Source organism: Mesoplodon densirostris, chromosome 16 (genome assembly GCF_025265405.1).
Source record: "Mesoplodon densirostris isolate mMesDen1 chromosome 16, mMesDen1 primary haplotype, whole genome shotgun sequence".
Taxonomy (NCBI): Eukaryota; Metazoa; Chordata; class Mammalia; order Artiodactyla; family Ziphiidae; genus Mesoplodon; species Mesoplodon densirostris.
Window position 1 is genome coordinate 88,475,124 of NC_082676.1, and position 70,194 is coordinate 88,545,317.

The 70,194-nt window shown below is 57.0% G+C and overlaps 1 protein-coding gene across 1 annotated transcript; it reads right to left on the reverse strand.

Moving 5' to 3' along the window:
* Positions 1-3,616: 3,616 nt before the first annotated feature.
* Positions 3,617-41,970, reverse strand: FAM20C (FAM20C golgi associated secretory pathway kinase). Its single transcript, XM_060079521.1, has 10 exons — positions 40,335-41,970; positions 38,409-38,584; positions 32,673-32,751; positions 12,646-12,738; positions 12,119-12,234; positions 6,606-6,786; positions 5,950-6,059; positions 5,710-5,791; positions 5,052-5,111; positions 3,617-4,490 (listed from the first exon to the last, which is right to left on the reverse strand). The coding sequence occupies exons 1-10, from the start codon at positions 40,943-40,945 to the stop codon at positions 4,241-4,243; spliced, it is 1,758 nt and encodes a 585-aa protein (XP_059935504.1). The 5' UTR covers positions 40,946-41,970; the 3' UTR covers positions 3,617-4,240.
* Positions 41,971-70,194: the final 28,224 nt, after the last annotated feature.

A 70,194-nucleotide genomic window follows, 5' to 3' on the forward strand; every position in this document is an offset into this window, starting at 1 on the left:
GCCAGCCCACACCCCGGTTCCCGAAAGCCAGCTCCGAGAAGAGTAAGAAAGACCCCTCTGTGCGGGTGGGGACCCCTCCCACAGGGGCTTTGGAACTCTGCTCTCCTGATGAAGGTGAGGTTCATTCAAGCCCCCTCCGGTCCCCCAGGCCAAGGCTTCTGAGGCGTCTCTGCTCACCTGCTTCATGTTCCCTTTGGGTTGGGGGGACATTGACTTGAGGGAGAGTTTCCTGTGAGGGCTGAGCAGGACCTCCGGAGGGTGGCCTGGGGGCCACTGCGTCCGGCCTCCTTGGGAGCCTGCACCTCTGGGCATGGCCTCTGGGGGACTGGCCCCAGGAATGTGCACATTTGACTTGCTCCCAGGTGGGGAGGCGCCGGGGAGGGCCAGGGCCCATGAGGACCCTCTGCCAGCCCCCTCCTCGGGCCTCCCTGCCCTTCATCCGTCTCAGGCTTGTGGGTGGGGCCCGGGAGTGAAGGTGAGCCCACCACCTGCATCCCCGGAGCCCCACTGACACACTCTGTCCCTCGGGCCCACAGGGCAGGGGTCGTGCACGCGTCCCCGTCTATATACTGATTTATTTATTTACTTGTTTTAATTCAGGAAGTGGTCTCTGCCCTCAGAGGGGTTGCCTCCTGCCTCTTGATTCTCCACAGCCAGGCCCCAGGCCGACTGAAGGAGGGTTTTTGTTTTGATTTCTCCCCAGTTTGTCTTTTTAATCATGTTTGAATCCTTAACCCTTTCTCCTCAGCCCTGTGGCAGGTGCTGTCCTACTGTGGACCAAGCAGGCTGTCTAACTCTTGTGGAGAAGCAGACTTTCAACTAGAGGAATTTAACTGAAAACCTTTTCTTTCATCTTGTTCCAGGCTTCCTCCACCACCCTCGCCCCCTCAGCCCCTCCCTCTGCAGATCTGGGTCCCAAACACCACACGCTCCTGCGTTAATTCAGGAAAGTCCCTTCACCTGTCTGGGCCTCGGTTTAGATGGTGAAAATGCGCATAACGGAATTCAGATTTTACGTGCACAGCTGTCGTGAGCAGCACACGGGACAAGGCAGGAGGGCCCTGGGCTGGTGGCGTGCACGGTCTCGCAGGGCTCACAGCTCAGGCCCTGCCCGCATCTCTCCTCCCATCCAGCAGCTTTACCTGCTGTTTGAATTTGTATCAAAGTAATAGATAAACACAGTTTTAAAAGCCAAATAACACTACAGATCAGATCATGGACAAGAGCAGACCCCTGCCCACCTCACCCCTGTTCCCGAAGCAAAGACCCAGAGAAGTCACTTTCTGTAAGTCTCCCTGGGTGTGCTGTTCTTTGTCTCGTTTGCGCATCGCCTCCATGTTTCTAAATGACAGGCTTTTTATTTTTAAGTTTTCCAAGATACCTACCAACTTCCTACCTGAGAGAGGACCAGCCCCTCCCAGTTCAGTTGCATCACATTTTCCTTTTGGGGAAACAGTGCTGATTGCTGACAGGGTCATGTCTGTGAACCTCATCACGGCCGAGCCAGACTGTCCTGGACTGTGTTTCCTTCCTTGTGTGACTGTCTCCCGGAGGTGACCAGTTCTCACCACTGCCGTTCTAGGCCTGTCCTCACCCTGACAAGGCCACGGCCTTTTCCCACAGAAGGACTGGCTCCTCTTGGCTCCCGTTTGCCTGGGGACTGTACTCTGAGCAGTTTGGTAACTTTCATCATCATGTCAGTGGTCCCACCCCCCGTCCCGTTTTCCTTCTACTTGACTCCTTCCTGGTTCCACACCCCGCGGCAGCGTCCTTGGGGCCTCGAGGTGTGCGTGCAGAGTCTGTTTGCTGCATGTCTGTCTGTCTCTCCCAGGCTCACCTCCCAGCTTCCCACTGGTGTCTCAGCCACTGCCCCAGCTCTGGAGCCTCTGAGAGCACTGCTTGCTGTGTGCTAAGGGGACGAGACTCTGTGCTACCCGAGAGGTGTCAGTCAGACTCCTCCGAAGCCCCTCCCAGCGAGGCCTCGACTCCCGTGTCTGCATCACACAATTTTAGCAAGAATCCTGTTAACTCAGTTGGACGAGAGACCCCTGGCCCGCCATCACCGAGAACCCTGGTTTAGTCAGAGCCCCTGATGCAGTGATTTCCCATCCCCCACCTCACCTGCTCCTTGGCTGTCAATCCCTACCTTCCAGGCTGCATTGGGAATTGAGCCAGTTCTGTACTGAGGCCTTTTTTTGTCCCCATTGCAATGGTGCTGAACGAACCTGTCTCCATGGCTTTAACTGCTGTCCAGCTCTGGGCCTCTAGGACAGCTCTGCTGAGCTCGGAACCTCCTTTGTGACACTGCTTGGCCTTTGAGGGGGAGCCGATGTCACCTAACGTGTGCCTCTTTGGTGTAACGATTATTATTATTTCTTTTTGCGGTACGCAGGCCTCTCACTGTTGTGGCCTCTCCCGCTGCGGAGCACAGGCTCCGGACGCGCAGGCTCAGCGGCCATGGCTCACGGGCCCAGCCGCTCCGCAGCATGTGGGATCTTCCCGGACCGGGGCACGAACCCGTGTCCCCTGCATCGGCAGGCGGACTCTCTACCACTGCGCCACCCTGGCGTAACAATTATTTTGAGCTGATTATTTTGAGAAACAGTGGAGCAGAAATTGCCCTTTGGGGAGGGACATTCGCATAGTTAAGGAAATCTCCCTCTGTACGTGTCTCTCTCTCTGTACCTGAACGGGGGTGGCTCTGGATCAGGAGAGACTCTTACTGGGGAGAAGCCCAGATTCAAATCCACGTAACCACTACACCCTCATTTCTGCTCTTCTTCGTCACCCCCATAACTGGCTTCCCCCACACCCTTCTTCTCTTGTCTTTAGCTCAGGGAGTTCTGAGGCACTGAGAAGCTCTGTGTCAGCAATGGGGGACAACGACCACATGTGTATTTCTGATCACGCCCTGGGTGCCACACCAGGACACCACAGGTGGCGCAGCTGAAACACAGACTCTTCTGTCTGCTCTGGGGTTGTTTCTGGTGAGGCCTCTCTCCCGGCTTGCAGACGGCCGTGTCCTCCCCGCATCCCCACATGGTCTCCCCTCCTGTGCGCATGGGGAGATCTGTGGGGTGACAGGTGAGGGAACCTCCAGTAAGAGGCACAGGGGCTGTGATTTCTCTGCTTCATGAACCGAGGTTCACACGAGTCCTCATGTGAGTCCTCCAGGGCTGGGCCCCGCCCACACACCCCAGCCTTCTGGCTGGGAGGAGGCCAGTGTCCCCTCCCTCCAGCAGGGCGGTGGGGGGCCGGCTCTCCCAGGCCACCCGTGGCTCAGCCGCTTCCTCGCCGTCCCCGTGGCCAGTCCAGCCACCACTGTCCTGACTCCTGCTGGGTAAACACGGTGCCCACGTGATGCCAGGCCTGTAGAGACTCTGGGGCCCACATGTGACTTCAGGGATCCGCACTCAGCTCCCTGGGAGCAGCTGCAGCAGGAGCGGGACAGGCCGTCCCTGCCACACCAAGGCCCACCTCAGGCCTTGCGTCAAGCCCCTCCTTCCAGCCTGGACACTGGGCCACACCTGGTTCTAGGACTCACTCTTTTGGAGGGCGGGTGGGCAGGCAGCTGAGCACCACGGAGTGAGGGACCCAGACCCCAGCAAGGCCCCAGTACACACTTGCTGAATCTTTATTGCACTTTTACCACATTGCAAACTATTCCACGAAAATGCCGTGAAAGTAACCAGCTGCCCGGCCACATGACTGTGTCACACACGAGCACAGGCTTCCGAAGCAAGTCAGAAGGTGCTCTGAAGGCAGCCTGGGCAGCCAGGAAACGACTGGTCCTTCACGTCGCCCAAAAGCTACGCAGTGTTCATCTGTCGACGTGAGTCTGTGACAGCCTCAGGAGCCTCCTGCAGCCCGAGACACCTCTCAGCCCCGGGGAGGGAGGAGAGTTTTTACTGTACGTTCAGTCCAGAGTGGGAGCCCTTCGCAGGAGCACTTGGCCCTGCTGGGCGGCCCTCCGTGTGATTTGCTGGGTGGTTGGGGTCTGCATAGATGTCTCTATTTATGTACATTTACACCAGGTATAAATACAAAATAGTAAATAAAGATTTCCTTTCCATACAAAAGGGTGGTGGCCCACCGCCAGGCTGCCTCTGTCCACGGGGGCAGAGTGCTCCCGCCAGCCCGCCCTGGTCTGGAAAGTGAGGACACGCATCCCCGGGCAGCCCGTCTGCTCCTGCGTTGGCCCGTGTGCCCCGGCAGCTGGCCTGGCCACGGCTCGCGGTCACTACCTCCCGGCAGAGGCTCTGTGCTCGGGGCTGAGGTCGTCCTCCACGACGCCGGGCAGCCCGTCCTTCTCCACGCAGTCCCTGACCGCCTGCAGCACGACGCGCAGCCGCCGGTCCAGAGCCTCCAGGTGCGGCTGGTACAGGATGGGGGCCACGCGGTCCCTGCGCAGGGACTCGGCCATCAGCAGACTCAGCTTGTACTCCTCCTTAGCCAGGAGCTGCAGCCGCAGGTACGTGGACCGCCTGATCCTGCGGGGAGAATGACATCAGGCCGGCACCAGGAGGAGGAGCCTGGCTGTCCGCTGCAGCCGCGCCGAGCGGGGTGCCAGCCCAGCCCCTGGTCCACTCCAGCCCCGGCCTCTCAGAAGCACGCGGGGAGGGTCCTGCCTCCAAGAGGGGCCCGGGTGGGCCCAGCGGTGTCCAACGGGACCCTGTTACTCCCGGCAGACGGTAGCGGGGAGGGAGGCAGCCCCAGCTTGGCTTGCTCGTTGTCTGGGCCGGGCGACACGGAGCTGCCCCGGGGCCGAGCAGGTGTTTAGCCCCACAGCCTGTTTCCCCATCTGCTAAAGGAGGGGCCGGGCTGGGAGCCCCGAGGAGGGTGGCAGAGTGGGAGCCCGGGGCTTCGGTGTCTTCTGCTGCAAGACGGGCTATTATGGTAACAAGGAGCTGGGTCCCGGGAGGAGCTCTGGGAACTGCCGGGGTGGGGACAGGAAGGCTTGGCCTGATCTGCGGCTGCGGCAGCGTCCGGCCTCCTGTGCAGTGACAGGGCCAGCCCAGGGGTGGGGCCCTCGGGGAGGGGCAGAGCCGCACCTGCAGCACTGCTGTAAAGGCACCAGGATGGAAAGCTCGTCGTGGGAGTATTTTCCAAACCTGTGGGAAGAAGAGCAGAGCTGTGGAGAGGCCACTTGCAGGGGGACACCGTGCGCAGAGCCCGAGCACGGGGACAGGAGCATCAGAGCAGGCGGTACCCGCGTGGGCCCTGCCTGGCAGTGCGGGGGCCTGGCCCCTGCTGTCCAGCCCCAGGTGCAGGGCTTGGGACGAGGCAGGTGCCTGAAAGCAGCCTGACCTTCTGGCCACTGGACTGAGCAGAAGTTCAAAAGTGAGAGGCCCTGGGCAGGCTGAGTGGAGAAGGCTTGAGGGCGGGTCAGCCTAGGGTCTAGCTGCAGGGGCGTCTTTTACAGCTGGGAACGAGTGACCCACAGACGTAACGGCCCAGGTGCCCAGAGCTGATTCCCCTGAGGCGTCTGAGAACTTGCAACTCTGACCACTGGAGTCGTCTGTCCCCGGCACACACACCCACTCCAGGCCTCAGTCTCCCCAGCTCACAGGCTCACAGGAGTCCTGGTCAGAACCCTGTGTCACATAGGGGGGCCTTTGGGTGCTGTGCCATCCCTCCCCACAGAGCGCCTGCTCCCCCAGGTCTGGGTGGGGACACGGCCAGCCCTTCGCTGCGTCTGGAAGGACTCACCCTCTCCCATTGTCCAAGTGGATGATAAACGTCTTGTTCCCAAACTTCTCGAAGGTCTCGTAGTGATGGCGGTCCATGTTTCCTGTAGGGACAAGCCTGCTGGGAGCCTGTGTGCAGCTCAGAGGCGTCCCCTCCCTCCCCCGTCTGGCCTCCAAGCCGGCAGAAGCGAGTACAAGCAGGACCACGGTGGCTGGATCTGTGTCAGGCGTTCCCAGGGCAGGCTGGTGGCCCCGGACATACCCATGAGGAAGTCGAAGATTGTCATGTCCATGACGTCCAGGATGCGGTGGCTGCTGTCGTAGGGGGGCGTCTGCTTCACCTCCTCGCAGTAGTCAGGGTCTACTTCCCACCTGCAGGGGTGCCGGCGTGAGAAGGGCGGGCTCCTCTGTAGACAAGGAGGACCCAACCAACCTCTGGGGCTGCCCAGCTCAGTACACCGGGTTCACGGGGCAGCAACAGGGACCGGGTGAGAAAACGTGTCACCGCAGAAAAGAGTGTCTGCGGATGATACCCGGCAGCGGTGGGCTGAGGCTGCATTAACAGGAGCACGAGGCTGGGAGGTGATGGAGCCACACCATGTGGATGCCACATATTTGCGGTGGGGGGGGCTGGATAGCACACTTGCAAGGACGTCTCCGTGGCTGGAGGGACTGTGGCTCTCTTGCGAGAAGAGCAGGGGTCTGAAGCCTCGTCCGAACACAGAGAGATCCCAGTGGCCAGTGAGCACCCCGTCCCCAAGCGAGGGGCCCTTTCTCATCATCTACTCCCACACACTTGGCCCTGCCGCTCCTCACACCGAGCTTGTTCCCTGCTGCAGCTCGGGCAGAAGCCAGCCCTCTGGAGACCCCGGGGAGTCAGGATCCTGGAGTCCCCGGCCCAACGTGCCCCCGACTCACTCTGCCTTCTTGCGCTTGTGGTATGAGCGTCGCCAGGGGTTCCGCCAGGTCTTCCTCTTGGCCAGGGACAGGTCAGGCAGAAAGGCAGCCAGCGAGCCCTCGATCTGGTCTGGCCTCCCGCACAGGGCATGCTCCGTGGAGCAGTAGTAGGAGCACTCCCCGTAGAAGCAGATGTTGTTGGCTGTGGGTGGAGGACACGCAGTCAGTGGGGCCACTCGGGCAGCGTCCCCGTGCCGGCCCCTCCCGGGCATCCGCCCTGGGCCAGCGCGTCTGCACCACATCTGACTCGTCCCTCCCCCGGGCAGGGCTCACCCACACTCTCACGCTTGACCTCAGCCGCCTGCTCCAACCCCACATCACAGACCATGGGGCCACACAGCTCGGGACTTAGAGCTCGGATCTGAACCCAAGCTCTTTCTCGTTACCCTCGAAACTAAGTCTGGAGTCTGTGGAGATTCTGTCCAGTGGCTTGAAAAAGGCCCTCATACCAAGAAAAAAAAGTGAGACTCAGCCGGGGGGGAGATGCTTGCAAACCGTAAGTTAATAAGCATCCAGTGTTTGCACACAGGAGAGTTCTTAGGTCTCAGTAACGAAAAGATGAACAACCCAATCAATAAATGGGCAAAGGAGTACAAAGGGTACTTCTCCAAAGAAAATATAGAAATGGCCAACAAGGACATGAAAAGATGCTCGACACCGTTAGCTACCAGGGAAATGCAAATCAAATCCACGATTTCCCAACCAGTAGGATAGTTTTGATCAAAAGGACAGATAATAACTAGTGTGTCGAGGGTGTGGAGACATTGGATCCCTAACACAGAGCTGGTGGGAATGTCAAACGGTGCAGCTGCTGCGAAAAACAGTCAGAAAGTTGGACACAGAACTACCACATGACCCGGCCATCCCACTCCCAGGCACACGCCCGAGAGGAATGAAGACACACATCCACACAGACACTTGCACACAGATGTTCACAGCAGGCCATTCTGGCAGTCAGAGTGGAACCAACCCACATGCTCGTCAAGGGATGGGCGGATAAACACAGTGTGGTTCCTCCATAAAGTGGAACAATATTAAACCACAAGAGGAATGAAGTGTAACACCTGCTACCACGTGCATGAACCACGAGCATTACGCCCAGTGGAAGATGCCAGACACTGCTTACGTGAAACACTGGGAACAGGCAAATCCACGGGGAAACACTGGCAGCTGCCGGGGCAGAGTGGGGGTGACTTTGAATAGGGACGGGGTTTCTCTTGGGGTGAGCAAATGTCCTGGAATCAGATAGTAGTGACTTGCACAGCACTGAGAATGTACTAAAAACCACTGAACGGCACACTTCAAATGTTGGGTTGACGACGTGTGGATTATACCCCCACAAAGAAGAGTGATTTGAGAAGCACTGGGCGGGGAGCAGGCAGCAGCCACGCCTCAGTGCCGGGCGCGGTGGGTCTGTCCGTGCATTTACCAACCGAACCATGTTCTCAGGGTCAATCACTTCCTTCCTTTGCTGGGGAAACAAACCCCGAGCCTGGGGTGTGCAGAAATACGGGGCCAGGGCCCCAGGCACCACTGCAAGCCCCCTTCCCTGTGCGAACGGCTGGTCCCCGGGCCAGGGGTCCCCCTCCTGCTGCACAGCCTGCCCGAGTGACACTTGTGACCTTCTCTGGCTACAGGCAGCAGTCACACCCCCTGGAATGGAAGCGCAGGCTCGGCGGCTCCTCTGAACACGCAGAGTCCCCGCCAGGTCGGGACACGGGGGTGGGAGACAGCTCCCACACCCCCTGCTGCCCCCACCTCAGGGTCTCGCAGCTGCTTCTGAGTCATGACTCTCGGGCGATCAAAGAAAGATCAGCCTGAGATCTCGTCTGCGTAGACACAGTTCAATCTCAGCCCACTTTCAGTAGGAAAATACTTTTCTGAGCCCTGGAATTTGTCCCTCTAATAGCCTAAGCTGGCTTTAGATGGGTTCATGTGAAAAGAGAGGCAGTCCCTTGGGCCCACAGCCTCTTCCTCATCAGAGGCCCAAATCCAGTCTCTAAAGGGACGTCCAGGGTGGGGCTCCGATAGCCCATAGCCTCTCGCTTCTCAGCTGTGCAGCCTCGGGGGAGGCCCTTCACCTCTCTGTGCCTCGGTCTCCTCTGAACGGGGACTGCAGCAGTTTAGAGGCTGAGTGTTAAACGTGTGACCCGAGGGAGGAGTGAGGGGCCGGTCGCGGCAGTGCCTGCACGTGGCGAGGAGGGGGCTCGAGGAGGCAGTGCTGTGGCTCATCTTGATAATGACAGTCAAGACGGACAGCTCGGGGTGGCCGGGGCCAGGTAACCAGGAGGGCCTGCCTGCTCCAGCCCCCAGAGGACTTGGATGAGATGCGCTGCCTGGGCAGGGAGCCTCGTCTCTGAGAGGATCAGGAGGTCCCCAAACCCGCCAGCCTGAGGGTCCCGGAGGGTCCAGGCACGCCGTTCTCTGAACGTTTCAGGGGTTTGCCGGCCAGAGGTGGCCAAGATGTCACGTGGGGCAGGGCTTCTGGGGAGGGGCCTGAGGATGCCCGGGTGCAGTTCTGGGAACCCCTCTGGCCCTCAGTGGGACTCTGACTGGACACTGACCACAGTGTGTGGACAGGGGCCCAGTGACCACCCAGCCAGACCGCGGCCGACATGGCAGGAAAAGAGCCGATTTAAAAGTGGGGCTGAGTGGCTGGGAGGGGGCAGGAGAGGCTCCTGGGGGGTTCACGCGGGGCCCCTGTAGAAGCCCACAGATTTGCACAGGAGGACGTGGGCTGATCTCAGGATATGAGGCACGTCCATAGAAATCTGCCGGGAAAGCACGAGGAACGTGTTCCGTAGAAGACGTGGGCTCCGGCTGCTGGCCTCCGCGCAGCCCCACGGTGGCAGGCACTCAGCTGTCCCGCAGCCCAACGTAGCCCTGCACCTCTGGCCGCTCACTGCTGCCCCGGGCCCGCCGGCAGGAGGGTCGCCTCCACCTCTCACCCCCTCGGGCTCCCTGCTCTCCACTCAGGCCCCTGGAGGCGGAAGGGAGCTGGCGTAGATTAAAATCTACAGGGAAGCTCGGCATCGATGGCGATTTTGGCCTCTGATGGGTGCAGAAGTGCAGGCAGAGCCAAAGTGGTCCAAATGAATCCCAACAGACTTCATTTTCCAAAATGAGATCAAAGCTGGCTCCTGTTATCCTGCAGCTTAAGAGAAAACCAAACCTTCCCCAGGCCTTTCCGGAAGAAATCTGGCTGACGGAGCAGGGGCGGTGGGAACAGAAGCAGTCTGGTCAGAGAGGGTGGGTGGCAGGCCAAGCTGAGCCTGCAGCCAGCTGCTCCGAGGAGCGGGGTCAGGAGTGCGACCCCGGCGGGGAGCTCGGGCGCCAAGCAGGATTCTCGGAGAAACCCGTGGGGCCTGGGAGAGCGGCTGGGAGCTGGGAACCTGAGTGGGTCCAGCTGTCAGGACCGACCACAGTCAGAGTGACGGCTCTGCTCAGGGTGAGGACGGGTGTCGGCAGCAGGCTGTGTACTCGGGGACAACCAGGGAGACCGACAGTCATGATTCGTGCAGAGGACAGGGTGGGACGCCAGCATCTCGGCTCATCTGCTTAGGCTAACAACTGACTCCATCTTCTGGTTGTAGAAAGGAGTCCCCACTCAAAGCCCAGGCTAAGGCTGCCTTTCCCCAGGAGAACACGGAGCAGGCATCAGCTCGGAGGCCCCTCTGCCCCAGAGGAATGAAATCCAGCACAGAAACCCCTTGATTTGTGTCCCTTTCTCGAGATTTCAAACTTCAATCCCTCCCTTTCCTTGTGGCAAGTTACATCATCCCTTCCGCTCAGGGCCCTCAACTGTCGGGACAGAGCTCGGAAATGAAAGAGAAAATGCGGGGACAGGCAACAGTGTGGGTGACTCTCAAAATAACCATGTCGAGGGAAAGACAAAGAACATGCCCAACGCCACCACCCACCCTCCACTGGCAGAAGCAACCCAATCCACAGATAGAAGGTGGGTCCCAGGCCATCTGGGGGGACGCAGGGGCGGGAGGGGACTCTGGGGAACGGACATGGTCACCATCTCGACCGTGGGGATAGTTCAGACTCCAAACGTCAGTTAAACCATTTAAAAATGGGGATGTGGAAACGATGGGCCACCCCAGGGCCTGAGCGAGGAATCCCACGCAGGTGCTCGGCGAGGCTGGGGCTCCTGCCGCCGTGGCTGCGTCACCTGAACCTTCCCACCTGTGCCATGACGGAGGCAGGGGCACACGCCCGCGGACAGGCCTGTCCCACCCATCCACGCAGCTCGGGCACAGGCAAGGCGACCGGAAAGCCCTCAAAGACCCGTCCCGATGCACAGGCTCTCACTTTGCCCTTTGGTTTCTGGTCACATGGGTGAGACACTGACGCAGAAGGGAATGAAAACCCTCCTGCCTCGGGCGGGCGGGTGGGTTTCTGCCCTACTTTCCTCTCCTTATGGGCTCTGAGAGGAGGAACCAGACGAGGCTCTCGGTGGGCACTGGATGGCAAACACGGCGCTTCCTGACACGAAGGACGTGTGGGCCTCAGTTCTGACGAAGGGATGAAGGCAGCTGAGAGGCGTGCCGAGTGTGTCAATCTGAACACCGATCTATGAGAAAGGCGTTTCCAGGCCAGGCTTTCATTCGCCAGCAGGTCTTCAGACATAGACAATCCAGGGCCTTGTGTGCCTTCTGTCGGCATGAACTAACTGGGCTGGGGGCCAGGCATGGCCGAGGCATTCCTGCAGGGGGGCGGGGGGTGAGGTCCACTCCCTGTGGATCTCGGTGTCCCAGCTGGGTCACTCCACTCTGCTTTGCCGGCATCACTGGGACAACTCAAAATGCTCCAAGGTGAAATACAAGAGAGTTCTCCATGGCTCAAGCTTAGTGAGTGTGGGCGCCTGGAACAGCTCAGCGCAGGGCCTGGCGCAAAGGAAGTGCTTGGGAAAGGGATGGGCGGATCGTGGAGCCCCAAGTGCCACAGCTGAAACAGGCTGGGGCAGGTAACTCAGCAGAGCGTGGCTTACGTTTATGTGTGCATTTAAGGTTTGTAATATGAAGTCTTGAGGGTTTTCATAAACGTCAGCACCTCATGGTACATGGAGCGTGCAGGGTACCCGAGTGCGAGGGGAACCGGGGCCAACCCTCCAGGGGACCAGGGGAAGTTGCTGCTCCCTGCTGGCACTTGGTGGAGGAGGGGGAGGCAGCATGGCCCCTGCCACTATGGGAGGGTCTTGCTGGGGTGTTTTAAATCTGGGGGAGTCCAAAGGACGGAGTTCCCCTCTGGCTGGAGCACCTGGAGGAGACCCCCAAGAGGCTGCGAATTTCCTTTTGCCTTTGGTAGAAACAACATCTATGCCAGCCCAGGGGGCAGAGTCAGGAATGATCAAGACCATTCTGGCAACTTTTAGACTTAGGGTGCGTGGCACGCAGTGACTTGAACACAGCAGCTGAAGCCGGCGCCGCACGTGGGGCAGGGGCAGGTTACCTGGGGAACGAGGTTACCTGGGGAAATGAAGAAGGTTCTCCACAGCTTCTTGTCCCGCGTGACGTCCCGGATCTCCTTGGTCATGTTGACCATCCTGCCGGCCACGGGAGGGACCCGGCGGAAGTCCAGGATCCTGGCAGAAGGACAGGGAAAGCCGGCCTCACACCTCCGTACCCTCCAGCCGCTCCCACCGGAGCTGAGTGGACACCTCGCTCCCCTCCGTTAGGCCCAGACCCCTCACGTCAGCTGCCCACCTTCCTCCCCAGCAGCAAGGGGCCTGTGAGGCCAGAAAGGATTTGCGTTCTGCTGGCAGAGCTGCCCTGAGACAGGTGATCATGGAGGGAAGGGGCCCAGTTTTGTGAGACTCATGACCTTTGGTCTTGCCAGAGAGGCTGATGCCCTGTGAGTCTCCTCTTTTCTCTCCTTTATTCCTGACGGCCGGCTCTCTACCCTGGGTCACCTGGGCAACTCCTGTCGGCCAGGCACACAGCAGGGCACGGCCATGGGGTGACAATGCCACGAGGGTGCCGGCGGGAGGGCTCACCTGTCCAGGTGGAAGGCAGCGATCTCTGCGTTGTGCCTCTCGTAATCGGAGAAATAGAAGAAGTCAGGGGGTGTCTCCTGCTCCCTCGTTTGCCTGGAGAAAATGGAACAAAACAGAAGGAGTTTATCAAAGAGAAGTCCTCCCGGTGGAAGGGGGCGTGTGGCTCGTACCAACTCCGGGGAGCTGACTGTCAAATTCCCAAGGATTCTGGGAACAAGTCGTTAAATGTAGTCATTGTTAAAAATTAAATTATATGGGGAATTCCCCGGTGGTCCAATGGTTAGGACTCCAAGCTTTCACTGCCGAGGGTGCGGGTTCAATCCCTGGTTGGGAAGTAAGATCCCACAAGCTGTGTGGCACAGCCAAAAAAAAAAATTAAATTATATAAACCTACAGCTAAATAAGTTGCATTTAAGAATAACCACTTAGGGCTTCCCTGGTGGCGCAGTGGTTGAGAGTCCGCCTGCCGATGCAGGGGACACGGGCTCGTGCCCAGGTCCGCGAAGATCCCACATGCCGCGGAGCGGCTGGGCCCGTGAGCTATGGCCGCTGAGCCTGTGCGTCCGGATCCTGTGCTCCGCAACGGGAGAGGCCACAACAGTGAGAGGCCCGCGTACCGTAAAAAAAAAAAAAAAAGAGTAACCACTTAGATCTCACGATGTCCCAGCTATTTCCTGAGCTGAGGCTGCTCCTCTTGTCTGCAGGTGGAAACCCGTGCTGGGACACCTGTTCCCAGCCCACCTCTGCGACCTCGTGCTGGGAACCTGAAGCCTGGAAGTGTCTGCACTGTGGAAATCGGCAGACTCTGCCCATCAGGCTTTAATAGCCACAGGGGCTGGTTATTAAATGATGATCAACACCCCCCACCACCGCCCACCATACACAGATTCTTGGGAGAGGCTGCTGGCGAGGGTGGCCAGGCAGCAGAGGACCCGCCCTGAGCAAGCGACTTCCCCGGGTGTGAGCCAGGGCCCGGGTCAGGTTGTGCAAACTGACCCCAACCTGCTCTCGCTGGCCGGCCGCTGCCTGGACAGAGGGCTCCCCGGGGCTGTGCAGGACGCACGAGGACCACAGGACCCGTCTCTGAAGCCCACGAGGTGACCGCTGTCCGTGTCCCCAGGGCACCCTGGCATTCAAGACCAGCGGCCTGCCTCCGCCCCTGCCCTGGGTCTTCCCATGTCCCTGAGTGGAGTTGAGGTCACCACACTGTCTCCTGGGCCTCTGCTCTGAGGCCTCCGCTCCGCTGTTCCATCTTCCTGGAAAAACCTTCCCTCCATGCCTCCCGGTGGCTCAGTCGGTGTTCCCAAATGTGTATCCCACCCCACCAGGCCCTCAGGCTCCCAGCACAAAAGCAGTCCTCAGTCAAAGGAGTTTGGAGTCTGGGTAACGGCCCCACCGGGACGCACGTGAGCACCGTGAAGGCTCGCCCACGGGCTTCGCAGCCCCGTGCCACGCTCTGCACCTGTGAGGACCGCCGGCTAAGCTCTCAGCGCCTGTCCCCCCACCGCCCGAGGCAGCTCCTTCACAAGCCTTCCACGAGGCCACAGTGAGAACGGCCACTGCTGGTCCCTCCCCTCCCAGGCTGGGGAGCAGCCAGCAATGCCCCGCCCCGCACCACCTCTGGGAAGCCCTGCCGGGCCGCTGGCTGCTCCTGTGCTGCACTGGCCGCCCCCATCGCAGTGTGTGGGGGGAGGGGAGCACCGCCTGGCCCTCCCCGGACTCCTCATCCCCCCAGGATGTGAGGACTAAGGGGCTCCAGGAGCCTGTCGGCTCTAACGTGCCAAGCCCACCGTGAGCGGCAGACAGCCCCTCCGCCTGGCCACGGGACAGGAGGCCACGTGCAGGATTCTGCTGAAGGGTGGACGGCACCCTGTAAACATCAGAGCTTAGCAGGTGCCTGGGGGCAAACACGGTGAGGGCCAGTGTTTGACCTCACATTTTGGGGCGTTTGCCCACTGTCCAAAGTCAGGTGGGAGCAAACACACTCCCTGCATGAGATCCAGGTCCGTTCCGTGTCCTGCCTCCACCGCTGGGGACAATTTCCCCAGGAGGCCACCTGGCGGCACCCAGGGAGGAAACCCAACCCTCAACCTAATAAGAATTTACCAAATGCCAGCGATCTTCCCTGAGCTGGGAAACACAGATCGGGCGAGAGTCAAGGGCCTCCCATGATCTGGCCCACACCTCCCACTCAAGGCGGAGGCTGTCCAGTACGGGCTTGAATGCGCCAGCGACAGGAGGCTCACCACATTTCCCCAGGTAACTCTCCCAGCCTGGCTCCCCTGAGTCCTTACTCCCCAAAATGCAGCTTGAGTTGGCCAGAGACCGCCCGACCCCGAGCATCTGGACCCAACCGCCAGCCGACGTCACTGCTAAACACACACGCACACGCACACGCACAAGTACTGAGTACTGGAGAGCCACCCTCAGGAAACTGAGGCCACGCCGGGAGGACCAGACCCAGGCCTCAGTCCAGTGGGTTGCACATCCACTGGGGGGTCCCTCGCTCCCTGTGCTCTCAGAGCTCCTGACGGGACACGCCCCTTTCCCTGTGCTTCCCCAAATGTCACCTGAATCAGCCTTTCCAGGAACCAGCTTGTGACTCTGGTCACAGACCAGAGTTCACAATTCCAGCTGGTGTAACTCTGGCCTGGGCAGGACTCTAGCTGGGGACAACCCTGGCCTTGCACCAGTCCCTTTGTGAGCCACTTAGGGATACCCTGCAGACGGCTGCTGGTGACCGAGGCACAGGTCACCTAGTCACCCGGCTGAGCTGGAGGCGGCTGGCGTGCACTTCCCAGTCACAGACCCTGCAGGGGGCTGGCACCCAGGGTGGGGACTGCTCGGCACCCAGGAGAAGGGAAGGCCACACTGGCCAGGGCTCCTGAGACATCAAGGAAACCAAGTTCAGGCTTCCTGGTGGAATCTCCTGACTTTTAAATGCTGGCAAGTAAATTTCCTTTTTTTAAAAAAAACTGTGGGTCCAATTAAATATGTGAGCCTCCCTCACTGGAAGCCGCCCATGCCCTGGGTCTACAACGGCTGGAGGACTGGGTATTTCTGAGATTGAAGGTGGTGGTTGACTCAACTGAGAATCCCTGGCCGAGCCAAGCACTGTCTACCCAACACTGGTTCTGTGGACTTTGACGTTTTAACTGGAAAAGGGCTGGTGCAGATTTAAGCCAGATTTCTTCCCTGCAGACCCCAGAACAGCCCTCCCTGCAAGGCAGCATCTCCCAATTGCACAGCCTGCAAACCCCACCCGATAAGTCCCTGGCCTTTTATTTTTTCAGTTTGTCGTGGAATTAAGAATTATTTTCGTTGGAAAACACATCAGAACTCACCACCAGCTCCTGGGGCAGAGCCCCTCAAAGAGAGCCCTACAAAAATGTACGAAGCTGTGGGCCCTCAGAGGTGCCGGGGCCATGCCCAGGGCTGGCAGCACAGCTCTCGCCTGTGCTGCCAGGGGATCAGCCATTCTCGCCCCTCCCAGGGGCTCCGGGTCACTGACTCTGCTTCTCAGCGTGGCCTGCCCTGCCCTCCCCAGCCCAGCAGGACTTTCCTCCGTGATGGACATGTTCTACACCTCACAGGCGCGCCCAGATGTTGGACACAGGACCCGACTTCCACATTTTATTTTAATTAACTTACACATAAACAGACACATGTGACTGGTGGCTACTGTCCTGGACGGTGCAGATCTAGAGGATGGCCTTTCTGAGGGCTCTCTGCTCCCTCTGACTGTCCCTCTGTCTGCCCGTATACCCTCACCGGGTGGAAGGTGGGGCCTGGGTCCCTCTGCCCTGTCTCCCAGGCTCTGCCTCTCCACTTAGCTCATGGCTCCCCTGACCCAACAGGGCTCTGCCTGCCCTCCCAGTGGACCTTCCTTCCTCCACTTTCTCGGCCAGGCCATCATCACCATCACCATCTCCATCATCACCATCACCAGTGCTTTGGCCTTTGTTCCCTCTCCCTCACCCTGGCCCACCCCTCTGAGCAGGTCACACACGTGGAATGCAGGTGGCTCTGAGCCCTGCTGCTCTGGGAAAAGCCCAGCCCCTTCCCGAAGGCACTGTGACCAGGTTCCAGAACAGTTCCTGCTTCCTTCACATCTCCCGCCTTGGGGTTTTCCGGTGACCTCCGGCCCCGGGCCATTCACAGGAATGCAGCTCTGCTTACCTCCTGGCGGATGTCCTTCCCAGCCAGTTCACGCCTGGGAGAACTCAGGGAGTCTCAGAGTTCTGTCTATCTGCTGTGGGGAGGATGCTGGCACATCTCAGGGCGCAGGTGCTGAGCAAGGGATAACCTGGGAGCATCTGTGGGATGCCAGGGGCCAGGGGCACCAGTCCCACTGGGGAGACTGGGATTTCTTTCGTTGCACTGAGTAGGGAGAAGGTGGGCCATGATCCCCTCCATGGGGGGCCGGCCACCTTCCTGCCACTTCCTGGGCTGCACTGGGGAACAGCAGGTACTTTGGAAAACTACTGAACCCAAAGCACCAGGCAGGAGACTGGACTTGGCTAAACCAGGTCACCTGGAAGCCTCTTCTTCCTCCAGGTGTCCCGGCGGAAGGTGTGCTCAGACGCAGAAGGGCAGGTGTGGGGTGCGGCCCGCCCCAGGCTTCTTCCTGGGAGGGGGACATGGAGATGTGAAAAGGAGATGCTATCGGACCCTCTGGAGTTGGCTGAGCACCCAGGGCTGGCCCTGACGAGGGGCGGAGAGCCCAGGGGCCAGGGACCAGCATTTCCTGGAACGGCACCTGGAGCCCAGGAGTCACGGTCCTCCCCCACCGACTGAGAGGGAGCAAGGCCGGTGGCAGCCCCTCCCCTGGGATACACTGAGATCTCTGAGGAACCCGGGACGGGAGGAGCCCCTCACACGTGGAGCAGTCAGCACCTGGAGGCCCCCTCCCACTGCCTCGGAGGTCAGTTGGGCACCCTGGCCTCGGGACTGCAAGGCAGGAAAATGAAAAGGTGTTAAGGCTGACTTCCTGGTCAAACAGCAGCTGAGGAATGAGGCAAACCATGGATTAGGTGTCTGCTGAAGTGAAAGATGGCCTTGGCAACTGCGACTGGGGTTAAAAAGGGAAGAAAGGTAGAAACTGGTGGAAGTGGGAAGAGCCAGGGTCCGAGGAAGGTTCGGGTCCACTCCTCCTCTCAGGAAGGCCCTGGAACTTCACACTCCACCTGGGTCAGACAGTCAGATGGAGCCTCAAGGCCACCAGAAAGCAGGCACTGGAGGGCGGTCCCTGATACCCTCAAAGCCCAGACCAGGCTGCTTGGGACCAGGTCTCGGGGCCTCCTGCATGTCCCTCTCTCCTTCCTCTCCAGAGCTGACCACACCCAAACCCCCTTCCTTTAGAGGGACTTCCCTTAGCTCGGAAGGAAGCACAATACTACCTGATTGTGGTTATTCATACTAAAGTGAGAATGACTGCTATGTTGACCTCTCCCAGGAAATCTGTGATCTAAATCCCCAGAATCTGCGAATACGACTGCCTTAAATGGCAAGAGGAACTTTGAAGATGTGATTTAGTTAAGGATCTTGAGATGAGGAGATTATCCTGGGTTATTTGCCCTATGTCATCAAAAGGGTCCTTATTAGAGGGAAGCACAGGGAGATCTGAAGGCAGAAGAGGCTACACTGGCAGCCCTGCAGATGGAGGCTCTGGGGGGGGGGGGAATCTGTCTCCTTCTCTAGCTTCTAGAGGCACCTGCATTCCTCGGCAGAAAGCCAACTCCAGAGCCTCCAGAAGCCCACAGCCCACAGATCCATTTTAGATTTTGGACCTCCAGAACCGTAAGAGACCAAGCTTGTGTTGCTTTAAGCCACTAAATTTGTGGTAATTTTTTACCACAGGAAAAAGAAAGGCGTATGGAATCTTTGGCAACACCAAAGCAGCACAAAGGACACGGTGATTTAGCAACCTCGGGGAGGTTGTGAAATCCCGTCTGCTTCCTCCAGATCTGGTCACGCTGAAATGCATTACACTTTTAGGAAGTGACGCAGAACGTTTTGAGAGAAGTACCTCTGTTTTCACATAAGCTGCGGGGGCAGAATCCAATGCGCATCGTGGGCCCTCCCTGGGCTGCACGGTTTGTCCTTGGGGCGCCCCTCAAGGCTCTGATCTTTGTCCCTGTTTTAATGACACAGACGTCTGAGGTTGGGAAATGGGAAGCGACGTCTGCAGAGTCACACGGCTGGAAATGGCCGGCCCTGGGTCAGGACCCGGGTGTCTGACCCTGTCCTAGGCTTTCTTTAGGCCCCAAAGTCAGACATGGCTCTGGGTGTGGGTCTTGAAAGCCTGCGTTTCTTCTGGGATCAGAACCACCTCTGGGCACAGCGAGGTCGGAAGACGCTGGCTGCCAGCCGCCAGGTCAGGTGCCTAGGCTCACAGGGGACAAGGGGCTGCAGCCCCAGAGGTTCGGCTGCAAGAACCGTCCCCACGTCCCCAAGAAAGGTCCTGGTTCCTGGTGGGAGGAAGGGCCCACCAGTGCGTCCAGTTCCTGCCAGACGCTTGGCCCAGCTCCCAGCAGGTCTGCACCGCTGCACCCCTCTGAATAGTTGTCAGACCCCTCGTCCCCTCCCACAGACCAACAGCCCCCCTGCTGGTCTCACTGCTACTGTCAACATCTCAGCATTCTTTAACTTGTGGGAAAACAGAAACTTTTGCTTTGATTAAAAACAGAGTAAATTGGCAACTTATGACCCAAACCCACGAAGGAATAAAAGCCAACATTTATCTGGCTCTTACTCTGAGCTGAGTGCCCTGCTAAGCGCTTTCCGTGCGTTCACTCCCTGGGTCCTCACGACCCCTGTGAAGTGTCCCCGTCCTACAGACAAGGACACAGCCAGTGAGAGGTTTCAGCTCACCAACAGAGGGGTCCCGATACAGGGCCCAGCACTGGGGTCCAAGGCGACCCCTGGATTGAGATGGGGGGACTGGGGTGGGGATGGGCTGGGCCACATTCTCTCCACTGGACACCTGGGGAGGACAACTGGTGGGGAAGGCTCTGCTCACACAGGCCTGCCCTGGGCGCCACCCTCTCTGGGCTGACGGAACAGGTGCGCCCTTGGTGCCTCTGTGAAGTGGGGCGGGTAAGACGGCTCAGGGGTGACGCCGCCGGGGGGAGCAAAGCCCTGCCGCCCCCCTGCTGCCGGCTGCCCCACCAACCCGTGCAGAGACGGACTCGCCGAGCTGCGCAGCTGGATGGGGATGCGGGAGCCGGGAGAGAGAACGGCAAACCGTTGGGTGAAACTTTGGAAAAAGGGCAACTGTGCAATTTGCCCAGGGCACACACAGCTGTCACAAGGCTTTTCCGTGTCCTTGTCAGAGCTAAGGGCCCCCGAGATCCCTGAGCCCAGATGGGAACCTGAGGCCTAGAGAGAGGTGGGCCACACATACACCTTTTGTGTGTCGTGGAGAAGGACCGGCGTCCCAGACCCAGCAAGAGAGGCAGAAGGAACGAGAGCGCTTCCAAGGCCACGTGAGAATTGCGAAAGGCACCCCTTCAGGCGTCACTGCAGGTACCCGCTCGGCCCCGAGACGCTCACAGACAGACGGCGGTGCTCCCGAGGGCCCTCCCCTGGGTCCCCGTGCACCCAGCCTCCTCTGACCCTCTTCTATTCATTATTCAGTAAGCTATTGATGACAGCAAACCCTCCTGTAGAATTTTCTAGCCCCCTGCTCTGCTGTCAGCGCTCCACCCACACTGACGCACGCAGGTCAGGACTCTGGAAGGCAGGCAGTGTGACTAGACCCACCTCACAGGTGAGGCACTGTAGCCGGGTCACGCGCTGGGAAGCGGCAAAGCCGGGCACGGCACGTGGACCGGAGAGCCTGGCGGCGTCTGTATCCCCGCCGCCTCCTCCTAGGTCCAGGAGCGGGGGGCCCAGGGGGCACATGGATGGGAGTCCTGCAGCTACTGTAACAGATGACCACAAACGTGCTCCACACAACAGGAGTTCACCCCTCACAGTTCTGAGGACCAGGATCCAAAATCAGGGTGTGGGCGGGTCACACTCCCCCCAGGGGCTCCGGGGGTGGGGGGTCCCTCCAGCCTCTTCTGGCTTCCTTGGCCCCAGCCCTGCCTCCATCACCACATCCCTCCTCTGGTTTCTCTGTGTCCTAACCAAGGACACACGTGACTGCATTTCAGGCCCATCCAGGGGTCCAAGGTGACCACCCCACCCCAAGATCCTGACTCCATCACTTCTGCAAAGACCCTTGTCCTAGCCAGGTGGCCTGATGTCCTGGGGGCAGAGGCCACCGCGGGGATGAGGCTCTGGCTCCCGTCCCTGGGCCAACCTCAGGGGCAAAACACCCGATGAGACAGACACTTGCTCGTTCCTCCAAAGTGTGCAGTGGATCCGGACGCACCCGGCGCAGGCAAGGAGGCAGAACTCAGCCTTTCTGTCTCGGACAATCTTCCCGTCACTCACATGGCAGAGAGCAAGCACCTTGTCATTAAGGAGATATATTAAGCTGTTTAATATCAGGTTTTCGGCTGGTAGACGTTCTGGCAGGGAGAGGAGGCCGCTCCCTGGCAGTTACCTCGGCGAGACCTTTCTGTCAGTATCTCCTGCCAGTTTTGGCAGCGCCTGTCCTGGCCCCTGCGGGGCTGGGGATCTGTTTGGTAAAACACGCTCTTCCTACTGAGAACCTCCAGCACCTGTTGTCCACTCCTACCAACCTATTTTCTTTTGGGGGAGGATTTCCCTGAAGGCTATGGGCCTCATAATGACCACACCCAAGGACGGGTTCCCCCAGCATCTTGTTACTCGCCCACAGACCTGCCCATGCCTCGACCAGCCACGCCGTGAGCCACAGCCAGAGCATCAGGACCAATCAGCGATTTGCCGCTATCAGGTGATCACGAGGGGCCTTCACACCCGCTGATCCCCCTCCCCTTGGGTCTCCAAGAGACACGGCGACAGCTCTGCAAAGTAGGACACAGGGGACAAGTTGCTCACTTATGGTTGGGTGGAAAAATTAACTCAGAAGAGACTCAAACCTCTTATGGTCAATTTCATGAAAACCAATTTAAAAACAATTCAAAGATCTGTAACTGCAAAAAAAAGTCTGAAGTCGTTTCCATTTAAAAATAATTGCAGTGACTCAGACTTGCATTCCAAAGCAAAGGGTCGGCGGGGGGGGGAGTCGGGGGGGGGGAAGAGATTTGCTTGAAAGTTTAAGATCTATTGTGTTCTAAATACTTTTCTGTCAGCTCATCTGGAATTTGGGGACATGACTGAGGCATGAAATCAGAGTGGAAGTGAACGCTCCGTCCCCGGCAGCCGTGAGCACAGGCCTCTAGTTCTTCTTCCCGTATTTAAGCCTCCGTCGCTCATCTTTTTATTCAAGGTAAAAAAAAGATGCTCAAATCTACTAAACCGTGTATTAAATATTTAGCACCAAGGCTACTGCTGTGATGTTGTTTTTCCTGCTGAACGAAAAACAAACTCAATCCCGAGAGTAGGGGTCGATTCCAGCTTATTTTTGAGGCTTTTAAAGGAGATGTCAGGTCTGCAAAATTTCCTTTTAGGGTGTAAAAAACCACCAGCTGATCAAACTGCTCTTGAGCTGCCCGACTTGGTTTCTTCCCTGGCGTGTGGGAACGAGGACCAGAGTTTCCTTCCTTCTTGTCACCTTCTGCCCCTTTCACGATAGCTCGGTGACGGTCCCCAGAGACCCTAACACCAGGGAGAACCTCCATGCTGCTGTTCAGGAGGATGTTTTCGGAAAAAATGACTTGCTTGCTTTGATTTGAACAAAGGGGATAATCTTTTCCAGAAGCTCCCAAGGAAACGTTTGTCACGGTCAGCTGGGGCGGGCGTCCTGACGAGACTGGGGGGACTGGGAGACAGCACAGCCCCCCACCTGCTCGACGGGGGCAAAGCAGGGCGCAGGGGCCAGAACTGCGCTCTCTGCAGGTTTTACTAACTTCTTACCATTTACCCATTTCCCTGCCTGCTTCCCTGCTACTGTTATAGAATTGTTAATAATTTCCTTTTTCTTTTATTTTGTCAAGCAAAGGAATTCCCAGCTGCAGGAGCAGCCAGAGACAGTGAACTCCCGCGGTTGCCCGAATCAGGCAGTTTTGGCCGATGGTGGAACAGCAGGGTGTTTGGGGAGCCGGAGGGACCGTGCCCTGGCCACTCGAGCCCATGGACAGTAGCGGCCCAGCATAACAGCCAGGCCAGCCACATGGAGCCACCCATGAGCCCGGGGCGGGCGGTCCCCTTGGCCACGACGCTGGCCTCACAGCTCTGCGGGCGGGCATTCCCTCCCTGAGCCTCTGGGTCCTGTCTGAATGGGCGAGGATGACGAGCCCCTGGGGCTGCAGTGGGGACCAACTAAGAGAATCCTCCCAGTGCTCAGGTGTACCAGCGCCCAGGGCACATGGGAGGTGGCGGTGCTGTGCTGTTCTCAAGGTCCCCCTGCCTTGGACCCTTGGGAGTCTCTGACTGGGCAGCACCAGGCCAGCCTTTCCTGGGGGCCTAGGAGCTCAGCTGGTCGGAGGCAACCATGTCCTCCACGTGGGGACATGGGGACGCTTGGACCCCGGGGAGAAGGCTTGCAGTGGACCCTGGCAGCGAAGCAAGGATTGGAGCGGGAGAAGCCCCTTCTCCAGAGACCCTCCCCCGAGGCCCGGCACCACGCTCCTCAGGCAACAGCCCCCCACATCTCAGGTGAGCCCCTCTGTCCCCCAGAGTCTCCTCCTGCCCTCTCATTTCCTCAAGACACTCACTCTCAGTGACGGTGGATCTCGCAGGTGGGCAGCTGACTTCCGATGGTGCTGTCGGGCAGAGAGCCCAGGGTGGCCATGCAGGCTCAGCCGGGGTCCTGGCTGCTCTGCCCCGAGCCTCCACTGGGCCAACAGCTCTGCCCTGCTGCTGACAAGCTCGGGAGAGTCTCTCAAAAGCCTGTAATGGGTTGTTACTTGTTTTTCAATTAAGAAAGTCCACGGCTTTCTGACTATAAAAATAGCCCATGAAATTGGAGACAACCTGAGTGCCCTACAACTGGGGCCCTGTAAGGTGATCAACCACGTGAGACGTGGTGTCTGGTCATCACTCCCAGTGGCACGGGGAGGGCACCGTGCAGATGCACCAAAGACCAAGGATGGGACCTGGAGTAGCTGCCGGGGAGCCCCCTGCACGCTCAGACCCTCACAGGCCAACCGCAGGACCTGTCCACCCACCCCCGGCACAGGGCCTGTGCCGGCCGAGGAGGCCCCCCTGAGCCTGGGGCACCAGGCTCTGCAGCTCTGGACGTTTTCTGTTTGCACCACGTGCAGAGGCCAGGACGGCGCTCAGAGGTCCTGCTCCTTCAGGCAGGGGCCACGTGGAGACACCAGGTGCTGCTCTGAGTCCGCGGGAGCCCCGCACAGCGTCCCCACTAGGCTGTACACGTTAACTGCAGGAGTTTGGAGCCCGAAGCTCCCCTGGGTCCACTAGGCCCTGTGCTTACTGGAGACATAGATGGGTCACACCCAGGGCTCAGTGGGGGGGTCAACTGAGGTTGTGGACAAACTGCAGGGCACTGGGCAGCCCCGGATCCGGAGCGGAGGTGGGGCCCTCCCCCGAGGTAAGTGCAGGAAGGGGACTCTGGGTGCCAGAGACCAGCTGAGGTGATGAGACCAGGCCAGCGGGGTGCAGAGTTCCAGAACGACCCAGCGACCCCATCTGTACTTAAATCCCACAGTGGCTCAGGGAGGAAACAGCCAGCCCGGCTGCCCTGCTGTTCGCCTGGTGTGCCTGGTGCGCCTGGTGCACCTGGTGTGCCTGGTGTGCCCCCCGTTGCAGGCGAGGCCGCCGAGGCCCAGGGGAGCTCAGGGCCCACAGGAGGTGGCACTTGCCTCCCTCAGCAAAGGAGGCAGCTCTGTGGCTCACAGCCCAGCCCCCGCTGTACAGGATCCATGCGGCATGTCTGACGGGAGCATCAGAAGAGATTAAGTATAGGAGAGGCGCTGTCTGACTCATATATAAATCGGCCCTGGAGACCAACACGCAGTACAGGGTCATGGACAACAAAACCGCATTTTACACATTCATCTGGGATAGCCGCTAACCATGCAAGGCTGTAGCGGCACCTGTGTTGCAGTATAAACGTGGCCATGGCTCCCTCTCTGGCGGCCAGGGGAGCACAGCGTTTCATCGGAGCCTCTTTAAATCCTCTCCTCGTAAAAGTGATGAGTGGAAATAGCGTGCAATGGTTTCATGCTTTGATAACGAGGCACAGAGCCCCAGGTCCACCGATGCGGTGGCCACGTGGGGACCACGGAGAACACCACCCTAGTCCCTCTGCCTGTCAGCCCTGGAGGGAGCGGGGAGGGAGGAGGTGTCAGGGAAGAGCCAGCCCCTCCAGTCGCCTCCCACATAACTGTTCCAGGGACAGATAACCTCAGAGTCAAGTCCCTTGCGACTCCTGCCCTGTGTTGGCCCCAGAGAAGCTCACCCCACCAGGTTGTAGCAAGCGGGCTCCCCCGGGCCAGTGCTCACGACAGCTGGATGCGGTCCTAGTGCGGAGGCGCCCCAGCGAAGGGCGGGGCCTGCTCAGGGCCAGGCAGTGGTCTGGACCACCGTGTCGCTAACCCAGAGGCAGTGCAAGTGCTGGGAAGACAGCCGAGAGGGCGCCGGTCCGAGCGCCACACCCAGCTGGACATCCTGGTCATCGGGAGGCCCTGGCGGGGCCTGGAGGGCAGGCAGTTCAGTGAGGCTGCCCGCTCACGCCCCTGGGCCCCAGCCCAGGCCTGAGCAGGGCTCAGCAGGCTGAGGTCGAAACCACCAGGGGAGGCCCTGCCCTCCAGCACTTCCTGTTCTCAGGCCCGCGCTGCCCCCTGGCGGGCTAGGCTGTGGCTGGGGGGAGGCTCGCGTGTCTGCGGTGGAGAAGGGCTGGCTGGCCAGAAGGCGGTTCTGCAGCTGCCTCTGCGTGTGCACCTCGGCTACGAGGACCTCCTGGACCTCCAAACAGCTGCTCAGGGATGGTTTCTCCGGGAGATGCGTGCGTGCACATACACACGCGCGCGCGCGCACACGCACACACACACACACACACACACCCCTGTTCTTTGCAAAAGTAATGCAGGTACTTAGAGCCTCTTCACGTGCAATGCCTCTGGGAGGAGTGGGCAGCGTGGGCGCCACACCAGCAGAGACCCCGGGTCCAGGGTCTCCGGCCGGCCGAGCCTCGGCCTCACGGTGCCTGACAGGCCTGGGACCTGACGTCCAAGACCCTGGAACCAAGCCCGGGCCGGCCTCCCACGCCCGATTCACGTTTAAACCCTCTGAGGCTCAATTACCTCCTCCTTGAAGGAGAGTGGTGATAAAGTTAAAATGTGACGTGTCAGCTACAGGGGCACTGGCTTCGCCGGCCAGAGTGGAGGCTGTCAAATCCTAACAAACCTGAGGAGGTGAGGGAACAGCTCTCACTGGGGTGGAGAGCCGCGGCCGAGCGTGGTAGCCTCAGGGAGACCAGGGCGTGGCACGAACAAGGAGCACGTGGTGGGCAGAGGCGGCCATGTGTCCCTGCAGGGCGGGCAGCAGCCCCTGGACGGACGTGCAGACACAGGCCCCTCCCCCCGCAAGGCCACACACACAGCTGTCCCTCCAGACCAAGGCTCCCAGAGCAGGACAGAGAGGAGCTGCTGCCCGCAAACAAAGGGAGTGAGGCCCCAAGGGCCAGAAGTGGGGTTAGGCCTGGCCCGGTCCAGAGGGACAGGTCATTCACAGCCTGTGACCTGTCCAGGTTCTGTGTATGGCCATCACAGACACTGGCATCAAGCCTGGGCACCACACCCTGCCCTGGAATGAGCTGCTGGAGTGTAGACCACAGGATGGCTGCCCTGGACAGCAGCTCTACTGAAGCCAAGCTGAACAGAGCCCGACCCTGCCACCCAGCACTGTGCTCCTGACACAGCCCTGCCCCCAGACGAGCCCTCAGAAGTACAAGAGCGGTCAGGGCAGCTCCACTAACAACATTCTTTAACTGAAACCGCCCACAAGTCCATCAACAGGAGAGGGATGAAGAAACCGGAGGTTTTCACACAGTGGAATGTGACTTGGCCACGAGAACAACCAGCCACGGGAGAGGCATCTCTCGGGCGCACGGGCAGCACGGGTGGGGGCAGGGGGCGGGGATTCACTCGCCGGGAACCGGGGGTGGGGGGCAGGAGCCACCCTAGGAGGAGGAAACTGCAGCGGCCACAGGGGTCTAGGGGCTGTCAGTTGGTCCTGACCTGGTGCTGGTTACCTGGTCACCTGGTTACTGGCGTGTGTTGTAAACATCCGCTTACCATCTGTGTGCATTTCCATATGAATGTTCCAACTCAACAGAAGCGTGCATTTTAAGAAGGCGGGAAAGTGGGGAATTACAAGTGTCGGTAGAGCTAAAATTGTATTGGATTTTATCAGCACTGATGATAGTTGCCCTTGATCTAACTGACCCTCCTCATACAACATACAGAGGAGACCAAGGCAGGCGGGGCGGCGGGTGAATCCATCAACAGTGAAGATGAAAACTCTTTGCTACCTTCGTCACCCAGGCACTGGGAAGAGCTGCGGGTATACACGGAATATAGTCTTACCTGGACGTTGGAAGGGGTTGAATTGTGTTCCCCCAAAATGGTACATTGAAGTCCTAACCCTGGGGACCTGTGACTGGGGCCTTATTTGGAAATAGGGACTTGGCAGATGGGATTCATTAAGAAAAGGTCACAGTGAGTCAGGGTGGCCCTGAGTCCAGTGACTGGTGTCCTTATAAGAAGAGGGGAATTTGGACACAGACCCGCAGGAGAGGCCATGCGAAAACAGAGGCAGAAAAGGGAGTGACCTGGCCACAGGCCACAGAACGCCAAGGATCGACAGCCACGCCCAGAAGCTGGAAGAGGCAGGAAGGACCCACTAGAAGCCTTCGGGGGAGTCGGTCCTGCGACACCGTGGTTTCTGACTCTGGCCTCCGGAACTGAGGAAGAAGAGCTTCCTGATTCTCTAAGCTGCCCAGGTCGTGATGCTTCCCGAGGGCAGCCCGGAACACGCACACAGTGTGGACGCATCGGGTTAGAGCTCAGCTGTTGTTATAAATTAAGGAACCAGAAATGAACCCACATGTTAACGACGTCAAAGACGATGATGGCCACTGCTTTGAGATCTGAGTAGGGACAGTGCAGTGGTCACTCCAGCCACATCTAATGCTGGCCAGTGCCCTTGGGTGCCCTCGGGCACTCTGAGCTTCAGTCTCCTTGTCCACAACAAGGTCTGTGGGGTAACAGTGGCCTCCCTGTCTGGGTCCGTGAGGCACTGTGCCTGGCGTGGCGCCCTTTCGTGCACCCACGACCTCGGCCTCATCTGCCTCCAGGCTGGGGGGGTGCCTTCTTTGGGGGCGCCTTCCACTGTCCCCCCACCTCCTGAGCCCTGCATGACAAGTGCTCGGTAAGCCAGACTCGAAATGACCCAGTTCAGACTCACTGAGCCTGGCCCGTGGGGTTTTTCTACTCTTCTTCTGCTTTGCAAGTGATGCTGGGTCTGTGGAGCCCTAGCGACCGGCTCGTCTGTCCTGCAGGTGTCGTCTTGCTGTTGGAGTTATTTTCCCCTCAGAGCTACCACAGGGGCAGGTGTGCTTTCCTTCCCTCCCTGCATCTGAACACGCTTTGGGTCCCAAAATACACACGGCACAGAGGGCGCTGTAGCTCCGGATTCCAAACGCTCAGGAGGCGGCCCGGATGTTTTGGTGAAAACGGACCGTTAAAGCAGCCTCGCCAGGCCACGGGGAGTGATGGGTTGCCTGCTGGCAAGTGACCTGAGCAGAAGCGCGGCTGCAGCTCTGTTTCCAGCCTGCATTCAGCTGTTGCGCCCTAAATAGCCACTGTTCAAGTGCACCAAATAGTCATCATCCCTCGAATGTTTGCAAGTCACAATTGCAAACTCCAGCACACCCAGACAATCAGAGAGCAAGGCCTGACTCGGGGAGGGGACTGCAGTGGCTCCTGGAGCCCCACCGGGGCTGAACTTACTGTCTTCCTTACTGGAGATACAGAGGTCCCAGAACGGCAGGGGCCCGAAGCCTCCTGTAATCCAGCCTCATGCAGCGTAAGGCAAGCGAGGCCCAGAGAGGGGAGGGAGTGTTGCAAGGTCACACAGCAAGGATACTCTCTATGGCTAGGCCTCACCTTCTAGGGGCCTCCACGTGCACCTGCTCCCTGCCTGGTCCCCCCCCACCCCACACACACACATGGCCCCGCAGGCCACTGGCACCTAGGTCAGAAGCCTTCACTCTCAGCCCCGACCACGTCCGTCACCGTGCCCAGGGGTTCTGCCTCTCCCAAGTGTCTCTAGGAGCCACGCTCATCCCCCATCCTCACGCCTCCTCAGGCGCAGACGCCAGCACCTCCCATCTGACACCCAATAAGCCCTCCCACCCTCCCCGCATAACGTGGCTGACTGACACTCCTGGAAAAAATCCAAACATCCAGGCCCAGATGCCCTGCAGAGTCTGACCCCTGCCCCTCTCCAGCTGCCTGGACTCGTCTCCCCTCGAGTTCTGTGCTCAAACACAGAGCTGTCCCACAGAACGTTCTGTGATGCTGGGCGTGTCCAACACGGCACCACCAGTTACGTGCAGCCACTGATGCCTCAGGTGTGGCTGGTGTGACCGAGAGACTAGGTCGAAACTTCATCTCACTTAAATTAACCTCAGGATAAACAGCCGTGTGATGTAGTCCTCTGCACAACAGCACTGGTCCTCCAGACCGTAGAAGCCACCCGGTCCTGGAATGTGCCGCCTCCTCCAGGCTGGCCTTCTGGCCTGGGGTGCTGTCCGCCTGACCGGCACACTTGTGCTCAGGCCTCAGCTGGAGGTCACTTCTGAGAAGCCTTCCAGCTGCCTCCCAAGTGCTCGCCAGCCCGCAGTCTCCCGTCTGCCGTCAGTGGCTCGTTCTCTTGTTCGTTCTGCAGACGGATGTGTAGCACCCACCGAGGACCAGGCCCTGCGCAGTGGAGCAGACACACTGCTCTCTGTCCCGCCCTAAGCAGCAGCAGTGCCGGGCCTGAGTCACGCCTGCATTCCCTGAGCCTGGCAGGAGGCCAGGCCGGGCTCAGTGCTCCTGGGGTGACTGAATGCATATCTCTGCCAGCAGGTGGTCACAGCTAGTGTTATGGGCACACCTGGACGCTTCCTTTGCAAGAAGCAGGTTGAATCCTGTTGCAAAGCCTGTACAATCTGGTGCATTTGCCCAGCCCCACCCTGACTTGCCAAACACCAGCTCCTCCCGGCTTCCTTCTATAAACTTGGTGTCCTGTCTCCTAAACCAGTCCAATAGAGTTTAGACCTCAAACCTCTTCCTACAATGCTTTTGTTGACAGATGGATAAACTGAGTCCCAGTAAGGGGGAATGAATTTCCTGGAGGTCACACAACAAGGGCCTTGCCAGGCCTGCTGTCACTGTGGACCCATCAATGCTTCTGAACTTCAGCCACACACATCACCTGCACCACTATTACCTAGCATGTACATTTTTCGATATTAAAATTTAAATACTACACCAAAAGCACGAGCAACAACAACATAATAGTTAAATCCCACATCCTCAAAATGAGAAACTTGTGCCTCAGAGGACACCACGTATGTGATAAGGGTCTTATATCCAAAATATATAAAGAATTCTTACAACTTACTAATGGAAAGACAACCGACTAAACAACGGCAAAAGATCTGAACAGACGCTTCTCCAAAGAAGCTCTAAATGACCAACAAGGACGTGAAAAGACACGCGACACCATTAGTCAGTAGAGAACTATGAGTCAGAACCTCAAGGAGACACCATGTCACACACCCACCACGATGGCGAGGACCAGAAAGGCGGATAAAGACAAGTATTGACGAGCAGCGCGTGGAGATGGCTGGTGGGGCTACGCGTTACGTAGCCGCCCAGGAAAAGCGTCTGCAGCTCCTCAAACAGTTACACTTAGTTATTATGTGACCCAGCAGTTCCACTCCCAGGCATACAGCCGGGAGAAATGAAAACATATGTCCACCCAAAAACCTGTACATGAATGTTCATATGGCATTATTCATACAGCCAAAAAGTGGAAATAACTCAGATGCCCATTAACGGATGAAAGTACAAGTAAAATGTGGTCCATCCACACTGTGGAGTATTGTTCGGCCACAGAAAGGAAGGAAGCTCTGATACCGGCCACAACGCGGATGAACCTTGAACACATGATGCTCAGTGAGAGACGCAGACACAAAGAATCAGATAGTGTGTGATTCTGTTTATGTGCAACTCCAAGACGGGCAAGTCCACAGAGACAGAAAGTAGAGTAGTGGTTGTCCAGGCCTGGAGGGAGGGCAACGTCGGACACGGTTTTTTTCTGGAGGAACGAAAAGGTTCTAAAATTGTGGTGATGGATGCACCGTGAATCCCGTGAATATACTGAAAGCTATTGAACTGTAGACTTTAAGTGGCTGAATTATGAAATATGTAAATTACATCTTGATAAAGCTGTTAAAAAATCTTACTTTAACACTAAAGCAAGAATACTCAGCAACTCATGGGCTAATGCACTATTTAAATATTTTTCAATGTCTATTAAAAATATATACCCATTAAACTTTAAATGGTGGGGCTTCCCTGGTGGCACAGTGGTTAAGAATCCGCCTGCCAATGCAGGGGACACAGGTTTGAGCCCTGGTCCGGGAAGATCCCACATGCCGCGGAACAACTAGGCCCGCGCACCACAACTACCGAAGCCCGCACGTGCCTAGAGCCCACGCACAGCAACAAAGACCCAACGCAGCCAAAAATAAAAATAAATAAAATAAATAAATTTAAAAAAAAACTTTAAATGGTCATGCACATACCACGTAAATTACACTTTGCAGCCCCCCAGGCTCTATCTCCCACCTCAGGGCTGTTCCTCTCTAGATCCTCTCAGCATACATCCTTCAAGGTCTCAGAGGAAAAATACTGCCACTTAATTAATTCAGAATCTTCAACTTACAAAGCTCTGGGCGCACCTGGAGACGAGTTACTGGACTGTGGACAATACACCACCGAGACGGGGGGCCTGTGTGGCCGATGGGGCGACAAAGACATTGTGGTGTTCGGCTATTGTCCCGGATTCCTGCCAGGGAGGGGTCCAGGCCCACCTGTCACCTGGCCGTCAATGCAGCATCCGAGCTCGACCCCGCCTGGCACACCCTCCTCCCGGCACAGCTCCATACTCACTGTTGCGACATCAAGAAGCCTGGAAGGGGCCCCTCTACTCAAGCTCCAGTCTGAGAGGGCACAGAGGAGCCTACGGTGGCCAGAAAGTTCTATGAGGAGCCCCCTCCCCTCCAGAACCTTCCCAAGGAGCCCACATGCAGCCTAGGCCTCACCTCACCCAAATCACCCCTCATGAACGTTGGGGTTCTGTCCTGTGTGAACCAGGCTGGCCGTCCGCCCTGGTCACAGATAGCTGCTCCTTTTGCGGGGGGCCCATGCCCTGGAGCTTTGCCACAGTCCCCACCCAGCCCAGCAGCCCCACACGACCTGAATGGCCTCATGGGCTTTTGGGGGGGCAACCCATGCTTTAAAAACAATGAACCATCTCAACAGTGCAAAAATGGCCCTGTTTGAAACTAACCAAAGATGGCAAACAACCTGGGCCCATGCAGGACAAGCAAGCCCCAGGACCATCAGAGTGGACATCACAAACCACAGGTGCTCATTTCTGGAGTAGTCTGGCTTCCAAATGTTCCTTCTCCACCATCCCCACAGTTTTCAGATGCCACTGAGGGGTTCATTTTGATTTTGGTAGCACAGTTTCTATTTTATCTAGAATAGGGATCGGGGGTCAAATCAGCTGACCCACTAGTTTTAGAAATAAAGTGTTACGGGCAGGGCTGTGCGCGTTCACAGACATAGAGTCTGGCTGCTCTCGGGCGAGGACAGCAGAGCTGAGAGGCTGAGACACAGATCACACGACCTGCGCACTCCCGACCACAGCCCCTCGCACCTGTCCCCCACCGGCCCGGCACTTACTTCATGGGTTTGAACAGTGCTTGCCCGTAGTTCTGGAAGGTCATGATGAGCTTGAGTTGTGTGCCCCCCGACTTCATGGCTGCAACAGGAGGGAAAGAATACAGGGTCACCTGCTGCCTTGGGGCAGGCCCGTGAGCTTGATGATGCACTGCTTCAGGGTCTGGGGGGACCCCCGGGTAGCGGTGGCCTGAGGCTGTGGGGTTAGGTCAGGGTATGGGTGCAAATGTGAGGGTCATGGCGGTGGAGTGGTGAGGGTCCGGGACCAAGGCCTGGGGCAGGCAGATGTTTCAGGGTCAGGAAGCGCCAACCAGGGGCTGGAGGAGCCGTGCTGAGGAGGGTGGACGGGGCCTGGGAAAATGGGCCGACGGCAGAGGTGGCGGGAGGGTGCCACACTGGAGGGTTGGGTGTGCAGTGGCCCCAGCTGGCGCCCTAGACGGTGTCTCTGCTTGCCCCGACCTCGGACCCCTCTGTTGAAGGGGGCTCAGCACACCCACCCAGCCTCCCCCATGGGGCTGGGGGCAGGGCTGAGACCCACTCGTCGGTGCCTCAGGGGACTCAGGTGAGCATGGGGACGCGTTGCACCCTCTCCCGGGGTTACTCTCGTGGTGACCGGGGTCACGCCAGTGAAGCACCTGGAACAGCGTCAGGCACATTCAGGTCAGCGGACTTCAGGGGCGAGAGAGGCAGAACCTCAAGGTCCAAGTTCCCAGATGTTTCAGGGGCTGCAGGGTTCCATGGGCGCTGAGGCCAGACCTGTCCTCCAGGTCCCCGGCCACCTGCCTGACTCCTGCTGCCAGGTCAGCAGCTCCATCTGAAGGGGACCTGGACTCAGCATCGGAGACAGTGTGACCCAGGTCTGTGCGTGAAGCTCCCCGAGCCTGTGCCCTCCCCATTCCTAACAAGATCCCTGACCCATATTTGGATGGGCCACCCTGACTTTAAATGAATGAACTCCGTCTTCTGGAGACTGGTGGACCACACAGACACCTCCATGTGGGAGGTGCTGCCAGGTGCCAGCAGGGCCACTGACGTTGTGCCCTCGGCCTCGGCCAGTTCATCTGTGAAGTAGGACCAACGTCTGTCCTTAGGAGTCACGGTCAGGACGCTGGTCCAGCTGTTTTCACAGCCCCTGCCTTGATTTAAGGGCCAGAAGAAGCGAGACCTGGCCCAAGGACGGCTCAGGTTTGGAGAATACGACAGCGGGAGCAGCTGGGCTCTCTGTTCTCCCCCGCCCACCCCACAGCCACGGAGAAAGGCGAGAGCGCCTCCATTTACAGGCACTGAGGGGCCAGCCCCGTGGGCACCTGCCCCACGTAAGCCTGTGCTCCGGCCTGGGTCCTCGGCCCAACTCAGGGGTGCAGCCCAGACTTCAGTCCACGACACAGGCCCCAGGATGTTTGAGAAGCAACAGCTTCCAGCCTGGACTACGACTGACGCTGTGATTTGCCACAATCCAGCTCACCCTTATTGGGGGAATTCTGCTTACTTGAAAGGGAAACCACAGCACCGTCCCAGGTGGAAACCAGCTCCCGCCCTGGACTTAGATGGAACCCAGTCGGAACACACACCTGCTGGATCCCGGGGCCGTGGCTGCCAACGGTTCAAAATGGAGAAAGCAAGCGCCGGTGGGTGCAGCCGGGTCAGCACCGCACAGGCTTTGTTTTTGACCTTCAACCCGACAGCGGAGAGAGATGAGGGGGAGCTCAGCTATTCACCATCTTCTCCGGGTCCCCAGGGGGGCCTTTGTCCTTCCTCCAGGATGACTGAAGGCCCCTCTGGCCCTGGGCTTGGGCGTCCAGCTTACTGGGCATTTTCAGTTCCCTTCCTCCGGGTCAGTCGAGCCAGGCTCCTGGGACTGGGGCATGAAGTGGTGGTGTCCCCGGGGTAGGAGGGGGACTGTAGCCTTTCTGGGCCCAGAGCCACCTTCCTGAGCAGCCCGCTCATTAGGCAGGGCGGCCCTACGGCCCCCAGGGCTGCAGGTCAGTGAGCGCCCAGGACTTCCGTCCCGTGGAGCCGTCTCCACTGCTCGGCACCACCATGGCTTTGTCCTGATCTGGATGAGCAACTGCGGGGTCTGTGCTTCAGGCCAGAGGCTGCCCAAATCCTCTCCTGCTGAGTGACTTCTTTTTAAGTAACTCCAAGTACAGAGTAGTTAATTGTGTCATTTATTCTTTGCATCCATGATTGTGCACAATAGTGATTTAATTATCAACACTACCACTGGCCCAGCCAAAGCCTCCGCAGGCCTGGCTTCAGGGTCCTGAGCCTCTTTAAAGGCAGCTAATAGCCATTACCAAGCAGCTGGGAGCCCAGGTCTAAAGAAATCTCCGCTGGCCACATGCGTTTTGTGGGCAGATCAAGGGGCTCTGAACGGGGAGCCTTGAAGGAACTGTTCTGAGGGAAAGCATCGGGGGCCTCGCAGGACCCGTTCTCACGGCCACACCATTTCTGGGCTCATGTTCCAAGACTGAAGTGACCATTTGGGTCCAGACACAGCCCAGAGCTGGGGGCAGAGATGTGCTGACCGTGGGCAAGCCTGCCCTCCCGGAAGCCTGTTCCCCGATTTGCAGGATGGGGTTGGGAGATGGCCTGGATTTCTAGCTCTTCTTCCATTTTAAGCTCAAAAGGACGGCGCTGCTGAACCCTGACTCCCAAGGCAGGTTCCCGGCTCCCATGGGGCCTCCGAGGGCTGCACCCACCCAGGTCACAGCAGTGTCAGGGGCAGGGCCTCCAGCAGCAGACAGCTCTTGTCCGGGGACCCCGGTCTGCGAACCCACCCAGTGGCTCTGCTACGCCAAGGGCCCAGTCAGAGGCTGCTGTGTCAGCCGCTGGGTGTCCAACGAAAACGACCAGCTAGATGTGGGGGCAGACAGCCCCGGGGAGGTGTGCATTCCCCAGGGACGCCTGCAGCCTGGCCGGGCCAGCCCCTCTCCTGCTCCCCACCTAGCAGGAGCCTGGGCCCGGACACTTGCAGCCATGCTCCCAGAGGCTCCACTGGGCTCCAGGTGAGAAGATGTCCTGCTTCCTCAGGAAGAGGGGCCTTCTCTCAAGCGTGAACTTACTGGGAGCACCTCCAGGCACGTCCAGGCACCAGGCCGCAGATAGTGGGGTGAGCGTCCGGTCGAGGCCTTCAGCAGGCTCCAGCTTGCCCAGTGCTGGCCCCCACACACACAGGTAACCAGCGGGGACACGGCTTAGCCTCTGCTCCCACCTCTTCCTCTTCCTCACCAAAACCTCTCAACAGCCCTGTGAGGCAGGTTTCATGGATCCACACCCGTCTTCAAAATCTCTGGGGCAGAAGTGTTCAGGGGTTTTGAAAATTTCAGATGACAAGAGTTGCAGGTGGTGTATCCACCCCACAGATCCTGTAGCCCTGAGCGGGTCAGGGGAGAACCCCGGAATTAAATGCACTCCATGGGAACATTCACTCCAAGTGAGAAAAACAAGGGTTTATAAACAGTCTCTCATTTTAGGTTTTGCCTCCATGTCCGTTCATGTTGGGTCGGGTTTTGCTGTCAAATGGGTTATGATTTCAGATTTGCAAGCTGGAGATTACAGGGTCGAGGATATGACCACGTCTGTGAGCCACAGGAGACACGGGGAGGCCCACAGAAGTTAACCCATCTGCCCAGAGTCACGCTGACTCGTGACTGGGGGAGCCGGGACACACCAGGCCTGCTGTTCGCTGTGGGTGATGACACCCGGGGTCCCACCAAGTCAACCTTCCCATGCTCATCAGGCACCTGTGAATGCCAGCCTGGGCTCTGACTGGCCCACGGCCCCAAGGAACATGCTGGATTAGGACCAGCTAGGCCAGGGTAGTCCAGCGGGTGAGATCAGCTCAAACAGCCCACAGGACACAGATGGGCAGGCATTCACCCCAGGTCACCCTGTCAGGCGCAGAGCAAGCCAGAGCTCTGGGACGTCAGGCAGCCTAGGCACCGCTGCCCAGGACCAAAGGGGGTGGGGGTGCCCCAAGGCCAGGCCCCCGGGAGAATGGGGGAGGAGGGTGCCCAGGGCGGGCAAAGCTTCCTGTGAGCCCCCGAGGCTTGTCCTCTGCCTCCGGCGGCTCCCTGGGCTCCTGGGCTCTGCTATCTGCACAGGGCAACGTCCAGTGAGAGCTGGGAGGCTGTCTGTCCCCTGAGGGGAATGGTGAGCCTGGCTGGCCTGTGGGATCCTTGCAGCCCTGCCTCTAACCAAGACCCTGAACAAAGCCGGAGTTAATACTGTACAAGACTGGGTGCACTGTCCATCTTCTTGAAATAAGATGCAATGTGCCTGAGCCCACTTGACAGATGGGAGACTGGGGCAGACAGCAGCCTGCAACCATGAATGCTGCACTTCCCTAAACCCCAATTTTAAAATGCTGTTGTCATTTTCCCAAAAGGCCCACGCTCCCTGCCCCCTTCCATCATGAAAGCCTTCGCCCCATTCAAGACCTGGTCCTCCCAGGTGGAGGTCACCTCCTCGCTAATCACTCTCGACTTTATCTGTCCATCAGCATGTGCAGGTCAGGACGCAGCAGAAGCTTGTTGAGGCTGAATTCACCCCCAACTCCCACAGCCTGGAAAGGGGCCCTGAGATGCAGGAGGTGCTCAAGAGAATCCGCTGAACAGATGACAAATGGTCATCGCACTGGATGTTTCTCTAACGACCTCGTCTACTCAGGAGAGAAGGGGACACCCCGGCTGTGGCCTCTCCCATGCAGTCCTCTTCATCCACACGGATTGCCTTCCAGCACAGGAGGAGGGCTGGGTGGGGCTGGGGGCCGGGAGGCACTCAGATTCCTCCTGGGCAGCAAGAAGGAGGGGAGACCACCATGGTGCCCCGGCAAGTTCTCTCTCAGGGTGAACAACCATATGCTAGGGAGAAGGGTGGTGCTGCCAAACAGCTCAGCACCGGGTGGAGACACCCAACACAGCCTCTAAAGAGCTCTGGAAACCCAGGCGCCAGCCTCGCAGGCAACTCCCAACTCCCTGGGCATCAGCCCAGGTTAGCAGAGCCCCTTCAGCCTCAGGATGGCCCAGACACCAGTAAGACAGTGCCTGGAACCCCCTGCTCCCAGCACTCATGCTCCTGGGGCCTCCCTCCACCCTACGCGCCTCCTGGGACTGTTCCTCCCACCCAGGGCCTCTGCCCACCCCCTCTGCCCTTGGAGCTATTAGTGACTAATCGGGACCTTCACAAACAATTGCCTACAGGCCTGCGAACAATGGCATCAAACCTCCACACTCAGAAACCACTGCCGACACGTTTTCCTGAAATCAGTAACTGGATGCCCTGAAACTTCTGATTCAGCAGATCCCAAAGAACTCAGAGATGTCTCCTCCGAACCACTCAGTGTATGGGGCTCTGCCCTGGATAGAGTTGAGCCCTTGTCACTCCCCGCCCACACGAATCCCAGGAGCACCTGGTGGGCTCCGAGGCAGAGCCTCCCCAGACAACCAGAAGATGCTGAGCTCTCCAAGGCGTCTCCCTGCAGCTGCCAGGGGTGCCTCTTCTTAAGCCGCGGTGGGGACCCGGGGTGCACCCCCCCAGCAGAACAACAGGACTGGCTGGGCGGCGTCTGGCCCTGCCTGGCTCATCTTGCAACAGCAGAAGGCAGCCTCCCGCTGCCCCCAAATACTGACAGCATCGAAGGCCTGCAGGCGCCTCCTCTGGGAAGGCTGCCAGTATAACTCGCCCATGAGGTGATGCTCCAGCAAGGAGAGCTGGCCGGGCAGGGAGGGCACCTACCAACACTGGTGATCTTCTGGCCGCCGAGGTCACGCAGCAGGGCCTCCACCGCTGGGTTGTGTCGAGAGTACAACTCATAGCGGTTGATGCCGATGTGGAATTTGAGCCAGTTGGGATAGGAGTCCACGGCCGCGTCCCCTGTGGGTAGGAATTCATCCTCAGGACCTTCGAGTGGCCTGCACAAATGAAGGTGACCCAGGTCAACAGGGAAAGAACAGAACAGCAAGGTCTCGAGATGGATGGGGGAGTTGGCATCAATGCCAAGGTTTTCACTTTGGATCCAAACAAATATGGATTTATTCAGAGGTGCCTCTACTCAGACAGGACCCTGCGACGTACGCACTTTTTCTGTGGCTGTTGTTCCACCAACTAATAATACATTTGAAGGCCTATAATTCTCACTTACCCTTGGGAGACGCCACAGACAGCTATAACTAAAGCAGACCAAACCCAGACCGTCAGCGCTAGGCCCCGCCGCGTCTGTCCCAGGGTCACTGAAACAGCCTGACAAGCATGATGTCAGCCTGGGGTGCGAGGGGCTGCCGGCTTCCTGGGGGCAGATGAGCTCAGTCTGGCGGAAACCTTCGCTGGGTGCTGTTTTGGGGCAGCAATGATTCAAGAGGCTAAATTTGATTTTCAGGAAGCAGCCTTGGGTGGGGAGAGAGGAAAGTGGCACTCACTCCAGCCGAGGCCCAAATTGAGGACCTGCTGCCAACGTGGCCCCTCCTTGTCTCTTGAGCCAAAGGGCCAGTCTGGGGGAGGACAGGCCCTGTTTGCTGCTGGAGGGAAAAGCGGAACTTGTCTAAGCGCTAATTCACCTGAAAGTGAGGCCTTTTCAGCCCCAAGTTCTGCCCCACAGTAGACACGATGGGTTACGAGAAGCTGCCCAAGGGCCCCATCCCTGACCACTGGCTCTGGGCTCTGTCTCTCCTACAAAGAGGCCCAGGCCTAGCACACTGTTCTGCCTCTCAAACTTCTGAGCATCTCCGTGAACCTGGCCAGCAGACAAAGCTCAGAGGCCACCAAACACCGTGGTGTGTTTAGACAGAAAACACTGGGTCTGGTCCAACTGCAAAGGAGAAGGGATTTTATGAGATGTTTTGGAAACCTGGCCTTTCCCCTCTGTTGCCTGTGTAACCTTTGCAGGTACTTATTTATCCTGGCCTTGCTGTTGGTTAATATTTCACCACCCAGGGCGGCAGCATCTGCTTATTTTGATCTGTGTGGCTGAGGAGGGCCTTGGGGGAGGGGTTTAAAGCAGGACAGTTTAAAGAGATGCTCCCGGGGGATGCTACTCGCCTCTTAGGAAGCTGTCACACCGTTGCAGCCTGGGTCGGGGGAGAACCCCTTGGTTATGCCTCATGGGGGCCAGCATGCCCCTCTGATAATTTTTTCTCAGGGACTGGTTTACAAGGCTCATGAGGCCTCTCCAGACCTTCCCGACACGTCCACCAGAGCGGTGTTGCCAAAAGCACTGGCAGGCAGCGGCTTCCCAAGGAAGCACCTTCACTCACTGCCTGAGTCCCTTTGTGAGCCAGTGACCAGGGCCTTGCAGGCCAGCACTGCTTTCCTGTAAATGCAGAACTCAAGCTTCCCGGCTCCTGCCTGCCGTGTCTGCCTTCCAGGTCAGTGGCCACAGGAAACAGCTCCCAAAGCACCCAGCAGCCCTTCTCAGGGAGGCAGTCATTCTGGAGACAAAGGCAGTGCCCAGAGCCTGCATGCTGCCCGCCCCACAAAGCTCCCCTTCCTGGGGCCTCTGCCATGGGGTCCACGCCCTCTGCGAGTTTCTGACCCTGAGCCTCTTTACACAGCGCCTTGGATGTGCAAGGACACTTTCTGGGGTGGATCTTTATTCTCAAGGGGCGCATGGCTGCCTTGGGTGTCGGGCCTGCCAGCACCCACCTCAGCAGCCGCAGCCCCACTCACCAGTCTGGGTTCTCCGCTGCCGCCGCCCTGGGGTTGAACCTGATGTCGCTGTTCACGTTGAAGAGGACGTCGTCCTCCGTTAGCGGCGGGATGGCTGCCTGGTACAGCGGGTGCTGGAACAGCCTGGCCAGGAGGGAGCCGTCCCCGCTCGGGCCGGGGGGCGGCACGGGTCCACGCGGACCGGGGTCTCTGAGCAGCGGCCGGTGACCGGGGTCTAAGGGTCGCAGGGCGCCGGGATCCTGTCCCGGCAAGGCGCCCTCAGCCGGTTCGGCTGCGGGTGGCAGTTTCTCAAGCGAGTGGGACGTGAGGTTGGAGGAAGGGTCGGAGCTGAAGTCCTGCAGGATGCGCAGTGTGTGCTTGTTGGGCCAGCCCGCGTCGCCGGCGGCGGAGGCTGCTGCCGGGGGCTCCCCCGGGCGTCCGCGCGCCTGGGCCCAGCCGGGTGCCGCCGCCTCGGCCGCGGGCTGCGCGCAGGAGCAGCCGGGTTCCCCCGAGGGCTGCGCTCCGCTCCGCTCCAGCTTGGGCAGCAGATCCAGCACGATGTGCAGCGCGCAGGCCACCAGGAACGCCATCAGGATGAGCACGCGGAACCTGCGCACCAGGATCATCTTCATGGCCCGGCGGGCGAGCGGGGCCTGGAACTCCGGGCGCCCCCAGAGCGCGCTCCGCCCGTGCCCTTCTAGTCTTGGCTTGGCACGAATGCGGTGCCGCGGCGCGGATCAAGGTCCATCTGGCGTCGGCCAGCTACTCGTCCCGGGGCTGTCCCACGCGTACGGCGCCCACCGCCAAAGCGCCCGCTCGCCGGGCCATTTCGGGGCCGTTACCTCTCGCCTCTCCGGAGCGGCCGCGCCCTCAGCCGGCCGGGACCGGCGGCCCTCGTCCGCGAAGCTGGGGGCGCAGCTCGGGGAGGCCCCGCGCACGTAGCGGCCCGCTTGGGTCTCCGGGGCCGCGGCCGCGCTCATCAGGCGCGCAGGGGCCGGACACTTAGGCCCATCCCGGCCAAGGCGCGGCGGCCTGGGGTGGGGGTGGGGGGTGGCGGCGACCGCGCGGCGCAATCCGATCCGAGGCTCGGCGCAGTCTCTTGCGCTGCTCCGTGGGCCGCGCTAGGCGCCGGGCCGGCCGGGCGGAGAAGGGGCGGCTCCTTCGGGCAGGGCTCGGTTCTCTCACGCTGCGGCCCGCAGGCGGGGACCTGGAGGGGAATGAGGGCGCAGGGCCGCGGGGACCGAGGAGGGGAAGGGAACGGGGGGGCGGGCGCACGGAGCGTCCGGCGAAGTCCCCGGGCAGGTGCACCGGCCGTCCCCGGAGCGTGGCCCCCGCACAGCCGAGCCTCTCCCCGGGCGGTCAGATATCCGAGCGCCGCGGAGCCGCCCCCCGCGTCAGCGCCCGCAGATTGGTGGAGCCGCAGCCCCGCGAGCCCGGGCCTACGCTGCTCCCTCTGTTTTCTCCTCCCCTCGGCCGCGCCCCGCGATGCTCTGCAGCTCCCGGCCCGCTAAAGAGAGGGCGCTTTCTTCCCGCGGTTTGCCCGGAGAAGACAGAGAGGAAAGCAGACGGCGCTGATCCCGCGCCGCGGGTTCTGCCGAGAAGGGCTCCCCGGCCTGGCTGCCGCGCCCAGGACCTCGGCCCGCCCGGGGCAGGCCGCCGCCAGCTGCAGCCTCTCGGCTCCTCCCGGATAAGCCGAGGGCCAGAACCCAGGCCAAGTCCCTCCCCGGAGGCGCTGGGCGTCTGCGCCGCCGGATGAGCTCCCTCTGGGCGGCGACCTTATGCCCCACGCCCCCGCCTCGGGCGGGTGCCGCGCCCCAGGCGGCCGCCGAAGGGGAGGAGGAGGGGGCGTTAGGGTCGCCACCGCTGGAGACGAGGAGAGGAGCGGGGTGTTGGCCCAAACCCGGAGGGGAGGCCCGCACCGGGGCGAGGCTCCTGCACGCTGGGGCCCCATCCCACCTCGAGGGGACCACGCCTGCGCCTTAACTATGGCGGCGCCGGTGCCCCAGTTAGAATTCGCTTGGCACAGAGAGGTGCCCGGTGTGTGCGGGAGGCGGCACCTCCCTCGCTTTGGGCGGGACTGTGTGTGTGTGCGCGCGCGCGCGCGCGCGCGCGCGTATCAGTTGGCCTCGCCAGATGCGCAAAATTGGCCACCTACAGCCAGGGGCGTGGTACTTCTGTGCCCACACAACTTCTGGACCCCCAGCCCCCAATAGGGAATATTTTTTATTTAATTATTTATTTTATTTATTTCTTTTTGACTGCGTTAGGTGTTTGTTGCTGCGCACAGGCTTTCTCCAGTTGTGGAGAGCGGGGCCTACTCTTTGTTGTGGTGCACGGGCTTCTCATTGCGGTAGCTTCTCTTGTTGCCAAGTTCGGGCTCTAGGCGCACGTGTTTCAGTAGTTGTGGCTCACGGGCTTAGTTGCTCCGTGGCATGTGAGGTCTTCCCGGACCAGGGCTGGAACACGTGTCAGGCGGATTCTTAATCACTGCGCCACCAGGGAAGCCCCCCAGTAGGGAATACTAATGTGCATTTCGGCCTAAAGTCATAGTTGGGAAGGTAAGTGAACCTGGCCAAAGGAGACGTCACAAACACACCTACCACAGGCTCACTGTCCCCTGCCCTTCAGGGGCTGCAAGTTTCCAAGGACGAAGCCTCTCTGTCAGGACTGAGGGGAGGCCAGTCTCTGGTGGGAGCGCTGGGGTGGGAGCCCTAGTCTCCCATTGACTCACTGTACTGCCCTCTCAGGACTGCAGTTTTCTCTTGAATGGATTCAGGGTCCATTTTCCCTGAGACTCACCATTGAATCTCAGTGCCTGGCCCAGTGCCTGACATTCAGAAGGCGCCCATTAGATACTTGGGGTGAAGGAGGGGAGTCCCAGCCCCGCAAGTCAGTGAAATAGATGTTTCTGAGGCCATCTGAAGTAAGTGAAGGGCTGGGCCCTCCTGGAACGGGATCTGGAGGATGTGTTGGGGCCAGGGCTGGGGGTGGGTGGGGACCAGAGGGTGAAGGTGGACTTGACTGGAAATGGAGCACTTGGGGGCATTTTCATCCCCTGGAGATGGAGCTCCTCCCTCCCTCCCTCTCACACTGACAGCACCATTTGTGTGCAGAAGAGGTAACTTTGGACGGGTTTACTCAGAGAGGCCAAGGAGATGCTGTGCAAACTGAGATGGAGGTTGAGAAGCACCAACCCCCATCTGGGGGAGGGGGAACCAGGCAGGAAGGAGCTTAGGTCTGTGGTCACCACTGTCTCCCTTGGCCTTGGGGTTCTATAGGCTCCAGCGCCCCGCCCACCCTCCCAGGCCTCCCATGTTCAGTGTCCTTAGGGTGGATGTGGGGTGAGCAGATCCCATGGACCATGGACATTAAGAGTGGGGGCCTCACTGGGGCCCCCTGTGCACTTAGGTTACCTCTCCCCCCACCCCCGTCATTCTCTTGGGACATATATTATTTGGACCCTACCACTGGATGGCTCCCGTGCACAGTTCTTGATTTATCTCAGCTATCACCTTGGAAAATCATTGTCTCACTAGCTTCGCCCCACTTCCTCTCATCCCGCCACTCTAATTATTTTCCCAGCAGCACCATCACCGTCTGAAGACACTGTACCGTCTTCTGTTCTCATTTATGGCTTGTATCCCCTGAAATGCACATGCTCCACCAAGATCAGTGCCTTGTTCACACCCGTGCCCTGGGCAGATGTAGGGCGTGTGTCAAAGGGACCACAAGCCACCATCCAACTTGGGGTCGGGTGTCAACAGGCGACGGTGACGTGGAAAACGCCTTTGAACACAGAGCACTCACCACAAGAGGTCCGAGTCCTGCCTGGTTCCTTATATTTCGCTCTGAGAAGTAATTTGATTTGGCTGAATGGACTCATCCAAGGAAATATACACATACACACACAGCATGCACAGAGGCACACATACACATGCACACACAGAGAGGCACAGCCACAGACAAATACACACACACACTCAGAGACATACACACAGGTACACACACATGCACGCAAATGCACAGGGTCCGAAGCTCCCTTAGGCCTCTGCTGTACTGTCCCTGGGCAAAGGCCAGGACAGGTGGGCTTACTCCAGGAAGGGCACCAGGAGGTTAAATGCGGCCTCATCCAAGACTGAGGAGTAGCACTGGGAGCTTTTTCCTCCCAAAGGCTGGCGCTCCAATAAACCAGTGTTAAATGTGTCAGGTGGTGCCAGGAATTACGTAGAAAAATAAAGTTGGTACCACAGAGAGGGAATAATGCACATTCTGGGTGAGGGGACTGCTATTTACATGGGGACGGCCCCTGAGAAAAGGACATTTGACTAGAAACCTGCATGGGAGGGAATAAGCAACTTGGAGGCCTGTGGGGCTGGAGTCCTTGGCAGGACCGGCCCTGGTCCCGAGTGGGGTCACCTGGATGCTGAGCCTTGTGTTTGTTGAGGATCCTGGGCAGGAACCACTGTATGACCTCACCTGGGCTTATCCAAGGGAATCCGACTGGAGGCCCCGGCTCGAGGCTCAGCAGCTGCCCTGAAAGGGCAGGAGGAGGATACTGGGGCCGCAGGAGTGGGTGCATCTCACAGGATGTGCTGGGACTGGGCCAGAGGACAAATGGCGGTTCCTGTGAGGAGGGGTGCTCCAGGCAGAGAGAGATGAGGTCCCTGGGGACAGACACAGGGGAGACGCCACCTGCCTCTTACCCGTTTAGGGCCCCTGGTTCCCCCACATGCCAGGTGCTCCTTCCACCCAAAATCTCCCCAGGGTGTGGGGAGCCGCCAGTGGGCCTGGCTCAGGGGGCTCTGTTAATCTTTTCAAACAGAAAAGGCTGCAGGTGGTGACTGGAGACGGGAGGACAGGGCAGTGGCTGCCTTTGTGCAGAAGGGGAGAAGTGCACACACTCGCTTGTGGGTGTCATGTGAGGGTGTGGGACCGGCACTGGAGCCTAATCCAGTGTCACCTGTGAAGTGGCACCTGGAAATCTGGGACAGGCTGGGAAGAGACTTGGGCCGTGAAGTTAGAGCGTGCGTTTGGGGCGGGAGGGGGAGGACTGTCCCAGGACCTGTGGGCCGACAGCTGCAGGGTGACAGTTGTCCTGCAGGGCTGGGGAACATTCCAGGAGGGCCCAGGACCCTCCTTCCTGAGTTGGGGGTGTAGAAAGGGGAGCAGCATGGCCTGCAAGTTGGCATGCCTCCTCCTTCTGGGACACCAAGGCTGCCTTCCCCACTGCAGCCCCTCTGTACCCGGCCAGCCCGTGTCCAGCCTGGAGTGGAGGAAGGAGACCTGGAGGGACCCGCCCACCAGCTCAGGTCCCAGTCCCACCCCTGTGTTTTCCTAAGGATGACTCATCCCAGACCCACCAGGGAGGCTCCTGGGCTGTTTACCACAGGCCAGCCCTGGCCGCAGGCTATTCTGGGAGCTGGGGGCTGGGCTAGCTGGGCTGGTGGAGAAGGCTTGTCTCTGGGCACTGGGCGGGGCGTGGGGGTGTGGGGGTGTGTGGGGGGGTGCGGGCATCCACGTGTGCCCAGGTGTCACGGGGTTTGGGGTTTTAACCCTTGTCAGGGGGAACTGGAAAACATGGAAACATTCTTGCCCTCCCCTGCCTGCCTGGGACTTGGGGCCGTTGGGGTAATGGGCCTGGAGAGAGGGATTTACACTGACCACTAGCAGGCGGGATGCCTCCATAGGAGAGGGGGACAATAAGACCAGTGTTATCTGCGCTGGGCTTGGGGGACTCTGAGGGGCGGCCGCAGTGGGGTTAGCATCCTGTGGCCGAACCCGGCCCCACCGGCCCCACCAGCCAGCCCACTGAGTGCCTCCTGCTGCGGCTCTGGCCCATTCATCCTCCTGTCCTCGTCCCCACAGCCGCAGCCTGAGGGGTCTTTGGAAAATAGAGCCCCTTTGTTCTAATTTAAAATGACATATCAAGAAGCCAAAAAAATGAGCAAATTAAACAATAAAAAAGCTTGACTTTATTTTGCACATTTTGTATCACTCAAATACATAATGTATTGTTTTCTATCATACATGGAATAGCCACCAAAAACTGACCATCTACTGACTATAAGGAAAATTGTCAAGAAATTCCAAAGGAAGAAAATCTACAGTCTGTTCACTGAGTATGTGTGTGTATGTGTGTGTATGCACACAGACACATGTACATACAGATACATAAGCATATATAATCTACAGATGGTTCATGGAGTATGTACGTATATATACCGTATACATATATACAGATACATATGCATGCATCGTCTACAGTCTGTTCACTGAGTATGTGTGTGTATGTGTGTGTATGTGTGTGTCTGTGTGTGTGTCTGTGTGTGTCTGTGTGTGTGTGTGTGTGTGTGTGTGTGTATGTGTGTGTGTGTGTGTGTATGCACACAGACACCGAGCACAGTGCAGTTTCATAATAAAAGAAGAAGAAGAAGAAGAGCTCAGCTGTAAAAATATTTCTACCTGGAAATTAATACCACAAATAAAAGCACTGCTATATATAATTTGGGGGTTATGAAGGAAACCAAAAGGCAAATTAGACCATTTAAAAGTGAACACAGGGCTTCCCTGGTGGCGCAGTGGTTGAGAGTCCGCCTGCTGATGCAGGGGACACAGGTTCGAGCCCCCGTCCGGGAAGATCCCACATGCCGTGGAGCGGCTGGGCCCGTGAGCCATGGCCACTGAGCCTGCGCGTCCAGAGCCTGTGCCCCGCAACGGGAGAGGCCACAACAGTGAGAGGCCCGCGTACCGCAAAAAAAAAAAAAGAACACTAATGAGAACGGCACCTATTAAAACCTGTAGGATGCCACGAAAGGGGTACTCAGAGGAAACTTGGAGTGATAACCGCATTTGTTAAAAAATGATAATGACTAAAAATAAGGGAACTAAGCTTTCAGTTAGAGAAACTAGGAAAAGAACAGTAAAATAAGCCCAAATAGAGAAGGAATGGATTCCTACAGAACAAACCAAAAACAAATGCCATAGAAAACAAACAACTGTGGAGATGGCAAATAAAACAAGAAGACATTTCTTTGAAAAGACCAGTGGAAGAGTCAAAATGCTGTGAAATCTGATGGAGAAAAAGAGGCCTCTGAGCTAAGGGGCAGTGTGGCTAGAGGAGTGAGTTCTGGCCCTGCAAACCTCTGGCCTCAGGAAAAGCAGGGGAGAAGGCGGAGTGGTAAGAATCTGGTGGTGTAAGGCCTCCTGTGCCCAGGGAGCACGGTGGGGCGGGGCGGGGGAGCTCCACGAGGGCTCCGTAGGGTGGGGGATCTGGCAGATTGAGAAGAAGGGGACAGTTACTGGGCAGAGCATCCAGAGCACCTGGGGCAGAAATGGACCTCTTGAGGGTGTCTGCAGCACCCATCTCCCAGAAGCTCTGGTGCAGGTTTTGTGGGTCTGGGTGCTGGCTGGGCACTGTTTGCCGTATTGGCCCAGCTGTGGTGTCCAGCTGACACCATAGTGCACCCTGTCCTGTGAACTCACAGATATCACAACTGAGGCGCCTTCAGATCCAAACGGAAAGGCATGTAGGAGTATTTGGGGTGCTGCTTTGGGGCCACCTGAATCATCCAGGGCCATGGCCCCCAGGATGGGAGGGTCTGGGCAGGATGAGGACACAGTAAGTAGAGACGTTATTAATTTAGTTGTCTCTTTCCTTTCAATAATTGAGGGATAATAGATATCCACTGCTAACCTGAATAGCAAAAGCCAAAATTGATAAGACTTACTAAATATTTTTGTCTCCAAGTTACCAGTGACACCATTTTGTCTTTTCTGGGGTGTAGGGGAATAATTTTAGAAGGAGGCATTTTGTAAAATTAAAAGGCATTCACCAAACATTATTTTATGCATGAATGTAATTTACAGGTTTAATGATTAGAGATGAAAATGCAAATATCAGACAAATAAGATTTGATATTTAAAGGCAAATGCAAGATTCAAGTGAGAGAATAAATTACAGCAAAAATTCTTATTCAGAGCCACCAAATTTCTGGATCTGGAGCAAAAACCTCATGCTGACAAGTCACATAGTGGGATGTCAGGTTCTCCCTGGGGGAACAGCCTGCTGTGGGGCCCACTGACCCCGCCCCAGCTTCAGGTCCACCCTGGTGGCCCCATCCAACACCCCTGTTGCCACAGTGATGGCTTCCAGTAATCAGCCCTTTTTGAGAACTCCATCTCCTCCTCTGCCAACCCATGAAGATTCCACGTCTCCTCTGGTGTTGGGGGGCAAGCCCCAGGCTCTGCCCCCTTGGCGGGGCATGGCCAGAGGGGTCCCCTCACAGCCCTGGCTAAGGAGGACCCCCTGAGTTAGGGTTTCACGTCCAACCCAGACACAACCTGCTGCTGTTTATGGTACCATAGAAACAGATACAGGACAGAGCTCAGCTCCTCCTCCCTCGCAAATTGGAGATTGCTGGCATTTCTGGCCCTGCCTGCCAATGCATCTGGGGGCAAAGGGCACAGGAGCACAGCTCTGCCACTTGTCACTCAGAGGGACAGTGGCTTGGGCTCCCAAGACTGCTTGCAGGCCGACAGGGGAGGGTTTAGGAAGGGTCAGACAGTGAACACGGTACAAGTCAGGGGTGTAAAATGGTTTCACATAAATAATCTGGAAACAGCTGCCTAGAATGTTCTTTACGTTGGAAAGTATGCTTTGAGGTGATTATTCAGGGTTTTATAGGCCGTTGCTTGCCTGAGCCCCAGGCTGGCTTCTGGCTTTGCAGAAAAGTGATGTCGTGTTTTACGAGTGGCAGATGGCTTTTATCACACCTCTGCATCATCGCTATGGTGTCAGGGCTGTGCGCTGCCCTGGGACGGGGTACCGCATGGCTGCACGCGGGCCAACTCAGCAGATCGGGCCTTGAGCAGGGGCCCCTGGACGAGGCCTGACCAAGTGCGTTCTCTCTGCAGCTTCCCGGCCAGTCAAGCGGCTGCAGCAAGGACAGCACCCGTGCCCCCCGCCCCACCCCCTCAGGGGTGGCGTCCACTCCAGGGCCCACGGAGGCCTCTGGCCTCCTTTATCCCCGCTTTGCTTGGCAGTCACCTGCACAAACTTCCTTGGCCAAATCCCGTTCTCTTTATCAGAAGACAACAAAAGCAGTTCTTCTTCTTCCTCGGCGCCCCTCCAGTCCAGGCCCTCATCGAGGGGTAAAGGCCAAAGCCTCACTCCCCTCGGCCCGCTCCCACTGGACGCGAGGTCGACGGACGCCTGCCTCCCGGGGGCTCCCATAAGCTTGAGCTGCCCCAGCCTCCCAAGCACTGCAACAGAATTTGGAGAGAAGGACGGAGTTCACTCCAGGGAAATCACTGCGTTTGATCCGAAGAGGCAACAGCTTCAACTTTCCTCAAAGCTTTGCCTCGTCTCCACTCTCTCCAGAGATTAAAGGATAACTTGGGCCCACCAGAGGGGGCCCAGCACCCACGACCCCAGCTGGGCCTCCAGGATGAGGCGTCAGAGAAAGGCTCAGAAGCCTCGGCCAGGGCAGGTGAGGCAGGGCAGAGCCCCAGGTAAGGAATGGCCCAAAGCCAGGGACAGAGGGACTGAGGCGGCGGAGATGTGAGCAGGGGGTCCAGACCCTTCTCTAAAGGATCCCAACAGCCCAAGCCCATGTCTCCAGCTCACAGGAGGGAGGAGAAGCGGGCGTCAAGCTGGCCCGCTTCTCTCAGGCACGCTGTGATCTGAGTCAGCACAGCATGGACCCTGGGCCTCCCAGGCCACACTCCCCACCCCATCCCTGTCCCTCTGAGCAGAGCCCACTACAGGCTGCTGGGGTCAGACAGGATCTGACCGTGGTCCATGCTGGTGCCATGCAGAGTGGTCTTTATATTCTCAGAGGAGCCAGGGAGGGGCCCCTGAGAGGCTGTGGGGACGCTGAGTTCTCTTTAGAAAGCCCCCCGCCACTGGCCCTAGGCCTCAGGGGACTTGGAGGGGATGGGACCCCTCCCTGGGACGCAGCCTCTGCAATGGTCTGTGCTCCCCCATCATGTCTGACTCTCAGCCTGGCCTCTCACTTCAGAAGGCAGGTGTGGAGGAGATCGGAACGAGGTTTTCAGACGCCTCAGCAGTTTGGACTAAAAATAGGGTTAATGAGAAACAGAAGCAGGAGCGAAGGCTGGACAGACACTAGCGTCCACGATGACACGAAGCAGTGGTGACTTCCCAGAAATCCCACCCTGCAGTCCTGGAGCCTTCGGCCCCAGTGCTGATGTCCCCTGCCCGATCCATATCCTTCACTCTGCAGAATGGTTGGGGTGGCTCCCAGAATTGGGGTTCCCCCAGCAGCCTCCCAAGGCCCCGCATTGCCTACAGCGGGGTGTGGCCTCCCCGGAACACAGGGATCTGGAATTGCTCCCCCGGACTCTGGGCACAAGGCCAGCACTACCAGACAGCAGGGGGCCAGGTGTGACTGGGGGTACGTTGCTCAATCCCGAGTCCCCGGGAGGTGACCTCTTGGACAAAGTCACTAGGCTCCCAAAGGGCTGATGTTGCCCTTGGAGGCCTGGGGGCCTGGAGCCACGCCTGTTGTGAACCCAATCCAGTGTCTTAGGACCAAGAACAAAGTGAATATTTGGGGTGTGGCTAATGTTATTTTAGATACCTATGGAACCCACTGATCTAAAAACAAAACCGTTTTCTGAAAGCGCTGAGCTCAAAGCAGCAGAGTGTTCCTCCCCCCTGACCAGGGGGCCCGGCTCCACCTCCCTCATGGCCGCTTCAGGGGGCGGGACGGGTGGGGCGGGCTGGGGGCCTCTGTCCACCTCCCTTCAGCTCCCTCCGTCCACACAGGTCTCACAGGGTGGTCAGGCGACTTTATCAGAAACACCACAGCCTGGTGGCTTAAGTAACATCTATTTCTCAGTCAGGAGGCTGGACGTCGAGATCAAGGCGCCGGCATATTTGGCATCTGGTGACGCCTCACTTGCTGGTCACTAGCCGGCTGCCTTCTCACTGTATCTTCGTGGCTGAAGGGAAAAGAGCTCTCTGGGGTCTCTTCTCACCAGGGTCCTGATCCCACTCATGAGGCCTCCACCCCCGGGACCTCATCACCCACCAAAGGCCCACCTCCTGCAATAGTCATGTTGGGCATCAGGTTTCAGTACATGAATTTTGGCAGGGACCCAAATGTTCAGGCTACAGCAGAAGTGGTGCAGGACCTGCCTGGGCCTCATCTCATCCCAGAGTCCAAATCCACTGGCAAAACAGAAGGGGAACTGACCCCTGCCTGGACCAGCCCCCAGCCCGCCCGCCCTCCCTGCGAACAGCAGAAAAGGGTGGGAGGTGCCCAGAAAACAAAGGAGCACCCGGTGGACAGCACACAGCGTGGGAAGAGCTGGGAGGGGAGGGTGGAGGGGAGGGGACAGCCAGCAAGGTCCTCTCCCAGCAGAGGGACCCTGAGAGACCCTGGCGGACCCCTGCCAGCCCAGCTGTTGGCCCAGCTCCTGTCCACCTGAGGCCCGACCTCCACCCTCTGCCCCCACCCTGCATGCCCGGCCCGGCTCAAGGAGAGTGCGGCCACTGCACTCACACTCACACCATCTGCAAACCCCTGGCCATTTCTTCATCCACGTGGGGGCCGTCCAGCTGGCCTCCAGGCCTCAGTGCTCAAAGCAGTGTCTGCTCCAGCCATGATCCAGTGGCCTCCTGGGCAAGTTATTCCCAGTCCCTGGGATCCATCATCTCTCTTCTGCCAGGAGGACCTGGAGAACCAAGGATGCTTGGCTTCGTAGCCTCGTCGGGCTCTGCCCAGCCCTCCATGCAAGCCCAACACAGGAAGTCAGGGTGTCTGGAGTGGAAGAGGGCGCGGTCTGTGACACGGAACATTTTAGCCTCTGCGGGTGTAGCTGGTGGGAGGCTGGGCCCAATAACACTTTATTATGGACACTGAAATTTAAATTTCATATAATTCGCACGTCAAGAAATATTCTTGTTTATATTTTTTCCCAACCACTTAAAAATACAAAAATCATTTCAGTTTGCTGGTAAGCGAAGAGGGAGGCAGAACAGGGCCTCAGATCTGCAGTTTTCTGCCCTGGCCTTAGACGGTTCTTTTTAAAGAGACTCTTTGAAAGAGACCCTTTGGTTTCCATATTTTAAATACAGAATATTTTATAAAGTTTCCATTTATACACATTTTTAAAAAATGTTACTCTAGGACCACACTTGCCACTTGGTTTGGAATTCGTAGATTCTGTCCTAGACTTCTGGGCCTGAAGCCCTGCCCCAGGCAGCCAGTCCCAAGAGCCTTGGGGAGGCAGCTCCCGAGACCACGCAGACCCCGGCTCACACGTATACATGGGGCAGGGCACCCCCCCATCCACCCTCCCGCAGCTCGTTCCATCCGAAGGACCCAGGATGCCTGGAACCTCGCAGCAACCCCCAAGGCCAAGGGGGTGTCCGCCAGCTGAGGGAGGCCAGCGGTCGCCCAGGCTCCAAGTGAGGAGGCTCAAAAACCTCGGTTTTCCGGGTCAGGCTCTGCTCACTCTGGACCTTGTATGTAGAGGTGTGCATACGCCTCAGAAGCACAGGGCCTGGGCTGGGGGCCAGTACATAGCCATACGCAGGTGTGGGGGCCAGAAGACAGTCCCAGGCCTTGGTCCCGGGTCCTTGCAGACGTCCTTCTAATTCAGGAGCACAGTGGGACCTCGGGAGCGTGGGGAAGGGTCAGTGTGTCCCACATCGCAAATTTCAAATGGACACCAAAGCAAGGCCGGGAGGACGGTAGGTATCATGTCCATGCCTGAGTGTCCCACTGACACACGGCCTCCCATGGGTGCTGGAGGATCCCCGGCCTTCTCGGTCCCTGTGCAGGGGAATGGGTGCAGCTTGGGGGCAGGGAAGTGGTGGGTCATTCCCCGAATACCCCCAGATGTGTGGTAGGGACACACTGGCTTCTGGCCAGCATAGGAGGGGTGAGACCCCCGATCCCCTGGGACGGGGTCCGCACAGCGTTTCCAGGCAGAGAACCACCACAAAAGACCAGACACAGAGGTTAGGCCTGAAGCACTTTTCCAGCCTCCCCCCACAAAGAGAAAAAGAGGCAGAAACTTTCTCTCTAGGCCAAGGATAAATTAGCTGAGAGCAAACACAGCACAATGATCATTTATCATCTTGAGTCAGAGAGGGTACTGGGAATCCTGTCCTGGCCTCAGGACTCAAGGTCAGAGCTTCTGCTTTCCCTCATTATTTCTATTTTTAAAAACTGTGCTCAGGCCTCTTGCAAAAATAGCAAGAGGTGAGGACATGTCAAGCGCTAACATGCCCCCCTTTGTCAGAAAACCACAGGGATGCAGGAAAAACCGGCCAGGATCTGAGCAAGTGGCATCAAGTCGTCCACCACCAGGGTTGGTGGTCCCCCTGCTCGCTTCACAAGTGAGTAAACTGAGGTCCCCCAGGGCAGGCACACACCAGGGTCAGTCCAGGAGGAAGGTCCTGGAGCCATGGGTACTGGTCCCTCTGAAACGCTAGCCCAGGCGGCCAGAAGGCCCAGGTCCTGGGGTCCTGATGGCAGGGGAGCAGAGAGAGCAGGGCTGCCCACCTGTGGGGCTCCGACCTCTCCGCTCTGACCATAGGGGAGGTCCTTCCCAAGCGGTGCCTGAGAGCTTAGATGCTGGACATTCAGTCCCATCACAAGGAAATTAGGATGTGCCCCTTTGGGGAGAGCTGAGGGACAAGGAACGTACGTGTGTGCACACACAGACGTGCGTGAGTGCGTACATGTGTACACGTATTCGTGTGTGGATGTGTGTGCACACATGCGTGTGTGATGTGTGTACACGTGTGTTAGAGTGTTCAAGTGCATGTGCTCACGCATGCGTGTTAGTATGTGTATGCATGTGCATAGCCCCCTTCCAGGCCTGGAGGAGCAGGGATTCTTGCAAAGGCCAGGAAGCCCCTGCTCCTCCCCGCCCAGAAGTCTAGGCATCAGCCCCCATCCTGGAGCAGCTGCGTGGAGGTGAGTAAACCCAGGGCAGCGGGCCCTGCTGTACCTGACGTTAGAATCACCAGAGCAGGTCCAAGTCCGCTGGGCCCTGCGAGTCTGGAAAGGGTCACCCTCAGCTGACGCTCCGGGGCCACACTCCACCTCTCCTCTTCTGTCTCCATCTAGAATGCAGCATCTGGCTCCAGGCCCGGAGCCAGACGGGTGGCCCTGGAAAGAGAACAGAGAAGCAGCAGAAGGACAGCCATCTGCTCGGTCCTCCCGCCAGCCCCCCGAAGGCCCCCAACCCACCAACTCGGAGCCACGTTGGCAGGCTGGGGCTCCTTGGAAAGGACCCTCTGGGGCTGACTGGGGACCTGCCCTTACACAGAGGCCTTGTTTAACCCTCTGATCTACTCACCCCTTAGTTAACTGAACACACATCCCAAAGTGCCCACAGGGAGCCAGGCTCTGCCCTCAGCCCTCGAGTGTGGTGCGTCCAGGATGAAGAGTAAGAGGGACGGGGGCTCCCGTCCTTCCTGGGCCCAGGGCTCCCTCTCATCGCCAGGGGACCAGCGGCATCGCTGCACCTTCCCTGGGGGTGAGTGGGAGCCCCAGGGTCACTTTCAAAAAGGCCTCATGACCCTCTTGCAGGACTGAGGCTGCTTCCTATGCCAGAGCCCTGGGGAGTTGGTGTGCAGACAGCCCTGGGCCAACACGGCCTTGCAGAGCAAGGGGTAGCTGCAGGGCAGGCTGAGGGGGGGAGATGGCTGTGTGGACCCCTGACAAAGGGAAAGGCACTGCACCATAAAGTGGTCCAAAGCCGGTGCTACTTACCAAATTGCCCAGGACCCGGCATCATAATATGACAGCATTTGGCTTCTCATGTTTTCTGTGGTCAGGGGATCTGGCGGCCTGGCTGTGTCTTCAGCCTTGAGGGCTGTCAGGGGGTGGGTTAGGGGTGGCATGGGTGCCCCCAGTCCATGTCATGTGGGCCCCTCTGCCTCGTCATTGGCTGCTCACAGCAGGGCAGCAGCCTTTCTAGAGGGAGGGAGAGAGAGAGAGAGAGATCAGAGTCCTTATTCCCTGATCTCTGAGGAAGAGCCCTATATCCCCACACTCTCCCATTAGAACCTAGACCTGGGTCCTGGCTACACACACAGCGAGGGGGTTGCACAAGGGTGGCTACTGTCTGGGACGATAACACTGAGACGTGACACCTTAAGGGGAGGGGACCCCACCTGACCCCAGAGCCGGGCTTGCCCCTTGTTCCAAGTGTCCTGCCTGCCATGGCTCAGTTCTGAGGACGCACCCAGGTCTCCACCGAGTACAAGTGTCGCAGCCCTGCGGTCTGCACAACCTTTTTGAAAGTCAAGACCCTTAAAGCTAGGGACTTCCCTGGTGGCGCAGTGGTTAAGAATCCGCCTGCCAATGTAGGGGACACAGGTTCGATCCCTGGTCCGGGAAGATCCCACATGCCACGGAGCAACTAAGCCCGTGCGCTCTAGAGCCCGCAAGCCACAACTACTGAAGCCCGTGTGCCTAGAGCCCGTGCTCCGCAACAGGAGAGGCCACCACAATGAGAAGCACGCACACCGCAGGGAAGAGTAGCCCCCGCTGTCAGCAACAAGAGAAAGCCTGTGCGCAGCAATGAAGACCCAACGCAGCAATAAATAAATAAATAAAATATAAATAAATTTATATAAAAAAGACCCTTAAAGCTATTCATCCCATCGACCCAGAAGAAAATTACTCAGCTGAAGAACAAACAAATAAAAACATAATAGCAACAAAAAAAGGCTTCCATTCCTAAAGATATTTGTGACATTACATGTAAAATATACACATGGAGGAAAAGAACATTTCAGCATTCAAGGGATGGGAGGTGAATCATGGCTGATGAAGTTACTGGAATATGATTGAGTTACGACAGGTTTCAGCATGACTTCGATCCTGAGAAACTAGTGCCAATTATGTGTTAAAACAAGGTGGTTTGTGCACCGAGACAGAGGCCACGTGGAATGTCCACATTAGTGCTGAAAATGGTAGTAGGTGTGAGCAAATGTGGAAAAGAATGTGTTAAAGTAACAGGATTATGGGTGTGTGTTTTCCTCAAATTTCTCTTTAACAGAATGATCCAGGTTTTGTTAACATAGAGGAGATGAGAGGTCAGGGCAGGGGTTCCTTGCTGAGCCAGAAGAGCCTGGGAGGGTTGGGGCCCAAGGGCGTGGGAGGTGGAACAGGTGGGTCTGAGGAGGGAGAGGTGGGGAGAGGGTCTGGGTGAGGAGGCCCCGCCTCTGGGAGCCTCTCACTCAGGCTCATTGTAATTAAAGAAGGGAAGATTAATGGTGCTAACATTCTCCCAAAATGATGATGGAGAAACAAAGTACTGAAAAAAAAATTTAAGATGATGGGAAATGAGGTGAGTGCATATAAATATTTTCCCTTTAGTCAGTTGTGATCAAGGAAGGCAGTGCCTCGGGCTTTTGTGACAAGATACGCCCCTCCCCCCACGGTCCTGGCTGTCTGTCACTCAAGCTGGGGCTTGACAGTGAGAAGCAATTGCCCACCGGCTCATTTTATGGCTCATTAAGCAAGCACAGCAGATGCCTAGTCCTGCTTTCGGCCTTGAGGACAGTTTGAATGTCGGCACTGCTAATGACGCTGGACTTAGCAAAGGTCAGAGCGAATATTCATGGAATCCGAATCGGTACAGAGTCAGGGGCCAGTTTCCTCCTCCTGCAATCCTGTGGGTGTGACTAAAAGCCAGGCTGGAACACACACAATGAGGACATTGCACGACTACCTAAGGCACTGGGGAGGGAGTGGCAGGAGTCTCCAAGCAACTGACACACCTGCATCTCCGGCATCAGGACAGGAGCAGCCCTGACTTCATGAGTCTTTTTTTCAACCAAGGCCACATTTAAGGATTTCATAGGAAGCGGGGCTTTCCCCTGAGGCAGGGAGCGGCTCAAGTCCATTTTCCCTTGGATATAGTCCTCTTGATTTTTAACATACAAGTGGTTTAGATTCAATGATTTTATACTTGTTAAAAAACATATGTGGGCCTGTAAATAAAAGTGGATAAAGGGATTAGTCTCTGAAATTTACAAACAGCTCATTTGGCTCAATATAAAAAAAATCAGGGCTTCCCTGGTGGCGCAGTGGTTGAGAGTCCGCCTGCCGATGCAGGGGACACGGGTTCGTGCCCCGATCCCGGAGGGTCCCACGTGCCGCGGAGCGGCTGGGCCCGCGAGCCATGGCCGCGGAGCCTGTGTGTCCGGAGCCTGTGCTCCGCGACGGGAGAGGCCACAGCGGTGAGAGGCCCACGTACAGCAAAAAAAAAAAAAAAAAAAAAAAATCACACAACCCAATCAAAAAATGGGCAGATGACCTAGACATTTCTCCAAAGAAGATATACAGATGGCCAAGAAGCACATAAAAAGATGTTCAACATTGCTAATTATTAGAGAAATGCAAATCAAAACTACAATGAGATATCATCCCACACCAGTCAGAATGGCCATCATCAAAAAAATCTACAAACAACAAGTGCTGGAGAGGGTGTGGAGAAAAGGAAACCCTCATGCACTGTTGATGGGAATGTAAATTGGTGCAGCCACTATGGAGGAGGACAGTACGGAGGTTCCTTAGGAAACTAAAAATAGAGCTACTGTACGATCCAGCAATCCCACTCCTGGGCATGTATCCAGAGAAAAACATGGTTCGAAAGGATACATGCACCCCAATATTCATAGCAGTGCTGTTACAATAGCCAAGACATGGAAGCAACCTAAACGTCCATTGAGAGATGAATGGATAAAGAATATGTGATACATATATACAATGGAATATTACTCAGCCATTAAAAAGAATGACATAATGCCATTTGCAGCAACATGGGTGGACCTGAAGATTATCATACTAAGTGAAGTAAGTCAGACAGAGAAAGACAAATATCATATGACATTGCTTATATGCAGAACCTTTAAAAAAAGATACAAATGAACTTATTTACAAAACAGAAACTGACCCACAGACTTAGAGAACGAACTTATAGTTACTGGGGAGAAGAGTGGGAGGGAGGGATAGATTGGGAGGTTGGGATTGACACATACACGCTGCTATTTATAAAATAGATAACCAACAAGGACCTACTGTATAGCACAGAGAACGCTGCTCAATATTCTGTAATAACCTAAACTGGAAAAGAATTTGAAAAAAAATAGATACATGTATATGTATAACTGAATCACTGTGCTGTACACCTGAAACTAACACAACATTGTTAATCAACTATGCTCCGATATAAAATTTAAAAAAATTAAAGTTCAGCCCTCGATTAATTGAATGAATAAATAAATAACAAAAATATGAGGATATGTAAATAAAAGTGGATAAAACATCAAAATGCAGCTGCTGAAGGAGTTGCAAGGGGTAGGGGACCTGGAATCCCTCGACCCTGGTCTTGGAGGGGCTAGGGACACCCCTACAAGTCTGCAGGATCTGAGGGACCCCACTGGAGACCCTGGGTCCTTTAGAGTGGGAGCAGCCAGGCCGGCCACGCAGGTGGCTCCACAGGGGTGCTCCCTGCAAGCAGACTACAGTTTGGGAGGCTGACTGGTCTGGCTAGGAGCATGGTACCCACGACCAAGAAGACTGTGCTGCTTGAGAGGTCGCTGAACCACGGACAATGTGTGGCCAGAGAGACAGCTGTCGGTGGTGGGTGGTGAATGAGTGAGGCCACGGAGAGACCCTCTAGAACTTGCTTCTTCTGCCAGTGCTTGCTCCCATCAGGGAGGCTAGGACACCTCTGCGGGCCCCCAGAGTCCAAGGGAAAGGTGGCCAGTCACAGAGATCCCACTGGTCTGGCCCCCCTGGCTCCGACTGTCGGGACCAGGAACTGAATAGACCCACTGATGCCTGCAGTGCAGCGGGGGCTAGATGGCCACATCCACGGAGACGCTGCGCACACCACCCCCTGCCCCATGCTGGTGTCATGGGAACCCACGTGGCCACGGAGACCGTGTCCGAGCAGCCGGTCCACAAGACTACACCTGGATTGGGAAGACTGTGTGAAGCTGGTGATGACGTGACATTAAACCATCTGCTTTCAAGAAGAAAGAGTGGGGAACGGTGGGTGCCATCAAAAGCGGCTGTGCGTTTGCAGGTTGCTTGGGAACTTTACTGCAAACATTTCTGTGGCAGAGTAGGCCAGTGTGTGTAGGCCAGGGTGGGAGTGAGGACCTGTAGGCTTGACTTAGCCCTTCCTGGAATGCCCACCAAAATTCCTGGGATGTGAAGCTTGTTCTGAGCACCCCAATTTGAAAACCCCTGGCTTGTCCTCTGGGCTGGAGGGCAGCTGCTGTGGCCCTGGATGTTCACCTCAGCAACTGCCCTGAGAACCGCTCACACTCCAGGGTGGCGCTGAAGGGACCCCCTCAGGGCCTTGAGCAGCCCTCCACGGTGGCGGGGGGCAACCTGCTAGCATCTGGCTGGGGGACATTCAGCCTGTCTGGGGTAGAGGGCACAGCAGTGGTGAGAGCTGAGGCCGGAATCTTGTCCTTCCTGCTGGCATTTCTCTCGAGTAAGCGGGCTCAGGAGGTACAGGGGGAAGATGGCAGGGTCATGAGAGGCACTTGGCAACTGGTCAGGAGTAATATCTGGCCCTCATCCCTCCAGCTCCTCAGAGAAGCAGATTCTGTCTGGGGGGCAAGGGAAGTTGTCTGGTCACAGGCTGGAGCTCCTGATGGCCACGTCTGCCAGGCTCAGGTGCCCAGAGTCCCTCCACAATTTAACTTCACAGCTCAGGAACCCACTGTCGTCTCTTACCAGGATGGGAAAGCACCGTTTCCTCTAAGAAGGGCTACTGTTCAGACCCATGATTTTTTTTTTTTTTTTTTTTTTTTGCAGTACGCAGGCCTCTCAGTGTTGTGGCCTCTCCCGTTGTGGAGCACAGTCTCCGGACACGCAGGCTCAGCGGCCATGGCTCACGGGACCAGCCGCTCTGCGGCATGTGGGATCCTCCCGGACCGGGCACGAGCCTGCGTCCCCTGCATCGGCAGGCGGACTCTCAACCACTGCGCCACCAGGGAAGCCCAGACCCATGATTTTTATCGGATGGTTAAACTGGGAGCTGATGAGGAACTGTTGGTCCACCTCAGCTTTACTGCTGAGACTTGGCCCCCTGGTATCACACCATGAGCCAAGGATGGCGGGACATGAGGGCAGACCCTGAGGTCTGCATGCACAGCAGCATCTGCTCAGAGCTTGTAGGAGAGGGTCCTTGTCGTGGACCCAAAGCTAAGGAGAGCTCTACATGGGCCGTAGTGGGAATTGGGATGTTGGGCCAGTGACCGTGATGCCATTCCCTGAGCCCCGAGGAACTGCCTTCCTAAAAGCTGAATTGGACGCGAATGAAACCAGTACTGTGTGGCCAGGTGAGGGCTGTGTCCAGGCCCCGACAGACGCCCACAGGATGAGCACTACTGGCCCCCAGAGAGGTTCTGGGAAGTGTGGCTCTCCTGTTTTGACCGGAGGGTTCCTTCCGTCAACACCCATTGTGTATGTGTCCCTCCGGACCTTCCTTCAAGGTAAATGTCAGCATCTTGTGGGGCCAGCCAACAAAAACAGCAGCTGAGGGAAATGTCCCTGAGACTCTTCCCTGAGGAAACCTTCAAAGCTTTCAATGGGTACTCTATTCAAGCTTGAACACTGTGCTGCCCTTGACAATCGGATTTCTTTGTTTTCTGGCAAACAGCGACCAGGGGCTTTTGTTTCTACTTTCCAGAATAGAAGCCTGCTCAGGGAATCCTTCCCCAGAGCACCCTGCACAATCTCTCCATGCACATGGGGAGAGCACAATCTCTCCATGCACATGGGGAGATGCACACCCTCTGCGAGGTCTCTGCCTGACACCTGATGCCCCAGCAGGGACGGGACGTCCACCTGCGGAGCTGGGACACTTGGTATTAGATGTGAATGTGAGAGCTAAGAGGACTGTTCTGCTTTTGCTCTGACACCACCTGCTCGGGTCTTGTGTCTTAGAAGTAGCCAGGGCCGTGCAGAACCGCGAATGTGACACAGGACACGTCTACCAGGAGCTGGACCGGGAGAGCCCTCGTTCTGAGAGATGCAGGCCGTGTCGTCCACAAGCACAAGCTCACCAACTTCTTCCTGCTGGCGAGCTGCAGCTTCTTTCCCTGGATCTGGTGGGACTTGGTGGGCAGGCACTTGGCTGAGGCTGGCCGGCCCGAGCCCCTGGTCCCTCTGATGTGTGATGGGCCCAGGGTGAGCACGACCCCACGGTCTTGGAGACCACCTTGCAGGTTGATGTGAACTCAGCTGTAGAGCAGAGAGAAGAGGTCTGTTTCTCAAGATCACCAGCCTGAGGGAGAGGTAAGCCCAGAATGGGTCTTGGTGACTTTTGTGGAGGAGCTTCTGGAAAGCGAAGCCGCACTCAGGGAGCAGCTCTGGAGACGAGCGAGGGAGGGAGGGCCCAGCGACTCTATGTGTCTCTAAGTCCATCTGTCTGCCACAGTCCGACTCCTGGAAGTTTGCAATGACCTGAGCTAATAAAATTATGTTTAATTTTTATTTTGTCTGATTTAGTTTGGCTTTGATTTCTATTACTTTAAACAAAAAGAATCTTAGAGAGATGCTACTTCAGTCTGCAAAAGAGAAATTTGAGGCTTAGGTGATGCAATGGACTGAATGTTTGTGCCCTCCCCAGATTCATATGGGGAAATCCTAATGCCCAATGGGATGGCGTTTGGGGTTGGAGCCTTCGGGAGGCAACTAGGTCATGAGGGCAGAGCCCTCATGAAAGGGATTAGTGCCCTTGTAAGAAGAGACTGGGGTCCCCTCGGCCCCTTCCACCAAGTGAGGCCATGGCAAGGAGATGGGCATCCCTGAACCAGGAAGTGGGCCCTCTCCCGACCATGCTGGCACCCTGATCTTGGACCTGCAGAACTGTGAGAAATAAATACCAATCTGTGGTATCTTTGGTCTGGCAGCCAGAAGGGCCCGGACAGATGGGCAGGGAGGTGTCCAGGGTCGCCTGTCTGGGAACGAGGCAGCCTTACTCAGCTCCCATTGCTTTAATCACCAATAATTCTCAAGCTCCAATGAACATGGGATTCACTGAGGGAGCTTGTTAAATGCAGAATGAAGGGCCTCCACCACAGATTCTATTCAACAGGTCCCAGGAATCTGCATTTTCCACAAAGTCCCAGGTGATTCTGGCGCAGACCACATCTTAGTGAAGATAAAATCTACTCTGCGGGACTTCCCTGATGGTCCAGTGGTTAAGACTCTGCGCTCACACTGCAGGGGGCGCGGGTTTGATCCCTGGTTGGGGAAGCTCCGCATGCTGAACAGCGTCCCCCCCCACACAAAAAAGCAAATCTCCTGGCTGCCCTTGCTCATCCCTGATAGCGTCTGTACCCAAATCCTCACCTAGAATCACAGACTTTAGCACTGTCGTCATGTCTCAACGGGTGGAGCTTGGCCCCTGAACAGGCCTGTGTGTCTGACCTCGGGGCTGGCCCTCCAGACCCTGTTAGGGACATAGGTGTGCCCCCTCCTCCCACAGGGCCTTTTGTACAGAAAGCCCAGGTGACAGGCCCATCCCCTCTCACACTGTGGGACTTTGGTCTCGTGATGAATCGTGGACGAGACCTTAGTACCCTCACAGGCAGACACGTGGCTCTGGCAACTGGACAGGGATCCAGGAGGAAACTCTGCTGTGCAGACGTGTCCTCCAGCATTCTGTCTTCCTTGTGTCTGTGCCCCACGCTCTGCCGCCTGTGCATTTCCTCAGGGGCCTCGGTGGGCCCAGCCTGGACCGAGCAGGGCATCAGGACAGACCAGCTTGAACCCCCTCCACACACACCCACAGAGAAGGAGTTCTGTTCAGACCTGAAAACTCCACTGCAAGTGAACAGCCCCAATGATCAAAACTTCACCAGTAAAATTCATATTTCTTGGGCTCTTTCTGAAGGAAAGGGAAATAGGCAATTAGGGTAAATTGTGACCCCTCTGTGTCACCAAGGGGTGGAGCAGGAGGCAGGAGGCCCTCCAGCGACCCCAGTGGAACCGCAGCCCTTAGTTTAGGGAATTTTTGAACTATGTGGACCAGCTGGCGGCTGTGCTCACAGGGGCTGCCCACGCCGGTCTACCCAGCACCACGCTCCCTCCTGTGGCCATGGCATGGTGCGGCCCTTCCCTGTCGCCCTCTAATTCTCCTGACCGGCCACAGATCCCACTCCTTCCTGAAACACTTCCCCATCTGGCTCCCACTCACCACATTTTCCTGTTTTCATTGGTCAACCGGCCTCACCAGCCTCCTTCGCACAGCGTCACCGTCCTGGCTCCATCCTGGCACTGCTCTCCCCCGCATCGCTGCCCTGCTCGTGACCGCGACCCTTCGACTCTGAGCATCGGCCTCTGACTCCCAGCCCCAGCCCCAGCCCCAGCCCCAGCTCCTGGTTTGAATCCAGGTCCACGTGCCCTACAGCCTGGGGGGCCTCTCCTACGGGTCGTGTGATAGTCCGACCATGTCGTCTCACACCTGCCATGAGCCTTCCCTCTGAAGTCAAGGGTTCTGTCCATCCCCTCTGCCCTCCCTCTGGCTACCTCACATCTGTCTCGGACCCCTTCTCCCTGCCCCCACTTTTCCCCACGGTCAGATCTGCTGCCCCTTCTGAAGGCACGACTGAGGCCCCTCCCCACTCGCCTCCTTCCTCCTTCCCCCAGTAATTGGGCCGTCACCTCCTCTCAGGGAGCTTCTACTTTCCATCAGAAGAGCAGAAAAAAAAAAAAAAGAAAGAGAATTTGTGAATACCTGTGACAAAGATTGCTAGCTCGAGCTGAGGTCTAGAAAAAACCCCTGCCTTCCTGAGTCACACTCACCCCCTGCACCCAAAGAGTGGGCTTTTCCCGCACCAGCTGGGCGCCCTATGGTGCCCTCAGTTCTGACAGATCCCATGGGTGATGCCTCAACCCCTGGGATGGCCCCCACTCAGGTGCCAGGGCTAGGTTGTTACCTGTGCTTCTGACCAACCAGCTATAACACAGGGGGTCCCCTGACCTCCTCTTTGGGTTCAGTAATCTGCTACAGTGGCTCACAGAACTCAGGGAAACACTCCTTACGTTTACTGGTTTATTATGGTAAAGGATGTGATCTAGGAACCGGGCCACACAGCAGGAGGTGAGCGGCGGCGAGGGAGAGAAGCTTCATCCGCGCTGCCGGTCGCTTGCATTGCTGCCTGAACCACCCCACCACCCGTCCGCGGAAAAATGATCTTCCACAAAGCCGGTCCCTGGTGCCAAAATGGTTGGGTGCTGCTGGTCTAGGATACAAATGCCCAACTTTCAGGTGGGCACATGGTCACCTGAACTATTGATGCATTTCCCAGTCTCTGCTGCAGCCGGTATAGGTGGACAGGTAAGCTGGAGATGAAGATGCATAAGCAGGAGTGGTGTCTGAGAGCTTCTGGAAATCTCCTTGCAAGCTGGGAAGTGGGCAGATATGAAGGCTGTAGCTCCAGCAGCCACTTTGGGAGAAGGGAAGCCATGAGCAATGGGGTAGAAGCATTCCTGGTCACTAGTGACCCGGGTGTGAATTTCACGTCAGCTGGGAATGCCAACCTCTGTGCTTCCTTAGCATGAAATAAAATGCACTTCTGACTTGTTTTAGCCACTGTTATTTTGGGTTTCTGTTTACGCAGCTGAACCTAATCACGGGAATAACAAACAACACTTGCCACATCTGTCATTATTCCGAGGCAGATGCTGCCACAGTAACACAGAGCCTTTGTCAGCATCCTCTGCCATGTCCACGTTCTCGTGGTGGCCCTCAGTCCCCAGGCTGCTAAGAGGAACTGACCGCTCTGACCCTGCTCAGGAGGCAGCTTTCGCATGCTCCGGGAAACCCATGACTCAGTGTCCACCTCTCATCACAGCGTCCTGTCCCCACTGGTTAACATAAAGTCCTGCCTTCCTGATCTTGTCACTTGTCACCAGGTAAGACCTGGACCAGGGTCTTCTGTCCTGCAGACCACGCCCTCTGTCACAGCTTCCAGGGTGCCTGTCATGCTGAGATACGAACGGAAAGAGAACAGGGAGGCAGAGATCTCCAGAGGGGCCTAGAGAGTGACACGTGCAGCAGCCACCTACCCTTGGGCCGGTTCGAGGAGGCTCTGCACGTTCAGCATCTCCTTACACTGTGCCACGTGGTGCCCTCTGTGGTGGATGGCATGACCCCAGCTCTGGAAATGGGGGGGAGGTGACCATTCAAAGTCACGCGGCAGGTGCGCTGCAGGTCCATCCAAACCCAACCTGTTGTCTTAACCACCTGCTCTGTGTGAACAGGCTTCGGATGTAAACCATGTACAGCCTGTGCCCAGATACTGCTGTCAATTCCTCGGCACCTGAAACTTCTGTGCCCCCAAGGGAATGTGTCACCTGCCCACGAGGCCTGAACCTCATGTGGGAGGAGCTGAGCCAGGCTGGTCACCTGCAGTTGGTTCCCAAAATGCAGCCACGCAACTGCCCAAGACAAACAGGTCCTGTATAGAAGGCAGGTCCCGGAGGTACCAGAGCACCAGGGGTGGGACAGGAAGGAAAAAGAAACAAAGGCTCTGGAGAAAATCCATGTTCTCAGGGCAAGGTTGCTGGGAAAGTCCAGGCCCTCCTTCTAGACCTATCGTGTCAGCAATCAAGCAGCTGCTTTATGAACCATTAAGCTGACTGTGCTCACTGATGATATTTTAGGTTTTGATGAAATTCTAAGCTTGTCCATCTTTCATAATAATCCAACAATGGGTCATCCATCATGGTTACAGCTTCAGAAAGAGAGGGCAGCAAGTGTCATGTCCTATGACGTCCCCAGCAATGTTTACTTTTTCTTTAATTAATCTCCAGTGCTGCCTGGAGAGCAACACTGCCCATGTGGATGGTGGACAGTTAGTGGGGAGGGCTCGTGTGGCTGCTGATGGGACCTGAATGGGAGGCCACACCGGCGGCCTCTTTATTCCAAGGAAGATCCAATGATGACCAGAAAGCCCTGCGCCTTCCTTCCCTCTGGGCCACCACACACATGGTGGGCCAGGGCCAAGAGGAGGCTGGCTGCAGGACCACGGCATGTGGTTGTACAACCCTCCCACCACCACCCATTTGATGTCTCTGGGATGATCCTGTCACTTAAACCTATTGTCACAGACACACCCTCTGTGTACTATGTGGGGGATTCCATTCAGAAGCAGCTCGGGCAGGTAGTCCATGCTGAAACCCTCGAGGTCCTCCACCCCTGCTCCGTCCGGGGAGGTGTTCCACCCAGCCCAGGCTTGGCATTTGCAGAGGTGACCCTAGCCACCCACCCACACTGTGTCTGGGGACTCATCACCTGCCCTCAGGGCCAGCCTTCTGTCCCTTCAGGAGTGCTCATGACAATCCCAAATGTCTCTAGAAGCATCAGACCCCTGAGGTGTAGCTTCAGGACCCACTCAGCTCTGGAGTGAGCCCAGGTGTGGAGCAGGGCAGGTCCAAGACCAGGAGGGAAGAGGGCTCGGTGGTGGTGGCCACAGGGAGGGGCCCTGGAGAGAGGAGGGACGGGTCGCCGGCGAGGACTAGCCTCTTAGACACTGCTGAGGAGAAGGAGGCTGTCTTGTGTCTCTTGGCTGTTCTGTAAATACCTGGGAATCTGCTAGGACCCTCACAGGGTCTCACTCAGGTCTAACCTCTTGAGGACCAGGACAGCATCCTTGGCCATCATGTGCTCAGCACAGACCACAGGGCATCTGCTGAGTAAATGCACAACTTGCCACAATTATAAGAGTCAAACAGAATCACTGAAAATCACCAAAATCTATGCAAAAATGGGTGCATCATGTAGTAAGTAAATCTCCTCGTACCTGAACTTTGCATAACTGCAGGTATAAAAACTGCAAGAATTCGACGGAAAAAGGAATGAAGGTTGACCTATCCCAGGGCAGAACCCCGCTGGTGGCCATGACTGTGGGTAAAGGTCTAACAGCTGGCGCTCAGGAACGAAAACATACGCATGTACGTATGTGTACAAGCCTATTGTAAATTCTAGTAAAGTGTCTGGAGCACATAGTTTACAAGTAATTTAAAAAATACACAATCCTCTTCATTGTAATTTCCAAACAACCAACTGATTCTCACAGAATACTTCTGTTGATTTTTGGTGAACTCTTGTCTCTACAGGTAACCTATGCCTGTAATTGATCAGTGAGCGTCCTTCCCACACCCATGTTGGTGGATTTTTTTTTTTTTGCATTAACAGATAAGACAAAAATGAAGCCACAAAACTCAGTCTGATCCTCTCTTGTTTGTCAACGATTCCTTGGCTGAACTGGATTATAGTTTTCTAATACTAAAAGAATATTTCCTCCATTTTCTTGTGCTGTTCACGCTGTATGGGCTTCAACATAGTATTAAGTTTAATCTGCACTGTTAACGTTTTCTCTATCCTTTTATTGAGTCAAGACACTCTGCAAAGCAATAAATCAAGTGCTGATTTGCAGGTATGCCCACATCTGGGGTGTAAACATTCCTGCTACGACCTAGTTCAAGCCACACCTCACAGGACTGCCACAGAGTGGGAGCAATGGTCAGCGTTAACTGTGGGTGGAACTAGGAAAGGGGAGACACAGTGTGTGGGGTGTGGGGTGCCTTAGGCACACGCACTGTGCACCCGATACCAAGACCAGGGATTTAATTATGGTTACAGAACAAAAGGCATATGTATCAGCTTCACAAATAAAAATAACCATTTGATAGAGCCTGGAGATGAAAAGGGGGAGGGACAGGCAAAGGGGCAGGCAGGGCACCCAGCTCACCTTGCAGGACTAGAAAGAGGCCTGCGCATATTGGCCTAAACCAGCTTCCGAGGCTGCTGCTGAGTTCTCTCCCCACGGGAGGGCCAGGAACGGGCACCTGGCTGTCTGCTGCCCTGCGTTCACTTTTGTCTGATTCCTGGCTGCTCCCTCTGGGCCCTGGGGGACCCCTCATCTGTTAGTCTCCTCTCCACTCCTCTTCTTTGCCGAGCCCCTCTTACAACACAGCACTCTAAAATAGCTTTTCTTTATTAAAATCCATTTATTCTAAAGCTCTTAGGCAGCATTATGAATACTGATTTTAAACATTAGCCAGAGGATTACAGATAAAATAGAAACTATTTCTCAAAGAAATTTCATCTAAAAATATACCAGTTTCTGCTCTCACCTTATTTTCCTGAAGCGCATCAGAGGGAATGCTGGACCTGTGTCCAGGTGAAGGTCACTTATGCCTCTTCATGTTATTCCCAGGAATTACTCAAGAATAGATGAAAAAAATAGAGGGGAGTTGTCTAAAAAGAGATGTCCACGTAAACAGGTCTTCCCAGCCAGGGAACAAGAGTTTTCTGCATAAATAATTCAAATAAACCAGGACAAAAGGTGTACTGACCCTGAGGGGGCTCAGGACCCTGCCACCTGGCTGGATGTTACTGCTCACGGAGCTTGAAAAGCCTGTACTGAAGAGTTTTGTGAGCTGTTTCATTTGCCTGTCATTCTTCCTTTGATCTCTGAAAGCCTTTCTCTACCAAAATTCAGTTAGTCGTTCTGGAAGAAGCTGCGGAGACAGCCCGACTGACTGGGCTACTTAACTCCGCTCAAGTTACTGAAGATGAACAGATCGCTTTAGTGTCACAGGTACTTGATTTCATTCTCCATTTGCAACAGTGAAAATTGCACGATGGCATGGTAAAATACCCCCAAATTATAATTAATTCTAATTAGCCAACAAAATCTTAGTGCACTAAAATCTGCATTAACCAGAACTGAAATAGCCAGAATTGCCATGCTGTATTCCATTTATTTATAAGAGAGAGACAGATCAAGTAGAAATATAATCTAAAACCAAATTATAATACAAATTTCAGGCAACATTCTGGGATTGGTCTAACACTGCCCTCACCTGTAATGCAGGCCACATTCAAATTTGCCCATGGGGACCATGCTTTGGTTGGCCCCTCCATCTGTCCTGCCAGGCCCAAGTCCCCTCGCCCCTCCACACCCTGAGGGTGTCAGGTCCTCCCCTCTTCTTCCTGGAGGCCTTCCTCCCAGCCTACATTTCTGCCTGGGCCCAGCCACTCGAGCTCATTTCACACACTGCACTGTAGGCTTAGCCGACATTCCTTCTGTGACCTTTGTTTTCACTGCTTTTCCAGAATACATCACTCTTGCCTACGAGAGTTTAGGACAGGACATACCTTCCACCCACCCCCACCCCAATACCCATGGACCTCACTGCCACAGCCCCCAAATCTCAAGAAACATAACTCAAGGGCTGTGGGGAGAGGTGAGTGGGTGGACTGTCTGGGAGCTAAGGGGCACCTCCCAGGTGGGCAAAGCATGAACAGGAAAGGCCTCTGTTACCTCACCTGGCCCACCTCCCACACAAGGGGGAAAGGAGGCATCACTCTCACCCCTCAGCCCAGACTGCATGGAGCTTGTTTGGCTACGGCAGCCCTTCTCTCCCCATTACTGGGCAGGTTAACTTCACGTGGAGGGGGTGACACCACCCATCTGGAAGTGGAAATGACCCCCAGAATCCCTTCTGGTGCTTAGACCTTCAGCGAACTGTCCAGGCCGGGGCCACCCACTCCTGTCTCTGAGGCGTCTCAGTCTATTTCCCAGGGGGTCCTCCCCCCAACTCTTCCCTGGTCTCCTGACCCCACATGCCCTTTAAGCCCCCGCACTCCCTGCAGAGCCCTGGGCTGGACAAGGGGCGGAGTCCCGGCAGCCAAGGTCCCCGCGGAGAAACGAACCTCCCCCCAACCCCCGACCTTCAAACAAAGCAAAAAAAAAAAAAAAAAAAAATCTAACAAGGAAGCGAGGACCTTAGTTGGCCGCGGGCCTTTAGAACCCAAACGAAGCTAAGGCGGACAGCAGAAC

What these genes read in the sequence shown, in the direction of transcription:
- FAM20C (XM_060079521.1), bottom strand. Translation starts at nt 40,945, where the DNA reads ATGAAGATGATCCTGGTGCGCAGGTTCCGCGTGCTCATCCTGATGGCG. An exon ending in GCAGCGGAGAACCCAGACTG is followed by an intron (nt 38,585 to 40,334) that starts GTGAGTGGGGCT and finishes TCATTTGTGCAG; the next exon opens with GCCACTCGAAGGTCCTGAGG. An exon ending in AACCTTCTTCATTTCCCCAG is followed by an intron (nt 6,787 to 12,118) that starts GTAACCTCGTTC and finishes CTCCACCCACAG; the next exon opens with CCAACAACATCTGCTTCTAC.